This window comes from Camellia sinensis, chromosome 11, assembly GCF_055761805.1.
Source record: "Camellia sinensis isolate YWXY chromosome 11, ASM5576180v1, whole genome shotgun sequence".
Taxonomy (NCBI): Eukaryota; Viridiplantae; Streptophyta; class Magnoliopsida; order Ericales; family Theaceae; genus Camellia; species Camellia sinensis.
In genome coordinates, this window is record NC_138971.1 from 28,014,817 (window position 1) to 28,086,905 (window position 72,089).

At 36.3% G+C, this 72,089-nt stretch overlaps 2 protein-coding genes across 2 annotated transcripts; both read left to right on the forward strand.

Moving 5' to 3' along the window:
• Positions 1-33,359: 33,359 nt before the first annotated feature.
• On the forward strand, positions 33,360-33,951 carry LOC114268867 (uncharacterized). Its single transcript, XM_082894887.1, has 2 exons — positions 33,360-33,491; positions 33,619-33,951. Exons 1-2 carry the CDS (start codon positions 33,360-33,362, stop codon positions 33,949-33,951), a joined length of 465 nt encoding a protein of 154 aa, XP_082751013.1.
• Positions 33,952-34,828: 877 nt separating this feature from the next.
• LOC145802211 (uncharacterized) lies at positions 34,829-35,763 on the forward strand. The gene is made up of 2 exons (XM_082894888.1): positions 34,829-35,368; positions 35,509-35,763. Exons 1-2 carry the CDS (start codon positions 34,829-34,831, stop codon positions 35,761-35,763), a joined length of 795 nt encoding a protein of 264 aa, XP_082751014.1.
• The last annotated feature ends 36,326 nt before the right edge of the window (positions 35,764-72,089 follow it).

The window sequence follows — 72,089 nt, forward strand, 5'->3', positions numbered from 1 at the left end:
AAAATATTGAGTTTTGAAGTGTTTATTTTGAGTTTGAAACTTGGAGATTAAATCTGGAAATTCCAGAATTTGAATCCACGCTCGAGCGTAGGAGTTCACGCTCGAGCGAGCACTCTGAGTGCGTGCACTCCCTGTCACGACCCATACCCGCCCCTATGGGTTTAGCACCGTAACCGGCCAGTAATCCGTGATTACCGAAGGCCTGCTTAATAGTCAAGACAGTAATATAGAGTACAGGGGCTGGCGGAAGCCAAAACAGTAAATAAAAGGTATCCAATGAGCTGTGACATTCTGAATGCAAAAAGACTTTCCTGAACATATTCACATTCAAAACCAAAACAGTATATACATACGTCATATATACAAACAGTCAGGTCAGGGACCAAATCCCTACCATAACAGTACAGTGCAAGTCTTAACATTTATTACAGAACAGAGGCAAAAGGAGGAAATCTAAAACACCCCAAAACAGCCTTGACTTGGCAACACTTGGAACCTCGAGGTGAGGCACAATGGTTGGCTTGACAAAAAGGGAGTTAACTCGACGCTCCTAGTATCGATCCGGTGCCTGAACACCTACATATAAATATAAACAGTGAGCTAAAACCCAGTGAATAACAACTGTGTAAAGAGGTTAAGAATGAATGTCCTTTCAGTCATTAAACAATCATATCAGTCATTTAGTAACCATAGCAGTTATATGTTGTACATCCAATAGCAAAACAGTACAGTAGGTCTTAACAGACCGAACAGTCAGTTGATGGTAACAGTAACAGTAGTGGTTCCAAATTTGGGAACCGACAGAGATCTCTGTGACAGTAGCAATAACAGTACAGTAACAGTAAGTTGCTAAAGATGCCACAAATACAGTTTACAAATAGGACAAACATTCGTTCATTAAACGATAACGTTTCAGTAAACAGAACAGTTGATCATTCAGAAAATATTCATAATTGAACATATCTTTACAACATTGTCACTCACAGAGCACTGGGCTAGAAGCATCTAATGAGCGTCCTCGGATGCCAATCCTACAGTTTCAGAACGAACACACACTAAGTTATACACTTGGGTTTAATAACTTAACCCCTAACTTGTCTCGGTGTGGTTCTACATCAATATCCTCACTAAGATGCCTTAAACATGGCTTAGGAATGCCTAGGCTGGAAAGAGGATGCAAAGATGCACTTTAGAACACTTTTCAAAATTTTCAAAAAACAGGGGTCTCGATCGAGCGTGGCTTTCTACGCTCGAGCGGACATGCAAACAAAGGAGCTCCGCTCGAGCGTGACTTTCCTCGCTTGAGCGGACTGAAAACTCAAGCAAAAGTACTGGATGCACAAAAATCACGCTCGATGGGCGCTTGATCCACGCTCGAGCGTGAGACTCAGGTCCTCGCTCGAGCGTGAACTCTCTCGCTCGAGCGAACTGCAAAACAAATGAACTTCTGGGTACACGCATTTCACGCTTGAGCGTGACTTTCCACGCTCGAGCGGAAGTGCAAGACTCAGAGTGTACGCTCGAGCGTGAAGTCCTATGCTCGAGCGTGGGTCCAAAATCTAGAATTTCCAGATTGAACCTCCAAGCACAAACTCAACTTTTCACACATCAAATCCGATCTTTTTGGGCTAATTTTCTGGAAAACACTTTAAAACCCATAATATGACATGTTTCAAAGATCAATTTTGTAAAATCAAGCCCAAAGGTAAGTCAAGTAATCACAAGCTTCAACTCAAAATTCAAGAACATGAAGAACAATGCAAAACTCATACATGCATGAGTTCCCATGAACTCTTATGCTCTAAGACATGATAAAATGCAAGTTTGAGCTCAAGAATATGATTAATTCATGGATCAAAACCAAAATAAAAACATGCATGTGGGAATTTCATGAAAATGACTACAAAATGTCATAATATGAACATGCATGCATGGAACCACTCTTAATTCAACACTTTACTTTAATTCTTGACCTTAAGCTCTTATTCCTCCATGAAACATGCAAGAAATGACTTGAATTCATAAACAAGAAGGTAAATATCCTACCTTAGGTCTTCAATTTCAAGTATGTAAGCTTAATTATGCAATTCATCTTCAAATCTCCTAAGTCTCCAAGCCAATTCTCAATTGAAGCTAAGTTTTCTCCTCTCTCACTCTTTCTCTCGGTTTTGTCTCTAGAGATGAACAAGAATGATGCATCGAAAGGCTCCAAAACAATGTTGTAGGTAGTGGCCCACTAATGGCAAAAGGGTAATTAAAGCAACTATTGTGATTCAACATTATTTAATCTAATTTAATCATTCCAAAACAATTTCAAATTAAATCTACCATAAAATCACATAAATTCTAATTAACATAAAACACCACTCGATTTCTGGTTCGGTCGCCGATAGGACCTTTAATTCGCAATTCAAAGATAAAACATGGACAGATCGTTTGATGACTAACAGATAGAAATGCATTTACAGACAATACACTCATGCAATCAGTTTAGGATTTTCTCCTAATCAGTTACTTATCATATTCAGTCACAGTTTAGCAGTAATCAGAGGTGAAGGTTGTCACACTCCCGCTCGAGCCACCTGAGGCCCGCTCCAGCGGTAAATGCATGTACCCAGAAGGTCATATGTTTTGCAACACGCTCGAGCGACGGAAGTCACACTCGAGCGAGGGTCTGAGTCTCACGCTCGAGCGGAGATCGAGCGTCCGTCGAGTGTGAAAAACAAGCAACCAGTACTTTTTCAAAGTTTACAGTCCGCTCAAGCGAATGAAGTCACGCTTGAGCGAACCCTCACTTTTTGCATGTCCGCTCGAGCGAGGAAAGACACACTCGAGCGTGGACCCTGTTTCCAGCAAAATTTGAAAAATGTTTTCAAGTGCATTCTGACATCCTCATTCTATCCTAGGCACTCCTAGGCCATGTTTAAAACTCCATAATGAGGTTACAGGCTAAAAAACACACCAAGCATAAATGAAATAAGTTATGTACAATCCGAGTGTGTACATTCAATGTATGAATCTGCCATGTTATGTACGTTACGCGCCTCAGGATACGTAAATTGCCTACTCTGCCATCAATTTGGAGCTATCAATTATCTGTGAATAATAACTTAGTAAAGCTATGTTCAAGTAAATTATTTTCTGCTCACGGATCAAGAACTCTTCTATGAAATGTCATGTTTTATGCAATGAATGATTGTCCAAGTCTAACAAGCACTTATGACACTATGCTATGATTCAAGTAATGCCATGATTCAAGTATATGCAAGTTCCCGGTGCCGGAGGTTCCTTATGGGATTGACAAGCTATCTATACCCGGCTAGAGGTTCCTAAGTGGAACTGACAAGTTTATAAGTTCCCATTCCGGAGATTCCTTATGGGACTGACAAGTTATTCTTACCCGGATGGAGGTTCTTATTAGAACTGACAAGTATGATTTAAGACGTTCTGCACGTAATCAACCAACGCTAATGGATGTACTATGTAAGACTAAACATGAACTCTAAATTCTATATATGTTCAGAATGAGAATACGAATGTGAATTTCAGTTTCAGCCACAGTTATAGGACATCATTCATTTACCCCTTTACTTTGTTATTATTCACTAAGCCTCCGCTCACTAGTTATTTATTATGTATGTAGGTGAGCAGACTCGTGATCAGGCTTAAGATGATGCCTGGGGTATTTTGTTATGGTCAGCCACCCTTTGCGCCTCACGAGGAGGTTCCAGATCAAGTCATGTATTGTGGCTGTGTCAACATGGATGTATAAGATTGTTTCTTTTGTTTTATAAACAAGTTCGCCTTTTGCATGTACTTGACAGTGACGTGTGAATACTGTACCTATGACGTCACTTATATGTATATAAAGTTTAAGATTTTCAGTCCCATGTATGTCTTCACAGCTCAATGGACTTCATATGTTTTGTATATTTGCTTCCTCAGCCCCTAACTATATGTTATTATGTCAAGAGGCCTTTGGTAATCCAAGGATTACTGGCCGGTTACGACACTAAACCTATAGGGGCGGGTTTGGGTCGTGACAATCATCATCTCAACCACACTCATCTTATCAATATGTTGTTTCTTGGTTTTCCAACACTCCGTCTAATACAGCATCGCTAGTCTAATAGCCGTTCTATGGAACTTACCTTTTAGTCTAGTAGGTATTCGTTTATCGCACAGTACCCCAGACATACTTCTCCATTTACATCATCCCGCCTTAATCACATCCGCATTAATCTCCCCCATTGTTGTGATAATCAAACATAAATAACGAAAATGTTTACTTTTAGGCAGTTCTTGATTCTCAATATTCACTTTTTCTCCGTTTTCATTGTTACTGTTACTAAATTTACACCTCATGTGCTCTGTCTTAGTTTTGCTAATCCAGAATCCTTTAGATTCAACAGCTTTTCTCCAAATCTCCAACTTTGTATTAACTCATTCTTTAGTCTCATTCACTAGCACGATATCGTCTGCAAAAAGCATACACCATGGCACGTCATCTTGAATATTTCTTGTCAACTCATCCATAACTGAAGCAAAAAGATAAGGACTTAAGATAGATCCTTGGTGTAACTCTACAGTGATAAGAAATTCATTTGTCTCTCCAGCAGATGATCTAATAGTGGTCACCACCCCGTCATACATGTCCCTAATCACATCAATGTAACCTTTTGTCACCCCTTTCTTCGTTAACACCCACCATATTATATCCCGGGGCACTCTATCATATACTTTCTCAAGACCGATAAATACCATATGAATGTCTCTTTTCTTTTCTCTATACTTTCCTATTACTCTCCTCAAAAGATAGATCGCTTCCATTGTAGACCTGCCAGGCATAAACCCAAATTAATTCTCTGACACATCTGTTATATCTCGCAATCAGCATTCCATTACCCTCTTTCACATTTTTTTAAACATTTTGTTCAAATCAAACGCGTTTGTAGTTTATGTTTTTCTAAAAATAAACAAAAATCAGTTTATAAAATTTTTATAAACATAAACAAAAAACGTAAACATTGCCAAAAGCTACCTAAATGTTTTCTTTTATTTTTGTTTATTTAACTTGCACACGCATTGTGTGTGTCAACCACTAATATTAATAAAATAGAATTAGAAAAGAGATCTACTTGCTGATATTTTTAAAATGGTTGTTACATAAAATAAAAACAAAAAAATAAAAATTTGTTGAGTCTGATGTGGATACATTATAAAGGGTCTCATACTCAATTCAAATGAGAAATTTCTCCAGAAGTCTCGATTCAAAACAAACAAAAAAAAAATAAAAATAAAATTGGAAAGTCTTATAAATTTCTTGTACATTATTAAGTCTCATTGAATTTGAAAAGGTACATCGTGAAGTTGTTTGACTATATTTTCTAGATATTTTAAAAATATGGGTATGCTGTATTTGTGCATTATTGTCTTATTATACTTTTGTCAAATATGTTCTATTGTCTTATTAAATTTTTGTCAAATGTATCATTATTAAAATGTGACAATGTGATATTATTCTAACATGTGCAACATTGTTTTATTAAACCTTTGTCAAATGTGTCATTTTTCTTAAAATGTGACATTGAGATATTTATGCACTATTACCAAATATGTTTTTGTTACAATGAGATAATTGTGCATTTTTTCCAAATGTGTTATTTTTAAAATGTGATAATGTGACATTATTCTAATGTACACATTATTGTTTTATTGAATTTTTGCCAAATGTGCCATTTTTAAAATGTAACAATGGGAGATCATTCTAATGTATGCATTATTGCTTACGTGGTCGTCTACCTTCCTATTGGGATTTACACAACAACCAACGCTAACGGAAGCACATCTATGCACATACCGAAGAGAAAAATAATCACACAGAATTACGTAGTTTTGCCAAACCCCATGTTCAAGGGTAATTGAGCCCTTACTCACCCGGTGCCCTTACGGTATTTTTTTTTTTTTCTCTCTTACCCCTTACATCTTTATTTTTCCTCCTCTCAATTTCTCAATCTCTCTTTAAGAAACCCTGTAGTCTATATGACTATTTATAATAGTTTACCCATGAGAATCCTAATTCCATATAATTAGGGAATCAAATCGTACACATATTAGGTTTCTCAATAGATTCTAAACTTTATTATTCTAATCCAAATACATATACATATTTATTATCCTAATCTAAGTACACATATAAACTAACCTAATAACGGAGACTCATTTTTATCACACAGGTGACTAATCTTAACACCTTCTTGGTCCTTCGGTCATGGTGTGAAAATGATTAAAGCATAGACATATTTAGTTGCCGAAAACACGGGAGCATATTTGTTTAATGATTTAGATGCGGTTCGGGAAGACGTTTTTGGATTAAATTAGCCACTATTGTCCAAAAAAAAGCTAATTTAGTCGCTACCGTCCAAATGAGCTTCACTGAGAAATGTTGAACCCATGACAGGTTGAAATTACCAAATTACCCCCTCTCACTCTGATACACATGTCTCTCCGCCTCACCCCACATACAAATAAGGAAAAGCGTTACTTTAACAAAAAAAAAAAAAATTAATTAAAAAGAAATGAAAAAGAGGACAATATGTAAGTGAAATTTAGGTTGCGTTTGGTAGAGTTTTATAAATATAATTTGAGAGTATGAGTTGTATTTTGAGTTTGTGAGTTGTGGAATTATGATTTGAGTGTAGAAAATTTGTTTGGTTATGGTTTTTTAATAGAGTGTTGAATTGAGTTTTGAATTGTATATGAAATTGAGTTTTGAAAGTTTGATGTGACATGTAAAATAAGAAAATTTGTTTGGTGATGAGTTTTCAAAACTTAATTCAACCTATTATTGATAATCAAACACACAACTCATAACTCGATATCCGTATTTTTGATCACCAGTCGTAACCAAACAATTTTTAAAATACTCAAATAAAAAAATGACTTTCTTTCAATTAATTGTTTTAAGTAATTTTTTTGAATAATTTTTTTTTTCAAATAATTTTTTTTTTCAAATAACTTCTATGTCAATTAATTTTTCTGTCAATTCATTTTTTAGGCCTGTATAAACATTAAAAATATTAAAAATATTTTAAAATTATTTAGAAAATTAAAATATTAAAAATATTCCGAAAAATAAAATATTAAAAATATTTCGAAAATCAAAATATTTACAATTAAAATATTAAAACATTTTTATGAAAATTAAAATATTAAAAATATTCCTATAAAATAAAATAAAATATTTAAAATAAAAAAATAAAAATATTTAAAATAAAAATTAAGTTTTTTTTGAATTTTGAAAAGAGTTTTGAGTTGTGTGTTTGGTTATGAGTTTTGAAAAGTAATGATTATAGTTTGAAATGAGTTTTGAGAAATGAGTGTAAAATTATAATTTGAAAGCTACAATCAAATACCACATTTAAATCAGTGGTGGAACTATGTTTTGAAATCTAAACCAAACAGATACAGTTTTCATGTCATGTGAAATGCAAGCAAATGAGAAAGCATTTTCCAAAAAAAAAAAAAAAAATTAAAATATACATGACAATAAAATAAAACCTCACTTTTTATCATTTTACAGAAAATGAAAAAAAATAAAAATAAAAATAAAAAACACATGAAAAAACCATTTGCAAAAAAAAAAAAATTAAAATACACAGAATAATAAAATAAAACCTCATTTTTAATCATTTTATAGAAAATGAAAAAAAAATTAAAATTAAAATTAAAAACACATGAAAAAAACCATTTGCAAAAAAAAAAAAATTAAAATACACAGGACAATAAAACAAAACCTCACTTTTTATCATTTTACAAAAAATGAAAAAAAAAATTAAAATTAAAATTAAAATCAAAATAAAAAAACACATGAAAAAACCATTTACCAAAAAAAAAAAACAAAAACAAAAACAAAAACAAAAACAAATTAATGTAGTAAAATAAACAAATATTAAAATGACCAAAAAAATATATTTGGGTTAACAATTCTATAGAACAGCCGCCGCATTCATGATAAAATTTAAAAAATAAAAATAAATAAAAAAAAGGGTAAAATGAGTGGTGACGTGTCACGCTCAGCGGCACGGCCAGGACAAAGTTTAAAACGAGCGGCCGTTTAGTAATATTACATATGGACACCTCAGTAAAAAGTCAAAAAGATAAAAAAGCCAAAAAAATCTATCTCAAATCAGACTTTTTAGTCCCATGCAAAAATAGTAAAAAAAACCAAAAAATTAAAAAATCAACCCACTTCCCAAACGGAGGCTTACTTGGTATGTCCTTACAATCTTATTAATCATATAACCATTATTTCTTATTTCTTTCTCATATGCTTTATATGAAACAATCACTTATTTTGCTATGGGCACACAACCAAATGATGTTCTTGACTCATTGGATAATTTCTCCAACTCTGGGCACTAGACCATGTTCACCGTGACCTCACTTAAGCCCAAGAAAATAAGGGACCAGATATATACCTCCTCACCTACTTACATGGACCGGGAAATATGTATCTTTTGGGTTCATTCTCTCATTTTCATATTTGATTAGGAGAAAATTATTTATAAGTCCTATTAGGGAGACTTATACCATATATAGTTTTATTAAAAAAAATTATGTTCTCATAAGTCCTGTTGAAAGTTTGTCGACATATTTGCCCTCAATATTAGTTGTTAATATCATAAATAATGACAAAATTATATATAGGAAATTAAATATTATCATAGATCATATCTATATGAATGTGAATTTCAAAATACACATTTATCCTCAATATTAGTTGCTAATATCATAAATAATGGTAAGACCATATATAGGAAATTGAATGTTACCATAGATCATATCTATATGAATGCGAATTTGAATTTTAAAATACACAAACAAGTAACATTTTCACATTCAATTTAAAAAATCAAAAACCTAGTAAGTTTGCGAAACATAACGTGACACGTACGTAAATACTGAATACAACAACGTCACAACACAAATTCAAAGACAAATACAACCAAACGTAACATGCACAAAACATGTCAACATTGTAGATGTGGGTTAACATTACAACCTGAATGTAGCATCATTAGAGGCTAATGAAAGTGTGCTAATGTATGAATGTACCATTTTACATGAACCAGCAACATTTTTACATTCAATTAAAAAAATTAAAAACCCATTAAGTTTACGAAACGTAACGTGACACGTACGTAAACACTGAAGACAACAACGTCACAATACAAATTCAAAAACAAATACAACCGAACTTAATACGCACAAAGCATGATAACATTGTAGATGTGCGTTAACATTACAACCTAAATGTAATGTCATTGAAGGCTAATGAAAATGTGTCAATGTATGAATGTACTATTTGTCTTTGAATTTGTCTTGTGACGTTGTATTCAGTGTTTATGTATGTGTCTGTTACGTTTCATAAACTTAATTGATTTTTAATTTTTTAATTAAATGTAAAAATGTTGTTGGTTTATGTGTATGCAAGAGCACAGAGCCTTCTTCAATCCCATAACCCACCCATGAGACACCTCATCTCCTTTCGTACCCCTTGAAAAACGTACACAACAGAGCCACCCAATTTAGCAATATATATATATACATATATAGAGCTAAAAATATCACCTCAAATCCCATTCACTCCTCATCAAAAGCGTAAAAATTCTTTCTTTCTCTCTCCTTCTTTTGAATTTCTTCCTTACATCCCATCAACGATTCATATTTTCTAATTTCTTCTTGAGAAACAATCACTCCAGACTACTTTTGATCAGATACCCATTTCCACACTCTTCGTTTTGATATGTAACTTTGCTGTTTTGGTGAAAAATCAAAAATTTTGATGAATTTCATTTGGGTTTTTGAGGAATCTTGGGTTTCTATGGCATGCAATCTTTGATTCTTCGATCTGTAGCAAGCGTAATGCATAGATTCAACAGAAATCCATTTGTGATTGTGTGATAATTTTCAGTTTTTACTTGTTTGTTTTCATGGGATTAACTAATTGTCTGATGTTAACCCACATCTACAATGTTGGCATGTTTTGTGTGTGTTACATTCGATTGTATTTATCTTTGAATTTGTGTTGTGACATTGTTGTGTTCAGTATTTACGTATGTGTCACGTTACGTTTCACAAACTTACTAAGTTTTTGATTTTTTAAATTGAATGTGAAAATGTTGCTTGTTCATGTATTTTGAAATTTAAATTCACATTCATATACATATGATCTATTATAACATTTAATTTCCTATATATGGTTTTGCCATTATTTATAGTATTAACAACTAATATTGAGGGTAAATGTATATTTTGAAATTCACATTCTTATAGATATAATCTATTGTAACATTCAATTTCCTATATATGATTTTGCCATCATTTGAATGATAGAATAACCTATAATATGGAAACATATAAAGGATATAATAGTACACTAATACCATTTATTCATAATTCATAGGACCTTGTAGAACACCATCCAATCTAAATAGGACTTAAAACTCTATAAGAAACTACACAGGACTTCACATAGCATAAGTTCTCCTAACATGACTTATAAATAATTTTCCCTTTGATTAATGATCTAAATATGCTTTTGGAGGGTCAAAATAATGATTTATTTATTGACTAAAGTTGTCAAAAAGTTACTATAAGTTATCACATCATTATTTTTATTTTTCTGTACATCTTTTCGTAAAAAATCAAAAGATTACTAAAATAACTTAATCCCAAACGAGACCTAAGCAGTTAAACCCGAGCGAAACATGAAATAAAATAATTTTACTTTCCAAAAAAATATTTTATAAAATTTAGTTAAGTTATAATTATTTTTAAAAATATGTCACTACATATGCATTGTGAAAGAATAATTTTGTCTTTATCATGATATAAAAGAATAACATAAAAAAAATATGTAATAATTTTAGTTGAATTAGTTATATGTATGTCTATGTATATATACATATAAAATTATTTAAAAAATATACTGCGAAATATGCAATACAATCTTAGCAATGTCATACTATACTATAAATGTGTACTTGGAATTAATATATGTGATATTTTGTACTAAATTCTAACATAATAAATTAAATACTCACTTTAATATTATAAATAATAATTAACTGAGAGAAAAAATAGTAATTTAAAATTAAAAAGTGATTCTAATTATTTATGTCGTGTTATAAAAGTGTTAGTTGAATATATGATCATTTTAGTTATATTATTTATACGTATTTTAATAATTTTAGTAATATCATTCTATAAAAATGTAAGTTAAATCAGTAGAAAGGAAGTTAAAATAATTATAAACACATGGAGGCGCAGGTAGAATATTTTTTTTGATTGGTGAAAATCAAATGTTAATTGTTAGATTAATATTTATAAGAATTAATTTTTTCACTTTTTACAAAGCACCAAGTGATTGTCTTCTTAATTTAATTCTCCTTAAGGAGATAAACTCATAATAAGCCCTAAACAATTATAATGGCCAACTAAATTATACCTGACTGATTGGCGCAGGTGGATTTATGTTCAAAGGCAAATAAGCTCACGATTTTTATTTGTGCCAAAAGCACGGGCACTGCCATGTTGTAGTTACTTTCACTTTTTTTTTTTTTTTTCATTGATTTGTAATTCTATCCTATGAAATTACCAAAATAATTGATAAAGAGTTCAACTTTTTTTTGGTTGGATAAGTATACTTTTTTCTTATAGTCACTAAAAAATACATTATGTGTATTTTACCTTTCTTTTTTTTTAATGAATCAAAGTAATACGAAATACATATTTTATAGACCACAAATATATCTTTTCATCACCTTTGTTTTTTTGGTTTTTATTTTCTTGTGTTTAGCTTAGTTTTGACTAGTTAAAAAGATGGATCTCGGGTAGTTGTTACGTCCTTTGTACAACAATCATTATTGTGCACTCAATAGGCCCAGTCTATATCCTACCTCAATAATTTGAACCGTTCATCGCTTAGAATATGTTTAGTAAAACATCCTTATAAAGAATCAAGTTAATTAGATATCTGTAACCCTATGATTATATCAAATATGCATTAAGTTTTATACTCAAAATTACACCTATCATAAATTTTTGCAGATACAAAATTAATCTAATCGTAGGGCTATTAATGTCCATTCAACTTATTTTTGACAGAATGTTCTACTCGATATACTCTAAAAAGTGAACAATTTGAATATTTAAAGTGGGACTCAGAGTAAGCCCCATTACGCGTATAGCAGTAATTACTGTGTAAAGGACACAACAATCACTTTATATAATTTCAAAAGATTCCATAGAAACAAATATGACTAAGTGCCGTTTTGGCAACGCAGCAAAAAGTTGCGTTTTGAGCAACTTTTCAAAAACGCCAACCCTTGCAAAAACGCCACTGATCCCATTTGGGAAGACCCAAAAAAGCCACTTACAAATTTACCAGACTACCCTCTAGAATATTATAATTAATTAATTCAAAAAATTGTTGAGATGCAAAAAGCAAGGATATTTTGGTCATTTTAGAGTGATGTGACACTTTTAAAAAATATTAACCAAAAAGCAAAAAAGTCAGTTTTTTACCAACTTCCCAAATCACTTCTAAAAAAGCCAAAAAGCTTGGTAAAAAGGCAAAAGTCAACTTTTTACCAACTTTCCAAAACATTCCTAATTAATTATAGGGGTCCTCTTAAAGAATAATTATTTGTTTTTTTAGTAATTTTAAGATGGCATTGTGCGTATCTAATAATAAGTTGTGTATTTACATAGACAAAAAATAAAATAAAAATAAATAATAAATAAACAATATGGAAAAATAATAAGGAAAATGTTTGGTGGCCCGAATTTTTGTAGCTCGAATGTGCCAAAATGACGTTGTTTTACACTCAAAATGACGTCGTTTTGGGTGTTTTGAGCCATTCGAGCCATGATATTTCGGGTCACCTATCATTGTTGAAATAATAAAACTTGATTGACTGGGCACATAGCCATGTGATGTGCTTGAAATACTTAATAATTTCTACATACTAAAGATTGTCAATAAAAAACACCAAAGCTCAAAATATATATATTTCTAATACAATTTTTATATATCCGAGAATATTTTTACATTTTTATATATTTTAATATACTATATTTTTGGGAGGATTATAAACAAATGGTATCAATTCAAAATAATGACAATGTCACGGAAGTACAAACAATTCATGCATTAGATTGCACAATTAAATCTTATACTTTCATCACTTTACAATGATTTCAAATTTATATCATTTTATTGCAATTGTCCCCATATTTTTTAACATTAACAACAATTTAAAGATTGTTTTTAATATTTCTCATTTCATATAAAATACTAGTTAATTAGGACTGACATTTGCAACATGACAGATCATCAGCCCATGACCACTCATCATTTTAGTGTAGTGAGAGACCTACTCACTGAAACTGTTGATAATGTGGGTAACCCTAAATTTTATTCAAAGGCCAGAAAGAAGAAAAAGCATAGACTTTATTTACACAAATTAAAGTATATTAATGATTCTCTTTAGTGGTCCATGGCATGTGGAAAGCCCATCATTAAGGTTTTCACCACCATCCCAAGGCCAAGTCCCCCCACTTCTTAACTGTATGTAGCTTTTTTATTTTATTTTATTTTATTTGTTTAACTCATAAGCTTTATAGGCTCAACAAGACAATCTACCAATATTGGTTGATCTCATTTTCACTTTTCATGGAGAAACAGCACCTTAATTTGGTCAACCATATTGATCAGTCCATGACTTTGAACATACTCCAAAAATATCCACTGTTTGGGATAAAATTTTGACCACTTGTGTTGAAAACACATACAAAAATAAAATATAAATAAATATCCTATATGTTCCATTTTATTAGTCTTTCTCTCTCTTTTCTTTTCTTTATTTTTTTTCTTCCCATTTTAGGATTTTCTAAAATGTTAAGTCTTATTTAAAAAATCAAAATAAAAAATATTTAATTTTCCAAAACTATTCTTTTTAAATGGTTAGAAATATATTAAAAATTGAAAAAGAGAATGACATTATTAGAATAAGTGTTTAACTTTTGAATTCAAATACAATGATTGCATGTGCCTTAGGAAAATTAGAATTTTCAAAAGGGACTATCAAAATGAGACAAATGGAGTAATAAATTATATGGACCTCTTTTAAAATTTAGAGAAAATATAATAAATCTCAAAATTTTAATATAATTACACTGACTCTATTTTTATAAGGTTTTAGATGTTGTGAAAATATAATGATAAATAAAAAAAAATATTTTAGTTTAAAAAATGACAATGACAATGTTATTGTTCCATTCATGTGATTGACAAATTATTGATGAAATGGGATAGCATGTTCTGTGAATTAAAATTTAAAGGGATTTTAAGATAATTATGCCAAAATTAAAAGATTTACTATATACATATATATATATATATATATTCAAATTTAAGGAGAAATCAGTAAGGGTGTGTTTGTTTGGACGGACTTGATAAGGGGGGATTGTAATCCATCGAACTGTTAGTCTCGGAATACATTGTCCCCGGACTATTTGGTTGGATTGTATAGCGATCCCGGGTTTACCCTTGTTGAACAGTGATCCGGACATGTGTCCGTGAATGTTGGTAGTTGATTATTATCTTGTTTACATCCTTTTTACTTCGTATTTGAGTTATAGGATGTGTTGGGCAGGTTTGTTATGGGTTGGTTGAGTTTAGAAACCGAAACTAGTTTTCCAGATTTTGGCCTGTCCGCTCGAGCGGGTCTTCTTGCGCTCGAGCGGGGATTACACACTTCCAGTATTTCGTGTCTCTGCAAAACTTCTGCAGATGTGATTTTTGCGCTCGAGCGGGTTTGTTTACGCTCGAGCGGGTCGGTGGGCGCTCGAGCGGGTAGTACTTCCAGAGTATAAGTTTTGGGAGGAGGAAATCCACGCTCGAGCGGACTGGTTTTCGCGCTCGAGCGGAAGTGCTTTATTCTTGTGTCTTGGAGCTCGAGCGGGCTTTATTACGCTCGAGCGTGTCCAAATTTTTGTTCTTGGCGCTCGAGCGTCGTGTTCTCCGCTCGAGCGGGTCATGCGTATATGAGTTATCCGTTGGGTGATTTCAAATCACTTTTTGCTTTTCTTTCTCTCTCCTACTTTTTCTAAAAGCCATTTTGAGAGCTCCTCTCTCTAAAATCTTGTCTTCTCTCTAGATTTTGATCTAGCTAGGGTGAGTTCCTCACCTTCGGCCTTTGTAAAAGTCGTGTTGATCGTCGAGGGCGTCGTTTTCATCCGAGAATCTTGGTCTTTGGAGCATTTTGATTTTGGTCTTCATCTCCTTTGGAGCTCAAACTTTGAGGTAGGGATATCCTACTCCTCTCTATGGATTTTGTCTTTAAATTTTGGTATTTTGAGATGTTGGGGTTGGTTTGGTAATTTTGTGAAAGTTTGGGGCTTTTGTGTTATTTTACAAAAGTTGGGGTTTTATTTATAATAAACCTAGAAGCATGTTTAGTATAGAGAAATGGAATAAATGTTGAATCATTGATGAAAATGGGACCTAAGGGTTGGGTTGGTAATTATGGAAAATGACCTAATTACATTGTTTGATTAATTGAGATAATTAATTGTGAGAAATGAGGAAATGAAATGGAATTGTTAAGATTGGGAATGTATGGGAAAAAGGGGTGTAGTTGAATTATTTATCACTCACCGAATTGAAATGTTGATTGAATATCCATTTGTGCATTTATTTTCTGTTTAGAAATAATTGCTTTGGGCTATCGGTGGAGGATAGTCGTGATTGTTGTAGACAATGCATGATGATTAGGCAAACGGAAACTAATCAATGGAATGTGTCATGGGATTTGACGGTTGATAGAATACATTAACTGTATGTATTGAGTGATTGTATATAGAACCAATGTGTTTGTATACGTTATGTGTAGAGGAGGAGATGGGGGATGTACTCCACGGTTTAGGGGAAGATGGGGGATGTACCTCTAAACCGGATAGTGTTGGGAGGAGATAGGGGATGAACTCCGTAGATACAGCTCATATGTGTAGACGGCTCCTGCGTGGGGGGCCTCGTGCTACAGTTCGGACTCTCAATTTGTGTCACGGTTCTTAATCTGAACCAAAGAGTCCAAATCTGGCAAATCGTTTTGAGAAACAGATTTTTGAAAAAGTAGTGCCAAACATGGACTGCTTTGCCAGATACAGAGTCGTCACCTAAATATTTTTTAAAATGGGGAAATTTAGGAAACCCTGACTCGGTGCCGAAGGCCACATGTCCGTCATCACCGGAGTTGTCTCGGCTCTGGAGCTTGGGTACGATCGGGGAAGGTCAGCTATGAGCACCCCCTTTCGCCCGGTCCGAAGACCGGCCTCTACTAACCGTGATATCCGTATTTGAAAAACTTTATGTGTTCTTATTCCATTTATTAGCCTAGAATTACTATGTTATGCGCACAGCAAACAAGCATAGACTAGATTGCCTAATTTGGAAATAAACATTGCATATCCGTTTGGTTTAAAAATGCTTTGGAATTTGCTACTCGCAAGTAGGCTAAAATGCGGATTTCAACGAGTTTTTCCAACTCAAACAATCCGGCCTTCACCCACAGGCATTCAAAACAGTTTAACACATAAGCACCTAGCCACATGTTAAGCATGCTGTCATGTTAACATTCACACACATGCGAGATGCTAAAGCGGAAATACTTACATAGTACTCCGTGCCAAAACAAAGAACTTGTTAGCAAACATGCATGATCCAAGTCCATGTGAAGTGCCTAATGCATCGCATACAAAATGTTACTAGAATAGGCTCGGCTATCCTAAACATGTCATGTGAAAATGCACAATTATCACGTATTCAGTTTGGGAATTGAAGTATTGATGCAATTAGCGTGATGTACCGAGCCTAATGCATGCAATACAAATGCATGGATGCATACATGCATAGCATGAGATATGCTAAATTAAACGTGCCCTAATACTAACCATTAAAGCAGGTAAGTAAAAGGGAAGAAAGACGTGAGGTTGGAAGACATACACACACTCACGCACACTTATTACAGAATTGCCCTCGCTCGGAGGAACCAAATAAATATTACAAATTAATTAACTACGCAGGCTAATTAATATTACAAATTAACTAATTTAATTAACAAATTAAATAAATTAATTAAAGCAGGAAAACGCCTCGGGAAGCGTGCCACCATGCGCAAGCTGCCTCTGTTTTCCTTCCTTTCCTCCTCTGGAGGCTGTCAAAACCTCAGGACTGATCCCTTGGACAGAGAGGATCACCACCGGCTGATTGGAATTTCCACCGGCAGTGTAGTATGGCCATCGGCACAAAATAGGGTCTGTCGGCAGAGACAATGGTGCCGGTCGGCACATTACACTGCCGGTCGACAGAGTATTCCTGCAGAACCTGCAACTCACAGCAACAGAGGGCAAAACAAGGCATGGCAGCACAATTCAAGGCATGTATGCACCAACCATGTCTCTTATCATTGTAATGACTCAAAGGGACATGTGCCTCGGTTCTCGGACCACCAATCACGCATTTCCATGCATGATGGCCCAAGGAACCAAGTATGCAACTTTGATTTCAAATGCATGCAAACCAATCAAACAAATTTGGCCTAATTCCTATCACCATTTCAAGGAACAAGGCATGCATGCAAGATGCAATGCAACCTAAGCATGCAAGCTAAGGATGCAACATGGCATGGCAAAGCATTTATGCAATCATGCAAGCATACACATGGCAATGCAAACGGATGGCAAGATGGACTTATACATGAATTAGGCAGCTCTAATAAGGCCTAAAACAGTGGCCATAATGACCAAAACAAGAAGCCAAAACACATGTACACATACACATGATGGAAGGCCTACACTTGGGCACAAATCAAGCAACATTCAAGCACACTTGAAAGGGATAAACAAGAGCAATTAGCATGCATTATAAGCTCTAAAATCATGCTAATACATGGTGCCAAACCAAGCAACAAATCAAGCCAAGCATGCACCAAATGGCCTAAGTGTTCAAAGCAAATCAATGAGGCATTGAACTACACTTAACAAGACCAAACAAGGCATGCAAAGAGGGACCAAAATCAGAGGTTTAGCATGTTAAAACAAGGCTAAAGGACTCTTTAGATGGCATCTAAATGGCCCAAATACAAAGGCATGCACCATGGCCAAAACATGGAGCATTGCAACACATGCTTCCAAGGCATTAAAGAGGCATGCAAGGCAATCAAACAAGCATGGAAATGGGACTGAAATAGCATGTAGAATGATCCCAAATCACCAAAACAATGCAAAGATGGCATGCTACACATGCACATACTCAAGGCCAACAAGCCCAAATACAAAGGAGCTATATAATGCATGCAAAAATCAACCCAAATACTTATGGACAGACCTAGAACATGGCAAAATAAGCACATAAACTTCACAAATGCAAGCCTAAAACATGCTCCAACAAAGGCTAACAACCTAGAACATGTTAAGGCACAAATAAGGCATTACATGGCAACTATGCTAAACATGCATGGAGTTCCAAAACCAACTTGAAATCATGTTATATCATGGATATATAAGCATGAAAAACAAACCAAACATGCTCAACACACACTCAAGCATAGGCTTCCTTAGGAGGCCAAAATATGCCCTTTTCAAGGACAACAAGGAGAGGGGGTGGCCCTCTCCTTCTTGGGACTTCAAAGCATCATCTTTACCACTGAAATCCCTCAAGATTTCAGTGGTGAAGAGACCTCAACACCAAAATCCCGGAGCTAGCACAAAATGGCTCAAAATGAGGCCTTTTGAGGCCTAAGGGTGGTCAACAACCCTCAAACAACAAAACACTCTTAATAAACAACAAAGAGGGCTTAAAAACAGAACTTTTTTATGTTATACAATAATCACAAAAACAGCTCTAAGACTAGTAGAAAATCAATGCAAAAATGGGGGAAAAAGGGACTAGTTTCTCACCCTTGTAGTCCTCTTCAACAATGGTGCTCCAATGGCCTCCTTGAGCTTGAATCCAACACCAAAGCTTCAAAACACACTCTTTAGAACCTCAGCTCCAAGAGGAAGGTGAAACACTAGGTGTTTGTGTGCAATAATGAGACACAAAACACCTAGTGTACAAAATGAGAGGAAAAGAGAGATAGGTGAATGTATCTAACCCTAACCCTAGAAAAACCAGAGCTCTCTCTGTATTTTCTCCTCAAAAATGTCTAAGAGCTCTCTCTTTTTGCCTTAGAGAGAGCCTCTCTCTATATCCCTCTTGTAAAGCTTACAAGACAAGCCTTGCAAGAGGGAGATCCCTCCATACACGTGTATGGAGGGGAGCAAAAGCAATACAGCTGTCTAAAAATATCTGCAAAAGCAGATGAACAGCAATCGGCCGGCAAAAAATGCCATCTTGGCCAAAAAGAGTGCCGGTCGGCAACAAATAGTGCTGACCGGCAACAAAGAGTGCCGGCCGGCAAACTATATTGCCGGTGGCAGCAAAAACCAGCCGGTGGCATCTAGCCACTGCCGGTGGTGGGTAGGGATGGTCTACAAGCCCTACCCTGCCTCTCAAAGGCAAGATGCAAGTGTTTGGTGCAAAACCAGACACTAAACGGTCAAGTTCGGAGATCCTGAGGCAAGGCGCGCGAGCCGAGGCCTCCGGGAACTCCAAACGAACACAAACATGGATAATCACCGAGTGTTCAAACGGTGACGTCCAAGTCTTGAGGACGGTCAAAATGGGGTGTCTACAATATGCTTGTCTAGAGAAGTGAAGATAGAGCTTATATGCTTATCTTTGTGAAGTGTGGATATAGCTTATATGCTTATCTGTGAATGTGGGATATTGTTGTTATACATATTTGTTGAGAATGTAGATATAGCTTATATGCTTATCTGTGAATGTGGAATATAGTTTTTATACATATCTGTTGAGAGGATGATAGAGCTAATATGCTTATCTGTTGAAAGGGGAAAATGAAAAGTAACTTGGACTCATAAGTCGTATGACATAAATATATGATTTATGTGAATGTATCAGTGTTGGCCATCTATCAATTGCTAATCTTTTAGTCATTGCTCATGGTTGGTTTAGTGTATTTCTACTGGGCTGTGGCTCACCCTATATGGGAATATCATTTTCAGGTACAGGTAGCATGCCACCTCCAAGGACATAGCTTGGGAGGCTAGAGGCGGACATACTTTTGTCGTTTTATTTTGAATGTATTACATGTAAATTCAAGCCAAGGGCTAAATATGTAAATGAGTTAGTACTCTTTTGTTGTAACCAAGTGTTAACTTGGAAAGCTGTAAGCCCGTAGGGCATTTTGCTTTTGTTGTTAACATGTAATACTTTTGTAATGAAACTCTGATGAATGTAAGGTTGTGGAACTTTTATATATCAATGCATATTTATTTGATGGGTTTAATGTAGTTATTTTGAGGGCGTTACAACTTGGTATCAGAGCGTACCGGGTTCGAATACTTTGGGTACGTGGGAAGTGATTAGGATCACAATGGGTTTGTCTCGCTTGATAAAGACTTAGATGTAGTGTCATATGCTATGTGCTTAATTGATAACATGCTTATGTGACTATGTGGGTATGGGATTTAATTTCTAGGATGTTGATTGGATCCTTGGGTTTCTGGGAGTCTTGTTGGAAAAGCACTTGATCAATGCTGTTTCTAACCGGAACTCTAGTAACGCCTCGGGACTATCATTATCCGGAAATAAAATTCGTAAGTGCTTATGTGTTTATGTGCTTACGTGGAGTGAATTACAGTTGTCCATGCATTAGGACGTGAGTGTTTAGTTTCGGCACATTTATGAATGTGCTAACGTTCTATATTACCTTTATTAGGATGTCAGGACGTGGAAGAGGTGCTAGGCGTGGTAGGCCTGCGAGGCAGGAGGTACCGTTACCGGAGGAGGTTCCGGCAGTACAAGAGGGAGTTGGTCAGGCCAATGTGGCCGAGCCAGTGGGTCAGTAGGCCATGGGTGCCTTGGCCAGAGAGATAGCAGGAGCCTTAGGTATTCTTAGAGCTGGGAATCAGGCAGCTGAGGCAGGGCCTTCTTTCTTGAAGAGGGAGTTTTTCCAGTCAAATCCGGATGAGTTTATCGGGGATCCGAAGGAGCCACTGAAGGCTGATGAGTGGCTAGAGCAAATGAGTAAGACGTTCGAGATGCTTGGCATCGAGGACGGAGCACTGAAAGTGACCTTGGCATCCTTCCAGCTGAAGGGAGATGCGGGTCAATGGTGGAAGTATGAGAAGGCTCGTGTTGGTGGTACTTGGGAGGCGTTTGTGAATGCTTTTCAGGAGAGGTTTTTGTCTGCAGCAGCTAGGGAGAAGCTGAGGGATCAGTTTAGCCGGCTTAAACAGCAGGGCTTGTCAGTGGCCGAGTTTGAGGCTACTTTTACCAGTCTGTCCAGGTTTGCACCTGAACTGGTGGCGTCCGAGGAACACCGTTGCTATGAGTTTGAGCGGAAGTTGAGGCGGGGCCTCAAGTTGAGAGTTGGTGGGTCTTACATCCGAGAGTATAGACACCTAGTAGATGTCGCTGCTCATATGGAAATTATGATGCAGGAAGAGGAGGAAGAGCAGAGGGGCTCCAAGAGGAGCCAAGATGGCCAGGGTGATGGCAGGAGGCAGAGGGGTTATAACCCTCAGCAGTCTCAGGGAGCAGTCTCTAGATCGACCTTTCCAGTGCCAAGTGCAAGCTCGGGGAGAGGCAATCAGGGGGAGTTTGCTTGTTACAAGTGTGGCCAGCTGGGTCACAAAGTTTCAGTTTGCCTGCAGAAGGGTGGGGGTCAGAGAGCTGCTTCTTCTTCAGCTAGACCGCAGAGTCAGAGTTTGGGCAGAGGGCAGCCCTTGTCTTGTTATCAGTGTGGACAGCCTGGGCACCTGAAGAGGTTTTGCCCGCAGTTGAGTGCCACTTCGGGAGCGTCGGGTTCTAGACAGACGCAGGGATTTCAGCCAGCTCAGTCTGTGCAGGCCTCGAGGGCCAATCCGGGGGCTTCGTCGTCCCAGTCAGTGCAACAGTCGTATGCTCCTAGAGGTGAGCAGGTAGACCAGGGGCCTACAGGGCGCGTGTATGCTGTTACCGCGCAGGATTTAGTACCAACTCCATCGGTAGTGAGAGGTACTTTTCTGTTTTGCAACTCGGTTGCTAATGTGTTGATAGACACGGGTGCATCTCATTCTTTTGTATCTGCTGCATTTGCATCTGTTTTGGAACTAGAGTTAGCACAGTTAGCATCTCCTATTTGTGTAGTGTCACCTCTTGGTGGTGAGTTGATCCTGAAACAGGGTGTTAGAGGTTGTGATATAGAGGTCGCCGACTATAGGCTTCCTTTTCCGTTTGTTGTCATGCCCATGAAGGGTTTTGATGTTATTTTGGGTATGGACTGGCTATCGTCATACCGAGCTGTTATCGATTGCTACCGCCAGAGGGTCACGTTATGTACCTGGAGTGGGGAGTGGTTCCATTTCTTGGGAGACCGGGTTGGTAGTGTTTTGCCATCGGGGTATGATTCGCGAGGGCGAAGTGAGCTTAGTGGTCTACTTGCTAGCTTTGAGAGTGGTGAGTGTGATGAGACCCAGATTGTGTGGCCGAGGGTGGTTTGTGAGTATTCGGATGTCTTTCCCGAAGACCTTGTTAGTTTGCCACCTCACCGAGAGATAGAGTTCTCTATTGACCTAGTGCCCGGCACGGCGCCGATTTCTATGGCACCTTACCGTTTTGCTCCAGCAGAGTTGGTTGAGTTGAAAGTTCAGCTCCAGGAATTGCTATATAAGGGTTTTGTTCGCCCTAGTGTTTCACCGTGGAGAGCACCGGCCCTCTTTGCTAAAAAGAAAGATGGTGCCTTGAGATTGTGTATAGACTACCGGAAGTTGAATCGGGCTACGGTTAAGAATAAGTACCCTATGCCCCGTATAGATGATTTGTTTGACCAGTTGAAGGGTTCCCGTTGTTTCTCTAAGATAGACTTGAGATCGGGTTACCACCAGTTGAGGGTCAGGGAAGAGGATATTCCGAAGACGGCATTCCGTACGCGGTATGGCCATTATGAGTTTCTGGTGATGCCATTTGGGCTTACCAATGCACCGGCAGTCTTTATGGACTTGATGAACCGGATTTTCCGGGAGTTCTTAGATCGATTTGTGGTTGTCTTCGTGGACGACATTCTTATCTATTCGCCTTCTGAGGAGGAGCACGAGGAACACTTGAGAGTGGTGCTTGAGTTGCTTAGAGCCCATAGGCTGTATGCCAAGTTTGGGAAGTGTGAGTTCTGGCTGAGGGAAGTCAAATTCTTAGGCCACGTGGTATCGGGGGAAGGAGTGTCTGTTGATACATCCAAGGTAGAGGCAGTGCAGGATTGGGCACAGCCTAAGAGTGTGTTCGAGATCCGCAGTTTTCTGGGATTAGCTGGGTATTACCGTTGGTTTGTGAAAGATTTCTCCAGGTTAGCGTCACCGTTGACTAGACTGACTCGGAAGGGAGTCAAGTTTGTGTGGAGTGAGACTTGTGAAAAGTCGTTCCAAGAGCTGAAAGTTAGATTGACCACCGCTCCGGTGTTGATTATTCCGGAGAGAGGGTTGGGTTATGCGGTTTATTGTGATGCCTCACGAGAGGGTTTGGGTTGTGTGTTGATGCAAGAAGGGAAAGTGGTAGCTTATGGCTCACGTCAGTTGAAAATACACGAGAAGAATTACCCTACACACGACCTAGAGTTAGCGGCTGTGATCTTTGCCTTGAAAATCTAGAGGCACTACCTTTATGGTGAGAAATTCGAGGTGTTCTCGGACCACAAGAGTTTGAAGTATCTATTTACACAGAGAGACTTGAATCTGAGGCAGAGGAGATGGATGGAGTTCATCGAGGATTATGATTTTGAGTTGCACTATCATCCGGGAAAGGCCAATGTTGTGGCCGATGCCCTTAGTAGGAAATCCATTAGTGACGTAGCTAGTATAGCCATCCGAGAATGGGAGATGGTGGGAGCACTTGGGGAGTTTGATTTACTTCTGAGTGAATCCGTTAAGGCTGCGGCCTTGTTTTCTGTTGTTGCGCAGCCTACACTTGTGACACGAGTGTTAGAGGCACAGAGAGGTGACCTTGAGGTAGAATCCCTCCGAGAGAAGATCTCCAGTGGGAAGGTTAAGAAGGGTTTGACGGTGTATCCCGACCAGAGTGTGAGATACCGAGACCGTTTGTTTGTACCGGAGTCTTGCCGAGAGGAAGTACTCCGAGAGTTTCATCATTCGCGCCTTGCGGTGCATCCGGGGGGTACTAAGATGTATCAGGATTTGGGTCGCCAGTTTTGGTGGCGGGGTATGAAGAGGGATGTGGCTATTTTCGTATCGAAGTGCCTTACTTGCCAGCAAGTGAAGGCCGAGCATCAGAGGCCAGCGAGTTTGTTGCAACCCTTGCCTATTGCCGAGTGGAAGTGAGAGCATGTCACTATGGACTTAGTTGTAGGTCTTCCGAGGACTCAGCGGAGTAGTGATGCTATTTGGGTGGTTGTAGACCGGTTGACTAAGTCGGCGCACTTCATTCCTATGCGCGTGAGAGATTCGGCAGATCATCTAGCCGACTTGTATATTCGGGACATAGTGAGATTGCACGGGGTCCCAGTGACGATCGTCTCAGATAGAGATCCTCGTTTTACCGCCAGGTTGTGGCAGAGTTTGCAGAGTGCCTTGGGCACTAAGTTGACCTTTAGTACAGCTTATCATCCTCAGACTGACGGGCAGTCCGAGCGTACTATTCAGATCCTCGAAGATATGCTTCGGGGTTGTGTCCTGGACTTCAGTGGGACGTGGGAGAGGCACTTACCCTTGGTAGAGTTTGCCTACAACAACAGTTTTCAGTCTAGCATCGGTATGGCACCGTTTGAGGCCTTGTATGGCCGACCGTGTAGGTCTCCAGTATGTTGGGCCGAGGTGGGTGATGCACCTTTGTTGGGTCCGGAGTTGGTTAGGGAGACGACGGAGAAAGTTGAGCTTATCTGTAGGAGGCTTGTTACAGGCCAAAGTCGTCAGAAATCGTATGCTGACCCGTAGGAGGAGGCCTTTGGCGTTTGAGGTAGGTGATCATGTCTTTCTGAAGATATCACCTAGGCGAGGCTTGATGAGGTTTGGGAAGAGTGGGAAGTTATCCCCTCGGTTTATTGGTCCTTTTGAGATCCTTGAGAGGATTGGCGAGGTTGCTTATCGGTTAGCCTTACCGCCGCAGTTGTCCGGAGTGCATGTGTGAGTATGCTTCGGAAGTATGAGCCAGATCCATCACATGTATTGGATTGGACCAATTTAGAGGTAGATGAGGATGCCTCGTATGAGGAGAGACCGGTTCGGGTCTTGGATAGGCGGGATCAGGTCCTGTGTGGCAAGACCATTCCTTTGGTGAAAGTCTTGTGGAAACATCACGGAGTGGAGGAAGCCACTTGGGAACGTGAGTTGGAAGTCCGCGCAAAATATCCGGACTTGTTCGTTGATATGTAATCTTGTATTTAGATTTTCAACTATTGTTGAACTTAAGAGCTTTTATATATGTCTTAAGTTGTGGAACATTGAAAATGTTTGGTTTATTGGAACTTGCCTCATATGGAAGTTGAATGTAACATTATATATGTTGAATATATTGTTGAAATTGGAAAGGAAATGTGTAATGTTGATGCATGTTGAAAGTACATATGTTGTTTACATATTGTGAAATGCCTCTTGTTAAAGGGAGGGGGTGATCGGTAATGGGTCGAATTGTTGAATCTTAAAATGTAACATTGTTTAAAACTTGTTTTTGAAAACTTGTGCTTAATTTCGGGGACGAAATTCTTTAAGGGGGGGAGGTTATAGCGATCCCGGGTTTACCCTTGTTGAACAGTGATCCGGATATGTGTCCGTGAATGTTGGTAGTTGATTATTATCTTGTTTACATCCTTTTTACTTCGTATTTGAGTTATAGGATGTGTTGGGCAGGTTTGTTATGGGTTGGTTGAGTTTAGCACCAAAACTAGTTGCCCAGATTTTGGCCTGTCCGCTCGAGCGGGTCTTCTTGCGCTCGAGCGGGGATTACACACTTCCAGTATTTCGTGTCTCTGCAAAACTTCTGCAGATGTGATTTTTGCGCTCGAGCGGGTTTGTTTACGCTCGAGCGGGTCGGTGGGCGCTCGAGCGGGTAGTACTTCCAAAGTATAAGTTCTGGGAGGAGGAAATCCACGCTCGAGCGGACTGGTTTTCGCGCTCGAGCGGAAGTGCTTTATTCTTGTGTCTTAGAGCTCGAGCGGGCCTTATTACGCTCGAGCGTGTCCAGATTTTTGTTCTTGGCGCTCGAGCGTCGTGTTCTCCGCTCGAGCGGGTCATGCGTATATGAGTTATCCGCTGGGTGATTTCAAATCACTTTTTGCTTTTCTTTCTCTCTCCTACTTTTTCTAAAAGCCATTTTGAGAGCTCCTCTCTCTAAAATCTTGTCTTCTCTCTAGATTTTGATCTAGCTAGGGTGAGTTCCTCACCTTCGGCCTTTGTAAAAGTCGTGTTGATCGTCGAGGGCGTCGTTTTCATCCGAGAATCTTGGTCTTTGAAGCATTTTGATTTTGGTCATCATCTCATTTGGAGCTCAAACTTTGAGGTAGGGATATCCTACTCCTCTCTATAGATTTTGTCTTTAAATTTTGGTATTTTGAGATGTTGGGGTTGGTTTGGTAATTTTGTGAAAGTTTGGGGCTTTTGTGTTATTTTACAAAAGTTGGGGTTTTATTTATAATAAACCTAGAAGCATGTTTGGTATAGAGAAATGGAATAAATGTTGAATCATTGATGAAAATGGGACCTAAGGGTTGGGTTGGTAATTATGGAAAATGACCTAATTACATTGTTTGATTAATTGAGATAATTAATTGTGAGAAATGAGGAAATGAAATGGAATTGTTGAGATTGGGAATGTATGGGAAAAAGGGGTGTAGTTGAATTATTTATCACTCACCGAATTGAAATGTTGATTGAATATCCATTTGTGCATTTATTTTCTGTTTAGAAATAATTGCTTTGGGCTATCGGTGGAGGATAGTCGTGATTGTTGTAGACAATGCATGATGATTAGGCAAACGGAAACTAATCAATGGAATGTGTCATGGGATTTGACGGTTGATAGAATACATTAACTGTATGTATTGAGTGATTGTATATAAAACCAATGTGTTTGTATACGTTATGTGTAGAGGAGGAGATGGGGGATGTACTCCGCGATTTAGGGGAAGATGGGGGATGTACCTCTAAACCGGATAGTGTTGGGAGGAGATAGGGGATGAACTCCGTAGATACAGCTCATATGCTTGTCTAGAGAAGTGAAGATAGAGCTTATATGTTTATCTTTGTGAAGTGTGGATATAGCTTATATGCTTATCTGTGAATGTGGGATATTGTTGTTATACATATTTGTTGAGAATGTAGATATAGTTTATATGCTTATCTGTGAATGTGAGATATAGTTTTTATACATATCTGTTGAGAGGATGATAGAGCTAATATGCTTATCTGTTGAAAAGGGGAAAATGAAAAGTAACTTGGACTCATAAGTCGTATGACATAAATATATGATTTATGTGAATGTATCAGTGTTGGCCATCTATCAATTGCTAATCTTTTAGTCATTGCTCATGGTTGGTTTAGTGTATTTCTATTGGGCTGTGACTCACCCTATATGAAAATATCATTTTCAGGTACAGGTAGCATGCCACCTCCAAGGACATAGCTTGGGAGGCTAGAGGCGGACATACTTTTGTCGTTTTATTTTGAATGTATTACATGTAAATTCAAGCCAAGGGCTAAATATGTAAATGAGTTAGTACTCTTTTGTTGTAACCAAGTGTTAACTTGGAAAGCTGTAAGCCCGTAGGGCATTTTACTTTTGTTGTTAACATGTAATACTTTTGTAATGAAACTCTGATGAATGTAAGGTTGTGGGACTTTTATATATCAATGCATATTTATTTGATGGGTTTAATGTAGTTATTTTGAGGGCGTTACAGATTGGATTTGTATCCTATATTTGTTTAGTCATGGGATTAGGTGTCTGGATTGGACTATTTTTAGTGAATCTAATGTTTGGTTAGACGGACTAGATAAGGATAAATGTTAAAAATATTATTTTACCCTTGTAATTTATAATTTTTATTTAATATATATTTTTAAATTTGTAATCTATAATTTATAATTTAACAACACTAAAAAAATTTAATTTATAAGGCCATAATTTTTAATTTATTATTTTCAATTAAATTAAATTTATAATTCATATTTTTTATTTAATATATAATTTTAAATTAATGACAATAAAAAATAATTTTATTTAATATATAAATTAAGTTTTCAACAACACTAAAAAAATTTAATTTATAAGGCCATAATTTATAATTTATTATTTTTAAATAAATATAATTTATAGTTTATATTTTTATTTAATATATAATTTTAAATTAACAACACTAAAAAAATAATTTAATTTAATATGTAAATTTAATTTTTTAACAACACTAAAAAATTTAATTTATAAGGCCATAATTTATAATTTATTATTTTTAAATAAATATAATTTATAGTTTATATTTTTATTTAATATATAATTTTAAATTAACAACACTAAAAAAATAATTTAATTTAATATGTAAATTTAATTTTTTAACAACACTAAAAAATTTAATTTATAAGGCCATAATTTATAATTTATTATTTTTAATTAAATTAAATTTATAATTTAAATTTTTTATTTAATTTATAATTTTAAATTAACAACACTAAAAAAATAATTTATAAATGTTCAAAAGACTATTTTACCATTTTCTAATTGTTTGCTAAGTAATAGCATGTGGGTAAAATGAACATTTCAGAGCCTAATCGCATGAGATACCAATCCCATGGAAATAATCTCACCCCCCCATGGGATAGGATAGTGCCACAAATATGGAACTAATAGTCCGGAGCAAAAAAAAAAAAACAATGGACTATTAGTCTGGTGGGACTAATAGTCCAATCTCACACCCTAATCCTTCAAAACAAACACACCCTAAATGGACAACTTATGATCTGGACTCTTCAATGGTAGACTGGGCCTTCATCTCCTCTTATTCGTGCAAAACAGAATTCCTTAAGTGCACCGAGAGGTATCTTTCTTCAGGATCCTGATAGATCTAAAGGGGGCGGATGGTGTGGGTCGCACTCACAAAAATTGAAAATACTTTGTATATTTTATTAGTCATAAAATGAAAAGTTACATGTGTATTAATTCAAATCTTGGATCCCTTATTACCTCCCTTATATATATGTGTGATCCCTTTATTTTAGGTGGTGTTTGGGAAGGAAAAGTCGGGCTAAATTAGCCACGTCGCGACAAAGTAGGCTGTTTCAGCCACGTCCCGACAAAATGGATTTCACGAGTATTTTGAAAACCTTAGTGGTGTAAATTTACCAAAATGCCCCGAAGACAACCCTCTTCAATCTGAGGGACAATGCCTCATCCAAACCCAACACACACCTGTTGGAAAGCTGAAGAAAAGAACAACCGAGCTATCCAAGGACATCTGACCGACCTTCGCAGAGGTAATCGCCACTGGAGTACACATCCGCGGCGGCGAACAAGAACCAAGCCTCTCAAACTCAAACCGATCTGCAGGTAATGCTTTATGGCCTAGATTTCTCTTTTTCTTCTTTTGATCTGCATAGTATAGGTTCATAACGGCATCGGTTCATGACCAATTTGTTGCTTTACGGTCGTGATTGGGTTGATTACGCTTACATTACACACATTTGGCGCACCGATCTGTCTCTGTGAGAAATCTGGGTTTTGGATCTGTTCTTATGTTAAAAATCTGTTCGGTCATCACAAATTTGGGGCAGATTTTTATATATACATATATATATATATATAGAAAATATATCTGTTCTTATTAAAATATCTGTTCTTATTTATGAAAATCAGATCTGTTGATCACAAACTGAAGGCACCGTTGTTTAAACTGAAGGAAAAGCAGATCTTATATATCTGTTGTGATTTACAAATCTGTTCTTATCAGATCTTGTTTACAAAATGCTCAATTATTAGATCTTGTAAATCTGTTCTGTTCGGTTATCACAAATTTGGGACAGATTTGTTATATTTTTTGTTTATAGTCAATGCTAAAGCCTGAATTTTTGGTAATAGAAATGCTCAATTCCCATTTGTCAAAAATATATTAATTACATAAAAAATATAATTCAAACTCAATTTGGGAAGGAAGGTAGATATATTATCTATATATATTAACAACAAATTACAAAATATATAAAACTTATAGTACAAATATATTACAAAAATTGGGTTTATTAAGCAATATATTAAAAATATATTAGCAAGATATTAAAAAAATTGTAAAATATATATTACAAATTTAGATTTAAAAAGTAAAGAGTGTAAAAATTTTATTAGACATATATGACAAAATTTAATTATGAAATACTATATTAAAAATATATTGAAAAATATTTTCAAAATATCATAAAAAATATATTCAAAATATATTACAAAATAGATTTATTAATTTGAGTATATTTTTTACTCAATACGAAATGCTCAATTCTCATTTCTAAAAAATATATTAATTAGATAAAAAATATATTTGGAACTAAATTTGGGAAGGAAAGTAGATATATTATCTACATATATTAACAACAAATTACAAAATATATAAAAATTATATTACAAATATATTAGAAAATTTATTAACAAATATATTAAAAATATATTAGAAAGATATTAATAATATATTAAAACATATATTACAAATTTAGATTTAAAAAGTAAAGAGTGTAAAAATTTTATTACACATATATGACAAAATTTAATTATTAAAAAATATAGTACAAATATATTCAAAAATATATTCAAAATATCATAAAAAATATATTCAAAATATATTACAAAATAGATTTATTAATTTGAGTATATTTTTTACTCAATGCGAAATGCTCAATTCTCATTTCTAAAAAATATATTAATTAGATAAAAAATATATTTAGAACTAAATTTGGGAAGGAAGGTAGATATATTATCTACATATATTAACAACAAAGTACAAAATATATAAAAATTATATTACAAATATATTAGAAAATTGGGTTTATTAACAAATATATTAAAAATATATTGAAATATATATTACAAATTTAGATTTAAAAAGTAAAGAGTGTAAACATTTTATTAAACATATATGACAAAATTTAATTATCAAAAAATATAGTACAAATATATTAAAAAATATTTTCAAAATATCATATAAAATATATTCAAAATATATTACAAAATAGATTTATTAATTTCAATATATTTTTTACTCAATACGAATTGCTCAATTCTCATTTGTGAACAATATATCAATTAGATAAAAAATATATTTCAAACTAAATTTGGGAAGGAATGTAGATATATTATCTATATATATTAACAATAAATTTTATCCAAAATATATAAAAATTATATTACAAATATATTAGAAAATATGGTTTATTAACAAATATATTACAAAGATATTAAAAATATATTAAAATATATATTACAAATTTTGATTTAAAAAGTAAAGAGTGTAAAAACTTTATTAAACATATATGACAAAATTTAATTATTAAAAAATATATTCAAAATATATTCAAAAATATTTTAAAATTATCTTAATCAAAATTTCATAAAAACTATTTTCAACAATATAACAAAAATTTAGTTTTCAAACACTTATTTGAGTAAAAAATATATTCAAAATATATTACAAAATAGATTTATTAATTTTAATATATTTTGTACTGAATACTCAATGCTCAATTCTCATTTGTGAATAACATATTTGACTAAAAAATACATTATAAACTAAATTTGAGAAGGAAGGTAAATATATTAAAAAGTTATTAAAAATATATTAAATGTATTCGATTACAACTATATTAAAAAATTGGGTTTATTAAAAAATATATTAAAAAGATGTTAAAAATATATTAAAATGCATATTAAAAATTTAGATTTAACAAATTATATGTCAGTAAAATTTTTATGAAACATATATTAAAAAAATAAATTATTACAAAATATATTAACAATATATTCACAAATCTAATAAAAAATATATTTCAAAATATATTACCAATATACCTAAATTCAAGATGCACAATACTTTTACAAACAATCTAGTTCGTTCATGGAATAAAATATAAAATTGCGTTAGTCTTTATATGTGTTCATGTTGATTCATGTAAATTTAATTGCAATTTAAAGCGTAGCATGGCGTTGTTCACCTCTACTGCAACTTCCAGTATATGGCCACGACGAATGTGTACCTGTGGACATGGCCCCTGTATTGTTAAGATTTCCAGGTCCACCAAAAATCCAGGGCGTCCCTACTTTGTCTGTCCCCGCCTTGTGGTGAGTGACTCAATCTTTTCCGGTCATAACTGTATGAACATTAACAACCCATGAAACTAATAGTTCCATAATTTCCACTCATCAGCCCTGTGTCAGTTGGATTGGTTGGTGTGAAGAACGAAGGCGATAGAACCAAGACTATGCGTCACCTGGAGATGAAATTGCCATGCAATTGCGGGCTGATGTCATAGACATTCAACAATCCTTGCGTGTCCTTAAGACCATTGTGTATGTGCTCTGCATTGTCGTTGTCATTTTGTTGTGTCGTATGTAAACACCGTTACCATGTTGTCAGTATGTATAAACACGTTAGTATGTTGTCAGTATGTTGTTAGTATGTAGTTAGTATGTTCGTAGTATGTTGGTAGTATGTTGTTGCATATGGGAGCCGTATTACTAACTATCATATTTTTGTCCACTACTAACTTCCATGGAACCTGTGTACGTACGTTATTAATGTGTAATGGTTATATGCAAATTTAACTTTAGCATCCTATATCTCTGTTTGTTGTTATTAATGTGTCATGGCTTATTAGTGTGTATATAACAACCGAATTTGTGATGGTAATCTTTTGTAACCGTACATTAGTAATGGCTTCCGCACGTACTTCGCCGCGTAACCAATCGAAAAGCAAAGGTGTTGTCACTGACAAGTCAAGCAGTTTTGAAGAGACACATAATCAGTTCAGCCACAAGGCCTCATGGGACAATAACTCAATCCGAGTTTTCCTGCAGTTGATTGCAAATGAGATTAGTAAAGGAAATCGCCCATTCCTAGTCCTCAGCCAAGCAGGGTACAAAGTCGTTGGCAAGGAAATTTGAGAAAAAAACAGGAAGAAAATATGGACTGAAACAGTTGAAGAATAAGTACATGAGCTTGAAAAAAGAGTGGCAAGTGTGGACAAAGTTGATGGATTCAAGCAAAGGAGTGTCCGGGATAGGCTTTGACTGTGACACCGGTTTGTTTCAGGCACCTGAGGAGTGGTGGGACAAGATGGAACCAGTAAGTACATGTACAAACAAGTTTTATATTTGTCATTTACCAGTACATTTTTGACTTGTTCAGTTAACTTTTAATTAATTATATGAAATATAATGTCTGCCTCTTTCATATATCTCTATTTCTGCAGATCAACAAGGTGTGTGTGAAGTTTAGGAAAAAAACCTTGGAACACCGTGACTTGATGGAGACGGTCTTCATGGGGGCATCAGCTACTGGGAAGCACCATTGGACTCTGGGAGAGAAACTTCCTGAAGCTGCTGATGACTCATCTGATTCAGTGTGTAGTTTAGGAGCCCAGCCATTTGCTGATCCGATACCCGCAAGAGTACAGGACGTGGATTCAGATTCTTCACTGGAGCATGTTCCGATTGAAAAGGCAAAAAGGAGAAAGACGCCATCAACAAGTGTTTCAAAGTCGAAAAAGGAAACAATGGTGCGTCAGTTATTGCGGAAAGCATGAACGATCTGACAGATGTGGTGTGTACGAAGAATCAGCAAGTCACGGTGAGGCACCTCACAGGCAACGAATCGTTGTACACTATTTCGGAGTGCATGCATAAACTGAGCAGTATTCCATCCCTGATTGGTACGCCGTTATTCCACTTCGCCTCCACACTTATGGATAACGCCGATTTTCGGGAGGTGATGATGTGCCAGCCTGATGACGACCACATCATTGGATGGCTTACACAGAAGCAGCTCTAGTGTACTGCGTCGGCACCTTTTGCAAACCTGTTTGGGTGTCGCCGGATGTGATGTAGCGGTGTTACGAGTGTTGAAGATGCATGTCCTTGTCTTCCTTTTTAAAACTTTGACTTATGGTATTGTTGGCACTGTACTAAAATACGATGGTGGTGTGTGCATGTTTTTATTCTGTCGTTTTTGTTTTTTTCTTGCAAGCTATGGTGACCAAAAGTTTTAGGTAACTGCATGGGTTGACAGAACGGAAGCATGGTTGTCCTTCGTTTTTGGGAAATAAATGGGATGCTTATGCTTTAATATATTGTGTGGCTATTTTTAAGACAGGGAATTACGTTTTTTTTGCACGCTTTTGAATGCCTATATGTCGCAAGTTCAATTGTTAGTTTAGTTTGCTGGCTAGTTTTGTGGTTGTTACCACCATGGCCCCCCTGTAAAGCAGAAGTTGAACAGTTTCTCTTTTTTGTGCAATTCATATGATTATGTGTTCCAAATGACATTGGTGACGACATTACTTACATTAAAAACAATGTCGGCATTTTTTAATTGCAAACTTCAATATAATTTGAGTCAACGAATCACGTGCCAACTGATTGAAATACTGTCACTCTTGTAGGTTTCGCATCAACGAAGACGCGATGAATCCCTGGGATGGAACCAATAATGATGAAATAACGGAAATGCTTAATCAAATGGCGGTCCAGGTGCAACAAGAACAGAACTGCACATTTCTACAAGCATGCCAGTATGCGACAGAATGGTACGAAAAACACATGGATAAAACGCCGTGTCGCACTTCTATACTAACCGGGAATACATGGATATGCAAACTATATGTGGGCCATATGGGTCGATTTGAGGAAAATGTTTGCATGCCGAAGGAAGTTTTTGCCGCATTGTGTGAGACATTAGTAAATGATTTTGGGTTACAAGTCCCGCAACGTCCACATGGCTTAGTTGTTGAAGAAAGCGTTGCAATGTTTATCCATGTGTTGAAAGGGAAGCAAAATCGGGAAATCCAAAAACGGTTCCAACATTCTGGGGAGACTGTGTCGAGGCACGTGCATAACGTATTAACTTCCATGAAAGAGTTCACCGTTGTTCATTGCCGGCCCATATACAGTCAGCATCGTATACATCCATACGTGCGGTCTAGACAGAAATACCTACCGTTCAAGGTACTTTTGAAAAACATTATTGACATATAAATCAAGACAATTAATTATATTTTGTTTTTATTATTAACTGCACGTGACGTATGGAAAAAACCAAACACTTGTTACCCATTTACGCAACAAAACAATTGGGTTGTTTGCAGGACTGCATTGGCGCAATAGACGGAACACATGTCAGTGCATGGGTTACGGGGCCAGATGCGGCAACATATTTCGATAGGAAATACTGTCACACGCAAAATATCATGGCCGCTGTCGATTTTGACATGTGTTTCATATTCATTTCCTGCGGATGGGAAGAAAGTATGCATGATAGTCGCATATTCAACGAGATACTAACCAATGACAATGTCCCCTTCCCACATCTTGACGAAGGTAACACATCGTCTTGTTATTAGATGTAGGGGCTATAAATTTTTCCTGAAACAACGTTACTTGAAAATGCTGCACAATGTTCGGTTTTGGTGTTATACATTGTTGTCATGTCTGCGGGCAAATATTATCTTGTCGATCTTGGCTATCCAAACCGGATTGGTTACTTAGCACCATTCAAAGGCCACCGTTACCACCAACAAGAATTCCAACGTATTGCACGGAACACGACGGCAAACACGCCAAGGAAATTATTTAACAAAGTGCACTCGTCCTTACGCAGTGTAGTGGAACGCACTTTCGGTGCCTGGAAAAATCGATGGGGGTTTATTCGAGACATGCCTCGGTATGACTTTGCAAATGTCCAAGTTCAGTTAGTAGGTGCGTCAATGGCATTACATAATTATATACGGCGAAACACAAGTAACCCAACAACTGTTCAGCCAATCTGTGACGAGGAAGAGGCTATGACAATAGTAAATGCCATACCAGAAGTTGAACATGACGATGATGGTTTAATGGTTGGGGATGAGGATCCCCATATGGCATTGGTGCGCCTTCACATACGCGACAAATTATGTTACATGCGTAATAACGGAATGTTAGGAAATATATAATAGTCGAAATAATTTTCGTATGGTTGTCACATAATGACACACGTGGAACAGACTATATTCAAATATATTATCATGTACAATATGTATGAGTTTTCACGGGAATGTAACCCCTTCCAGTTGGTGACGTGCCTAACTTTGAAAAACAACAATCCATACAAATTTAGCTTTTCGCAAAATAAAAAAAGGTGAAACAAATAAAAAAAAATGAAAAAGATAACTAATACAGAAATTGTCATGTGTGACGTCAATTAAAAACATAAAAACAGAAGTTGAAAACAACAAGAAAACCAAAACAGACTTGCGGTTTTTTGACATGTGCCACGACAATATATGATTTTCCACTTTATTTTGAATAAATGACATAAAAAATGTTTTTTCAAACAAAAAAACCAACCGAAATTAGCATTTGCCACATAATTTACAGATAAAATAAGCATGACAAAAACTGATTTGTCAAAACAAAGTACTGTATACAAATTAAAAAAAATTACGGAAACATAAATTAAAAAAAGAAGAACGACAAACATAGGCCTCATCCAAAAAAAAAAGGAAAAAAAAAAAAGAAAAAAACAGAAATTACCATTTGCCACGTCGTTTACAAATAAATAAAACGAGAGAAAATCCATTTTCTAAATATAAAAACAAATTAATGTGAGTGAATAAGACAATGACAAAATCGTAAATTTTGAAAAAATAACAACAAAATTACGCCACATTCAATAAATATTTTAGAACAAAAACATGAAAACATAAATTACCATTCGCGACGTAATTTACAAATAAATGAAACACATAAATATATTAAAAAAAAGTTATTGTATACCAATAAAAATGAAGAACAAGAACTAATTAATGTAAAAAAAAAACAAAAAAAAGACAAAAACATAAATTTCAAAAAAAAAATCGAAAAATTTAAGCACAATATGCCAAATCCAAACCTAAAATAAAAAAAAGTAACAGAAAAAAAAAGCAAAATACGAAAAATTCAAACGCAAAATAAAAAAAATTAAAAGAAAAAAAAAATTAAAGCAAAATCCGCAAAATCCAAAGTAAAAAAAACAAAAAGAAATAAAAAATAAAAAATTGGATTTGCAAAATTCGGCAGATCGAAACTCAACATACAAAAATTGTCAAAAAAAAAAAAAAAGCAAAAAATGCCAAATCCAAACCCCCAAAAAAAAAAAAATTTAACAAAATACGCCAAATCGAAACCCAACATAAAAAAATTAAAATAAAAAAAACCAAAATATGGCAAATGCAAACCCAAAATAAATAAAAAATAAAAAATAAAAAAATTAAACAAAATTCGGCAGATCGAAACCCAACATACAAAAAAAAAAAAAAAAAACAAAAAACAAAAAATGCCAAATCCAAAGAAAAAAAAAAAGAAGAAGCAAAATATGCCAAATCGAAACCAACATAAAAAAATTAAAATAAAAAAATAACCAAAATATGCCAAATCCAAACCCAAAAAGAAAAGCAAAAAGCCAAAATTGTAAAAAAAAAAAAAAAGAAAAAAAAAAGGAAAATATGCCAAATCCAAACCCAAAATAAAAAATAAAAAAAATGGCAATTTGGTAATTTAATAGGAAGACACCTCACTAAAAAGTTAAAAAGTCAAAAAAGTCAAAAATTTTTTTCTCAAATTAGACTTTTTAGCCCCAAACTAAAATAATCAAAAAAATTAAAAAATTAAAAAGTCAACCCACTTTCTAAACGGAGGCTTAGAAGATTTTATGACAGGTTCGTCTAACCTAATCATTGCTACAGAAACTTGAGTTAGCTTGTTGAGAACGAGCCGAACAAGGTCTGCCCTTGGGTATATACATCAGTAATAAATAAATAATATAAAACATAAATAAAAAGATGAATAAATTGGTTGCAATGTCGATAAAAACTTCACTGCTAGAACCAAAGCCTATTGCCATTTCTTTGGAAATTGATTGTTTTAATTAATTTTTTTATAAAAAGATATAAAAAAAAATAAATAGAATGATGTGATAATTTAATTTGGATGATAGTGACTTATGTCTTAGACACAGTTTTCACTTTCACTTTATTTATTGATAATTACTTTTCACATTTTATATATTTTTGAAATATTCAACTACTTTTTTAGTTTAAAAAATAAGGGAAATCCTATGGTACTACAATTGGCGTAATTTTATCACAAAATTTTATAATATCAATAATAAAATATCTAACATCGCCACAAATTAGTATACGAAAATCTCCAATTTTTTTTGTCCATGTAACAAAAATTTATCGCTTGACTACTACTACTTTTTTTGTTACGTCAATTTGTGACAACGTTATGCATTTTGTAGTTGATATTTCAAAATTTTGTAATAAAATTATGCCAATTTGTAATAGAAGGCATATGATACACACCCTTAGAGCTATGTGTACCATAGGATTTCCCTTTCTAAATATATCATATGAATTTTCTATTTGAAATGGATAAAATTATTCTTAATGCTGAAATAAAAGGATACTTTTTTCTTAATAAAATTTGTCCAGTTCTTTTAAGAGATATACTTTCCTCAATAACTCATTAATTGCAAATTAAGTGTGTATTTGGAAATGCCAATGCATACATTTTAGGTCAAATTAAACCTACACCAGACTTCAATATACACAATTAGAAGTAATTATTTAGTTTTATCAAGATAATGTAAATATTTTTTATAATATAATTATTCTCTTATTAATTGACCCCTAGAAAAAAATTTCTATGTCAAAATGTTAGATGCGGTGTTTTCTAACTAATAAGAATGCTAGTAATGGAATGAGTGAATATGATTTAATCTATTTTGATTGATGGGACTACTATTGAAGTTGTCACAGTTATACTACAGAGTTGGGTGCTCTAATGGGGATGCCTTTGAAGTTCCAAATTTTACATAAGTTTGGCTAATTGTTGAATCATGACATTGCAATCAACATTGGGGAGGGCTTCTTTCCAATTGGGTATCCTACTGGAAGGGTATTGTTGGACTTTTATACGTCCATCATGAAACTCATATCGATAATTTGAATCATTCATTATGTAGAGCTCGTCGAATATTTCATTCCTGTAAAAAATCATATTGATTGGATTTCAATAATCACTTGATCAGATCACATTTGTATAAATAATTTATTTTAAAAAACATACTTCTCGTTGACATAAATGTGATCGGATAAAGTGATTATTAATATCTGATCAATGTGAGTTGTAGAGATGAATATTTGACGAGCCTTACATATTGAACGGTTTGATTATCAATACGGGCTCCGTGGTGCACCCACAGAAGCCCAACAACACTGTCAGTCCGATTTAAACTGCAGAGAAGTCTTGTCCATGTATATTATTAGCATAAAACCCATGTTATGCACATCCTCAAACAAATTATTAAAATTTTATCTTAAAAATTAAAGTAAAAATCCTAAAATTTGGAAGAAGAAAATAGTTGAAATTATGTGAATAAATTGTTTTCATTTAGATAGGGGTAGCACATGTGCTATGTTTTTTGCCTAGAATTTTAGGTGATGTGTCAATTTCTATTTATTAATTATTAATTTCAACTTTATATTTAAAATTTAAGTTTCCATTTCATAGACATGTATATTTGAATTTTATATAAATTATAATTTATAGAAAAAGAATTCATTTAGATTTTTTTGTTTAAATATTTTCAAATTATATATAATTAAAATTTCTTTTCAAATTTTCTTTTAAATTTTAAATTAAATGTAATTTAAATATGGTTAAAATTCTTGTTTTGAAATTCAATCAAAAGTTTTTTTTGATTTTTTTTTTTTAAATTTAAAGTTAGCCATGGAAAGATAGGCCAATAGTTTTACACCACGTGTATATTTTATTTTTAAGAAAAATATAAATTTTGATTAAGATTAATGAAGTAAATACGTTCAAATTTTAAAATTAAATTTTTTTTTAAAAAAATTTAAATTTCAAATTAAATCTGGCTTAAATATTGATAAAAAATGTGACTGAAATTTCTTTTTTGATTTTCAATATAAAGTTTTTTTTTTAATTTTAAATTATAGATACAAAGCGGGGTTTGAAAAATTGCTATTTTAGTAGGCTATTAGTCTTTGGCTATTTTAGTAGGTTAAATTTTTGCATTTAGAAGATAGTTGGATTTTTTTGTAGTTAGATGTGATGTTTGTGAGAGATAAAATGAAATGATTATGGATTTTTTTTATCCAATTTTGTTTTTTTTTTTTTTTGTAAATTTTAGTCTAGAAAGCCAAAAAATAACCTTGCCGAACACCATGAAAATATAAATATAGATAGTATTAATAACAGATTCCTCAATCAGTTCACAAATTAATAAATTTAATTTTCTTTTCATATTAATCAAGGATTCAATTAAAACAATAAATGAAAGAATCAATGATAATATGCCATGTATATTTTTATAATTTTTAAATTCAAAAAATTATGAAAATAGAGTTAGAACTTTGAGGCTCAAAATCCAAATAACATTTTTGTTTGTGTAATAGTATTAGCATATAATCCGTGCGATGCACGGGATTAAACAATTATCGATAAATTTATTTTTTAATCAATTAAGAAAAAATAAAAAAATAAAAATTAGATAAGATTAAGTAAGTTTTAACTATTTTTAACTAAGTGATTGTTTGAAATTAGTTTTTTAAGTGATGTTTCAACTTTTTTATGAGATAAAATAATAATAATAATAAAAATAAAAATTAGCCCTTGTTTGTCATGAGGCATTTTTAAGATTGGAGGCTACTCATAAAAAGATAAAATATATTAAAAAGTCAATAAGACAAAATGACACATTCAAACTATAATCATTTTATTTATTTTCTCACAAAAGTCAAAAAGGTCAAAAAAATCCAATCCAATCAAACTTTTTTGCTCCAGATTAAAATAATCCAAAAGCCAACCTATTTTCCAAATGAAGCCTTAATATGTTCGGGTATAAATTTTTTAATTATATTGGAAAACGTGAAAGATAGGGATGGCAATTTGAAACCGGCCCGACGGGGATCCCTGACCCTGACTCCAATTTTAGCGGTTTTTCCCCGAAAAATACCCCCGACGGGGAGGGAACGGTATTTGAAAATCAATTCCCGATCTGTTCGGGGCCGGGGACGGTGATCAATGTTCAAGCCCCGGCCCGGCCCGACCCCGGCCCCGATCCCTGATCCCGATCCCCGCCCCGGTTTCCCGACATGAAATTACTAATATACCCCCGTTTATATATATAATATATGTGTATTGTGTTAGGACTTGGCACACTCATTCACACAAACTGTTTCTCTCCTCTCTCTCTCTCTCTCATACACAGTGCCTCTCCTTCGCTTCTCTCTACTCTCTCTCACTCTCGCAGATACACAGTGCCTCCTCAGTGCCTCCATCACTGTCTGCGATGCCTCCGCGATGCTTCTCTCTACTCTCGCACCTCTCCACCGTCACAGATCGCAGCCACCGTCGCAATCGCAGTCACCACTCTCTCTTTCTCAGATCTGTGTTGATCTCACAGATACACAGATCTCAGATCTCATATCTGGGTTGATCTCCGTCATCGCCGCCGATCTTCGCCGAGCTCCTCCGTATCTGGGTTGGATCTAGGGTTTACATATATGTATATTATATATATATATATATATATATATGACTATATAGATCTGTTTATACAAATATATCTGATTATATATATATATATATATCTGAATGAGTATATAGATCTGTTTTTTTTTCTAAATTTATAAACAGATCTGATGATGTTCATTGTGCATTAGTTCATTGTTCATTATTGAAGATGAATAATGATAAATTTACAGATTTTCATTGTTCATTAGATGATGTTCATTGTTCATTAGTTCATTGGTTCTGTGTAGATGATAAATTTATTTATGATGTTCATTGTTCATTATTTACAGATTTTTATAGATAAAAAAAATCGGAGATTTTTCGGGGGCGGGGATGGGACCGGGCTATGAGTCCCCGTCGGGGATCGGGGCCGGGGTCGGGGAAAATTCGAGCATCGGGGATCGGGGACGGGGAGTGTGATCCCCGGCCCCGCCCCGCCCCGCCCCGTTGCCATTCCTAGTGAAAGACTATACCATACTTTTGTTTGTTGGTAAAATTTCTTGTTTTACCTTCAAAAGTGTAAACTCATATACATTTATTCACGAGGATTATTCGATTTTTTAAATTGGTGCAAAGATTTTCTCTTTCTTATTTTTTATTTTTATTTTTTTTCATTTTTTTGACATGGCAAACACATTTTAATTTTTTCACTCAAGCTTTTTGGCATGGCCTGAGTTATGCTAATTATTATTATTATTTTTATATCTTTATTCTATATGCATTCTATTCGAATTATTTTATAACAAATACATATTTATATTTTAATCGGTAAAATTAAAAAAATTATACTTTCGATCAAGCATAATTACATTTTGTTTACAAAATTCATAATTATAATCCGTCCCGCCAGAATTTGTCTGTTGACATAACAATCTTATCTTGATTTTTTTTTGTTTTTGTTTTTTTTTTTTATCTCTCTCCCACTCATCTTTTATGTCTATTTTCATATATGTAGTTTTAATTTTTGTGATATATTTTAATAATAAAAAGAACATGTCGTGGTAGTTGTATTTGGGGTTTGATGGTCAACAATAGATTTGAGTTTTATAATTTACGGCGATGTAACTAAAAAAAATTTGAAATAATTTTTTTTTTAATTTTTACATTTATTTTAGTAAGCATATTAAGAAAATTAGTAAAATTTAGTTTGTCAATTGATAGAATATGATAAATTTAAATTGACCTTAAAGTGTTAGGATATTTTTAAAATTTTATAATATGATCAGATTGCCTATGACGTGTTACTGTGAGGTCAATTAATACAAATTGAACAACCACTCGGCCAATTTATTACTGTAAATATTTTTTAAATTGGTAAACATATATCTTTAGTAATTTTCTTTTCCATAATAAAATGTACAGATATTGATGCATTTTTATTTAAAAAAAAAATAAATTTGGGTAAAATTATATATATTTAAATTCAAAACTGTTATCACTACTAAAGAAAGGGCCTTTTGAGTCGGTTTTTTGAGTCGGCTAATTTTACCGTCGCAAAAGGTAGCCTTTTTGAGACGGCACAGAGTTACCGACTCAAATACCAAACCTTTAGCGTCGGCACCGTTGGCCGACACAAAAAATTAATATTTGATAGCATTATTTGAGTCGGTTGAATTTACCGACGCAAAAGATAGACCTTTTGAGTCGGCATAGACCTTTTGCGTCGGCAAATTTGTGCCGACGCAAAAAATTAGACCTCTTTGTGTCGATAACTGATGCCGTAGCAAAAAAAAAAAATTTATAGCCAAGATATATATATATTTACTTGATTATATTTAATAAATATATTTATTTATACATATACTTTTATATTAATATTGAGTGTATATACTATAAATAATATATATCTCGTTTAATATTTGAAAGAGGTATGGTGGTGAAGTGGATTTAGTGCGGTGACCTCGGGTCAAATTGTCCAAATGGTGTGTGTTTGAAACTTGGGAGCCTCAATGAGAAAATTATGAGTTAAATTTTTTAAAACATTTAACCACTTTTTGAGTCGGCAATCTGCCGACGCAAAAATTTTTTAAATTTTTTGCGACCCCACCATTTTCGTCCCTTGAGATGCCGTCGAAACGCCGTCGCAAAAAATTTTTGCGTCGGCAAATACGCTATTTGTGACGGCACGCTGCCGACTCAAAAATCCTGTTTTCTAGTAGTGTATATTAATATATGGATATATTCATGTACGAAAATATATTTAACACCAGATTGGGTTAGACCATAGGTCATGTTAGAGCCCTAGGCTCGGACGTGACCAATAAAATTGATCGGTAATTAGTCGATTAATTAGCAGAAATATTTGATAAATAATTAATTTAAATTAAAATACAGTTTTTTAGGTTGTAACAGCCATGGATTAACTTGGGCTTGTTGGATCAATCTTCTGTGTATATAAAATAAACTGAAAATAATTCAAAAAAAATAAAATAAACTTACAGAAATTATTTTGTTGAACCGAATCAATAATTAAAGACTAAGTCGAGTGTGTGACACTCTGTCTTTAAGACAGATTCGCCCCGCTACGGTGCTTACGGTTGAGTAGCGTCTATCTCCCAGGATACAATGATCTTCACAAACTTGTAGTAGCACTCTACACAAATTTGTACGGCGAATTAAAACCTTGTGTTCTTATACTCTCTTTATTTTAATTCTAAAACTAGAATGTAGAGAAATGCAAACAAAAATAGTTTGGACAGCAAATAGAAAGAAATTTCAGACTGAATATTTTTCGGATTTGAACACTGCTGGAATAGTAGGTATATATAGGCAAGAAATCTGACCCGAAAAGGTACTTTGAGGAAGTAAACAGGTGTGAATTGAATTTGAACATATGCAATCTGTTTCAAACACATTCTGCCGTTGCACATCTAATAGTTTTCTTTCCAAACAATTTGAAAAGTAGCCGTTGCACATGGAACAGTTTGAACTTTATTATTTAAACTATTAGTGATAAATCTAGAAATCCCCTAGATGTTGATTTGTGATTATGTATCAATTTTAAGCAGAATATAACAATCCCAATCAAACAATCAAGACAAAGAGACACAACGATTTAACGTGGAAAAAAACCACAATTGGACACCTCCAATTGTGATAAAAAAACCACGGGCAACAGCCACAAGAACAATCCACTAAGAAGATTTAAAGGAATTACACAGGTATACTCTCAATTACCTAGCGAATCCACAACGCCTAATTGAACCAACCTCTATGTGCCTCTTCCAACCCCATCTTCACCACGGAATTGTCTTTCTGATGAGCCACTCCGGATTCCACCAAAGCTTCAGGCTCGAACTCTTCAGAATCCACAACTGAAGAATAACTCTCTCTTTTGTGTATAGCAAACAAACCTTTGATGTACTCTCTTTAGATCATGAGTTGAATACTCAATAAAAACATCAAAGAAAACTCCCAAAGTATCCCCAGATATAAACCCTAGAAACCAAAAAGAAGATCTGGAGAAGTTATCCTAAAATCTGACCCAACACGCGAATTTATAGAATCTGTCCCGCGATCTCCGCTCGAGCTCAACACAGCCCGCTCGAGCGGACTGACCAAAAACTGCGTGCGAACAAACTGCGATGCGCTCGAGCGTAGGAGAATCCGCTCGAGCGTAAAATCACACCTTCCAGTATTTTTACAGGCGACTGCAGAGATGCTGAGAGCTTCCAATCCCCGCTCGAGCGTCACTTTCCCCGCTCGAGCGAGAAGGCCAAAAATGGAAAAACTGGAAAAAAATAACATGCTCGGACAGGCAACTTTGAATGCATTTTTGCATTTTGCTTCGGGGGCGCTGCCCCTCAACCCCGCCGTGGCGCTGCCCCGGACCCGCCAAGGGGCGCTGCCCCCTGGACCCCCGCGAGCTGACCGGGCAGCTCGATCCCCGTCATAATCAGCGAAGTGGCAATCTTGAAAGCATTGTCAACACAAACTTCTCTGAAAGGCTTGATTCGGGTTGGATTCGTATCTAAACACTCAAAGTCTCACTGAAATAAAAATGCGAATAAAATTACAACTCAAAGGAGTTTTGTCAAACGGGATTGCCAAGAAATAAAACCTAACAATTAGGAATATATATATATATATATATATTAAACTATTCGAATAGTTTAATAAATAAAAGAAGAGGTACAAATTTTAGGAAATCACTTAGGAACCCAAAATTTAATTTTAGAATTAAATTAAATTTCCACAATTACAAACTTTAGGAAACCACTTAGGAACCCAAAATTAGAATTTAGAATTAAATTAAATTCCCACAATAATTTTTATTGAAAAAATTCAAATGAATTTTATCTAAAAAATTAATGTTAGACCCGAAAACGACGTTAATTTTCCATTCACTCATAAATGGTTTTGACGTACCGTCTTCACCATGTGACTTGCCACGTGGCAAGGAACACTTCACCTCTTCGGACTCGTCCCAAAAGACGTTCGGGGCCCACTCAATTTTGGACTAAAAAATATGCCTATATTAAACCATTTTTCCAACAATCCCCCACATGAATGGAAATTAACGGAGAGAAAATGCAACAACATGATCTAAGTACAAAGAGTACAGAAATCGGAAATATTCTGCAAAGGATAGGTGGCTTTTGGCTTTGAATCTTCCCTTGTGAGACACTATCGGATTTACTAGCTAACCAGTGAATGTGATATCTTGAACTGTTTAGCCGTTTGTGTAAACCAAGACAATAGAATTCACACAGTATATTCCCAGACACAATTTAGTTCTCATTATTGTGTTCATTTTGGCCCTGAACAACCTGGTTTTCATGAGTGCTCTAGAGAATTGTAGCCCTTCACAAATCTCACAGAACTAGCCCAGTTCACACTCACATAGGTGATGCTTATGAAGAGTATCCTGCCATACTCCACTAGGTTTACCTAGATATAAGAATCATTAAAATTTTACTTAACCTCAAACGCTGCAGTCATCACTATTTCATCATAGAAATGGGTAGGAGTTTGACTCTCCAGTGATCCTTCTGAGTCAATCACAACTCGGTTGTCCCTTTGAACCTAGATCTTGGGATCTCCAGTCAACTAGGTTGGGTTGCCGTTGTGGTAACTCTCATTTAATAGGCTTAAGTCCCATTCCCCTCGATGAATTCTCGACTAACTCTCTTGCTAACCCTTTGGTTAGTGGATCCGCTATGTTGTCTTTAGACTTAACATATTCTATGGAAATAATTCCATTAGAGAGTAGTTGTCTTACGGTGTTATGTCGACGACGAATGTGTCGTGACTTACCGTTATACATATGACTCTGTGCTCTGCCAATTGCTGATTGACTATTACAATGTATGCATATAGCAGGCACCGGTTTTGGCCAAATTGGAATATCTTCAAGGAAATGGCGAAGTCATTCTGCCTCTTCCCCTGCTTTGTCTAAAGCTATGAATTCTGATTCCATAGTAGACCTAACAATGCAAGTCTATTTTGAAGATTTCCAAGATACAGCCGCCCCACCAAGAGTAAAGACATACTCACTGGTGGACTTCGAGTCTCTAGTGTTCGATATCCAATTTGCATCACAGTATCCTTCAAGTACTGCTGGATATCTAGTATAATTCAGCCCAATATTACGAGTAAATCGAAGATACCTTAGAACCCTTATAATTGCTTTCCAGTGTTCTACTCTCGGATTACTCGTATACCTACTTAATTTACTTACTGCATAAGCTATATTCGGGCGAGTGCAGCTCATCAAATACATTAAGCTTCCAATAATTTGGGCATACTCTAATTGAGAAATATCTTTCTGTACATTCTTAGAAAGATACAAATTAACATCTACAGGTGTTCTAGCAAGATGATCATCATCTTTGCTAAATTTGTCAAGTATTTTCTCAATGTGATGAGATTGTGACAAAGCATATCCTTCTGATGTTTTGGTAATTTTCATACCAAGAATTACATCAGCAATGCCCATGTCCTTCATGTCAAAATGTTTATTCAACATTTTTTAAATAGTTTTAATCATGTCATTATTACTACCTATGATGAGCATATCATCTACATAAAGACATACAATGACATAACCTTTGTCAGTGTTTTTAATATAAACACATTTATCACACTCATTAATTTTAAATCCATTTGACATCATTGCCTTGTCAAATTTCTCATACAATTGCTTTGGCGCTTGTTTTAAACCATATAATGATTTAACTAATTTACACACTTTCTTTTCTTTTCTTTTCCTGGAACAGAAAAACCTTCTGGTTGTTCCATGTAAATTTCTTCATTTAACTCACCATTTAAGAAAGCGGTCTTCACATCTATTTGATGAATTTCTAGATTGTATAGAGATGCAATGACAATCAGCATTATATAGGCAAGAAATCTAACCCGAAAAGGTACTTTGAGGAAGCAAACAGGTGTGAATTGAATTTGAACATATGCAATCTGTTTCAAACACATTCTGCCGTTGCACATGGAATAGTTTTCTTTCCAAACAATTTGAAAAGTAGCCGTTGCACATGGAACAGGTTGAACTTTATTATTTAAACTATTAGGAATATATATATATATTAAACTATTCGAATAGTTTAATAAATAAAGGAAGAGATACAAATTTTAGGAAATCACTTAGGAACCCAAAATTTAAATTTAGAATTAAATTAAATTTCCACCATTACAAACTTTAGGAAACCACTTAGGAACCCAAAATTTGAATTTAGAATTAAATTAAATTCCCACAATAATTTTTATTGAAAAAATTCAAATGAATTTTATCTAAAAAATTAATGTTAGACCCGAAAACGACGTTAATTTCCCATTCACTCATAAATGGTTTTGATGTACCGTCTTTACCGTGTGACTTGCCACGTGGCAAGGAACACTTCACCTCTTTGGACCCACCCCAAAAGACGTTCGAGGCCCACTCAATTTTAAACTAAAAAATATACCTATATTAAACTATTTTTCCAACCGGGCTTGCTAGAACTCGATTAGACAGTAAACACAACCCGAAAGTCAAGTTCAAATTGATTTATATGCCAATATTTCTTAGTTCAACTCTAGTAATTGAAGAATTGTCTTGTTCATGTTTAACCTAAGTGTTACTTGGTCTATTTATTTATATATTCGTTTTAAATTGATAAATATATATATTTTGAATACTTTTTTTAAATCAAAATAAGAAATGTGCATATAATTTGTGCATATTTGTTAACATTTCAAAACTTTAATTACCAACATTTTAAATCTTTAATTAATAAAATTTATGTATTTATTTTTAATTTTAAAACTTTAATTAATAAATTTATGAATTTATTTTTAAAATATGATTAATATCTGTTATGTCAATATTAAAGTATATTTGCGTTTAAAAATATTATGGAAGTTCAAATCGTGCTAATTCATGTGCTATGTTTTTAGCTTAGAACTTAGTCAAAGAAGTGATGTCAATTTATAAAACTATTTATTAATTATTAATTTAAACTTCATATTTACAATTTTCAAGTTTCAATTTCATATTTTTCGCAATAAGATTAAGATATGAATACTTGAATTTTATGATTGTTTTATAAAATATGATAAATACATATAAAAAGTTTCAAATTATATATATGCTTAAAATTTTGGAAAATTTACCCATAAGTCCTAGTTTTTGAAACGTTGAACCATTTAGTCCTAAAAGTTTTCTTATACTCCATTTAGTCCCATTTTTACATCAACATGATGTGAATGATGTAAATGATCTGATGTTTCATTCTATAATTTCAAAATTTATTGAAATCTGATGAACATTAGATGTTTTTCATCCTATATTTTCAAACATTATTGAAATTTGATGAACATTAGATGTTTGAAATCCAATGTTTGTAACATGACTCTGATGTTATTAACATTGTATCTGATGTTATTAACATTGTAATGGGACTTTTCAGTCTATAAGAAAACTTTTAGGACTAAACAGTGCATAAGTTATTAATTTGGGATTTATTGGTGCATCCCCCTAAAATTTTACTTAGACTTTCCTTTTTAAATTGGATGTAGCTTAGAAATTGTTAAAATTTTTGTTTTGACATTCTATCTATAGTTTTTATTTTTATTTTTTTATTTGTTATTTTAAATTTAGATATAGCAAGATGTATTGTATGTCACATGTATATTTTAATTTCTAAAGAAAAGAGAAGATTTGGATTAATATTATAGAGTAAATATGTTCAAATTTAGACTGAAATTATAATTGGAATTACTTTTGAGTAAAATTATATTTGGATTTTTTCAAAAAGATTTTTAAATTTCAAGTTAGGTATGATATGGTTAAAACTTTTTTTTTTTTTTTTTTGGACTTACTATATAAAAAAAATTTAAATTTAAAATTATAGATATAGATAGCATTGGTAATAGATGCCATAAATAGTTCACAAATCAATAAATTAAAAGGTTTTTCCATATTATTCAAAGAATTAATTAAAACTTTAAAATGGAACAACCAATGATAATGTGCTTTGCGTATTTATATAATTTTTAATTTCAAAAATCTATAAAAATAGAGTTAGAACTTTAGAGATGAAAGACTTGACAACGTGCATGCTATGCACCATTTTAGACAATGATTCAAAATTTAATTTTAAAATTATTTAGAAATAATTTTAAAACAAATAAATGGATAAGATGAAGTAATAGTAATTATTTAAGCCTTCTATTAATATTTTGTTCTATAATAAAATATATGTATCATAAACCCCAAGGGTTGGCCTAGTGATGTAGGCTTGGGATTTAGGCGTTTGCTCTTTAGGTCTCAAGTTCAAAACTGTTACGCTCCGAAATAATTACGATAATCCATCTACAATATCCAATATATGACAACAACAATAATAGGGGTATCTTCCATTAAATCCAATATGATATATAAAAGAGAAACATATGCATCATACATTCATAAAACCTAGCCATGAATCTATAGTATATGAAAGGAAGATAAACAGATAAGAAGGCCATGAGGGCTTATATATTTCAAAGATGAGGCTTGGTTACAACAAAAGTGGACTTTAAGTTCAATACATTTAAAGCCTTTGGCTATACAAAACAAACACAACAAAAGAAGCTCTTGTTCCAGATCTTTCCAAGCTAGTGCCTTGGCGGAGGTATATCATCAGCACCTAAAATGTTTTTCCCACATAGAGTGAGCTAAAGCCCAGTAGAGATAATCTAACACAATATATGAATTTTAACAAAGATATATGGGTAAAAATGCATATGCAATGCTCATGACAAAATAGTTTACATATCTTTCTCAAAATCATGCCATGCTTAATTTATATCATGATTCTCAATTGGTATTCTTTACAATAGAAAAACAAGGGGAATTCTCTTGATACAACATTTCACGGATATTTCGTCTGCGGGAAACCGTCAAACGACACATATGTAAAGGTAGTCCATACAAGCACTACTATTGCTATTTTACGGATATTTCATCCCGGGGAACTGACACCTATGTATACGCAAGTTTTTTGGAGACTTTCACCCAAGACACACAAGTCAACTTAATTTGGTGATACACCTCATTCCCAATCCACCACTTTTTATCAAAACCATATACATTTGCAATGTAATAAGTGATCAATAATGTTCAATGCACATGGATGAGAATTTAGTTTCAATTCACCTAATCCTCATGTAATTTCTACAACAATTTTCCATACAACCATTTAAAAATCCCTCTTTTAAATTTTAAACCAAAACCCTAGGTTTGTTCAAAATCCACCAAATCACAATATTGTTTATGAAAAGCAAATAGCTAAGTTAAGAATCATAAGAATGTGTAGAGAATCCTTATCTCAAAGCTAGAAGATGATTGAGAGAGTGAAGGAACTTTAACAGCGTCGAAACTCAACTTTAATCAGATAAAAATGAAGCTCTAAAAGGGAGTAGAACGGAGAGATGGATAGATCCAAGTGTTTTTGTAGAGAGAAAGCAGGTTTTAAAGAGAGAGGCTCTAGATTTAGAGTTTTGAAATATTAGAGAGAGAGAGAGAGAGAGAGAGAGAGAGAGAGAGATGAAAAAGTGATGTAAAAAGTGGCTGTTATGAACTGATATACGCACAGTCCACTCGAGCGCAAGAAGTGACGCTCGAGCGCCAGACACAATAAGTTGTCCGCTCAAGCGCAAGAAGTGACGCTCGAGCGCATATTACACACTGCTAGTAGCTTTGTAAACAATAGACCAACACTCTAGCACAAGAAAGGCCGCTCAAGCGCAGAAGGAACAACTTGAGCGTAGAATACACTCCCCCAGTAGTTTTGCAGACTTGCAAAAGTACTGAGAGTTTACAAAGCTCGCTCGAGCGCAAGAAGTGACGCTTGAGCGGAGGAGTAAAATTCTGGGCAACAAAAGTTTGAAAACCAAGCTACCAACCTGTTCCAAACGCAACCAATACAACCCAATAGCCAAACTCAAGGAAATACAAGAGATGTAAGACATGAACAACAATACAAAACCATGAAACCTGAGTCCAGAATACAAATTGGGTCGGGTTTACACCAGAAACGCTATAACCTCCCCCCTTCAGGAATTTCATCCCCAAAATTTTAAATCAAGTTTTAAAACTATGGTTAAACCAATTACAATAATGATAATTAATCAATTCCATTACCATGACCCATTCTCCGGTCATCCATTCGCATCAACTCAATACACGAGTTTCAACATTGAAAGTACAATTTACACATATGCAACATATACAATGTTTTTCATACTTCATTAACATAACGTAACCTCAATACATGCTCAAAAATTAACAAATAAGTCCGGATACTTGTCACGAACTTCCGACTCACGTTTCTAAGCTGGTTTCTCAATTCCGTGATGTCGCCACAATATTTTAACTAAGGGGATTATCTTGCTTCGCCAGACTTGGTCTCAAGTATCCAAGACTTTCACTAGTCTCTCCTTATACGAGGTATCGTCATCTACTTCTAAGTCGGTCTAATCCAACACATGTGATGGATCCGGCTCATACTTTCGATGCATCCAAATATGGAACACATCATGAACCCCAAAAAGTTATGGTAGTAAGGCCAAGCGATAGGCTACCTTTTCACTCCGCTTAAGGATCTCAAAGGGCCTAATAAATCTAGGGGACAACTTCTCACTTTTTCCAAATCTCATCAAACCCCGCCTAGGTGATATCTTCAAGAAGACATGATCTCCCACCTCAAAAGACAAAGGTCTCCTCTTACGGTCGGCATAACTTTTCTAGCGATTTTGGGCTGTAACCAACCTTTTACGAATAAGTGCAACTTTCTCCATTGTTTCTTGGACAAACTATGGGCCTAACATTGGTGTATCACCCACCTTGGCCCAACACATAGGGGATCTACAAGGATGGCCACACAAGGCCTCAAATGGCGCCATGCCAATACTCGATTGGAAGCTATTGTTATAGGCAAACTCCACTAAGGGCAAGTGCCTCTCCCACAACCCCTTAAAGTCAAGAACACAACCCCGAAGCATATCCTCAAAGATCTGAATAGTCCGCTTGGATTGCCCGTTAGTTTGAGGGTGATACGCGGTACTAAAAGTCAGTCTCGTGCCTAAGGCACTTTGTAGGCTCTACCACAACTGAGCTGTGAAATGTGGATCTCTATCCAAAACGATCATTAAAGTGTGCCGACTAGTTAACCAGTCAACTACCACCCAAATCGCATCACTACCCTGTTGAGTCCTCGGAAGGCCCACAACAAAATCTATTGTGACATGCTCCCACTTCCACTCGGCCATAGGCAAGGGTTGTAACAAACCCGCTGGCCTCTGATGTTCGGCCTTCACATGTTGACAATTAAGGCATCCTGATACAAACACAGCCACATCCTTCTTCATTTCCTTCCACCAAAACAGGCGACTAATGTCATGAAACATCTTTGTGCCACCCGGATAAACCGCAAGGTGTGAATGGTGAAACTCTAGGAGTACTTCCTCTCGACAAGACTCCGGCATGAAAAGATGGTCACGGTATCCAACACTCAAGTCGAGATACACATTCAAGCCTTTCTTTACCTTTTCACTAGAGATCTTTTCCTAGAGGGTTTCAACCTCAAGACCATTCTTTTGTGCTTCTATCACTCGATTCACAAGCGTAGGTTGTGCCACTACCGAAAACAAGGCTGCAGACTCCACGGACTTACCAAGATGCAAGTCAAACTCACCAATAGCACCTAACATCTCCTATTCTCGAATGTCAATACTAGCCACACTCCTAATGGATTTCCTACTTAGAGCATCGGCCACAACATTGGCCTTCCCAGGATGATAATGTAACTCAAAGTCATAATCTTCTATAAACTCCATCTACCTCCTCTATCTCAAATTCAAGTCTTTCTGTGTAAATAGATATTTTAGACTCTTGTGAACAGGAAACACTTTAAACTTCTTGCCATATAGATAATGCCTTCAAATCTTCAAGTCAAAGATCACCGTCGCAAACTCAAGGTTGTGAGCAGGGTAGTTCCTCTCATGTATTTTCAACTGCTGTGAATCATAAGCTACTACCTTCCCCTTTTGCATCAATACATAACTCGAACCTTTCCTTGAAGCATCACAATACACCGAATAGCCCAAACCCCTCTTCGGAATAATTAACACTGGAGCAGTGGTAAGCCTAACCTTAAGCTCTTGAAAACACCTCTTATAGGTCTCATTCCACACGAACTTATTGCCTTTCCTCGTTAGTCTAGTTAATGGTGAAGCTAATCTAGAGAAATCTTTCACAAACTGACGGTAATACCCAGCCAACCCTAAGAAACTATGGATCTCAAAAGAATTCTTAGGTTGTTCCTAATCTTGTACTGCCTCTATCTTGGATGAACCTACAGTCACCCCTTTCCCGGACACCATATGGCCTAAGAACTTTACTTCTCTCAACCAGAATTCGCATTTCCCAACTTGGCATAATGTTTATGGGCTCTAAGTAATTCAAGTACCACCCGCAAGTGTTCTTTGTGCTCCTCCTCAAAGGGTGAATAAATCAAGATGTCATCAACAAAGATGACCACAAAACAATCTAGGAACTCACGAAAAATCCGGTTCATCAAATCCATAAACATGGCTGGTGCATTGGTTAGTCCAAAAGGCATCACTAGGAATTTGTAGTGGCCATACCGCGTACAGAATGCCATTTTCTGGATATTTTCCTCATTTACTCTCAACTAGTGATAACTCGATCTCAGGTCTATCTTAGAAAAGCAACAAGACTCCTTCAATTGATCAAACATATTGTCTATACGAGGCATTAGGTACTTATTATTAACAGTTACCTAGTTCAACTTCCGGTAATCGATACAAAGTTGCAATGTACCGTCTTTCTTTTTGACAAAGAGAGCCGGTGCTCTCCAAGGTGAAGTACTAGGGCATATAAAACCCTTATCTAGCAGCTCTTGGAGTTGAATCTTCAACTCACTCAACTCGGCAGGTACAAATCTACATGGTGCCATAGAAATCAGTGCCATACCGGACATTAAATCAATTGAGAACTCAATCTCACGGTAAGGTGGTAAACTGGTGAGATCCTTAGGAAAAATGTCTGGGTATTCACAAACTACCCTTGGCAACTCGACTCGGACTTCATCACACTCATTACCCAAGGAGTTGGCAAGAAGGAAACTACGTTCACTCCGCCCACGTGGATCATACACCGGTGATAAGGCTCTATCAACCCGATCTCCTAAGAATAAAAGCAATCACTGCTCAAGGTACATACAGTAACCTTTTGACGGTAACAATCTATAACAACCCGATAGGAAGACAACCACTCCATACCCAATATAGCATCAAAACTCGATATGTCAATCAATACAAAAGCAAAAGGAAGTCGGCGACCGGTAACCTCTATATCACAACGCCGACACCCCTGCTCCAAAACAATCTTTCCACCAATATGTGACTCTACATTAAGAGGAGATGCTACCCAAGCCAACTCTAACCTTAAAGCCGATGCAAATGCAGATGAGATAAATGAATGGGATACGCTCGTATCAATCAAAACATTAGCAATGGAATTGCATAACAAGAAAGTACCTCTCATTACCGAAGGGGCTGGTACTAGGTTTGGCACGGTAATTGATGGATCGTTTCACACACCAAAATATAAATACTAAACTATACCAAATTCCTTAGAATAATGGTAAGTCCAGGTATCAATCCACAGGGACAAACGAGAAATTAGAATAATTTAATGGTTAAATTCCTAAATTAATTTTGATTAAAAGATGATTGGTTCATAATCTAATGAGAACTAAATTAAACAAAGCGATTAAACAATTATTTAAAAGTAAGGATGAATCCACCACTAGTTACAAAAATAAGGTTTCAATTTGAAAGTCAATTATGTTCTGGTTCGAACGAAATAATACTTTGGAACTACAAGTTCAAAGCATTGATCAAGAAAATTATCACATTCAATGTATAGGCACAAACCATCTTAAGTGGTACTAATCGTTCACTCTATACTACGGTAGCAAAACGGTTCGTCCCTTGTAGTATGGCTCGTCTCATACCTTGAATATGAAAACAGAGAAAACTATTGTATGGAAAGCATTCAACAATCATAGAAAGTAGAATACTTGAAGAGATAATGGAAAATATATAATTGAAACTTCTTAAACATCATACAATTTGTTCAAACCTTTACATAATCAAAAAGCAAAGAGAAAACGCTATTTACTTGGCTAGGGTTTCATCAAAACCCTAGAAAGATGAGGCTAGCCACTCATGGAGGAGTGGGAAGGAGTGGAAAAGGTGGAAGAGGAAGAAGCCCCCATGAAAGTTGCCTTTGAAGCTTGAGAATCTCTCTTTAAACCCTAGCCTCCCTTTTCCTTAGAATATTTTCGAACCTATTTTCAGCATTTTTTTCTTCTTTTTATTCCCAACTGAATAGATTGAATTTTTCTTGCACGGATCCCTAGGTGGACCGCTCATGCGCCTATGTAGGCCGTTCAAGCGGTGGTGGGCCGCACGTGTGGTGAAGCTTGGCCGTACGTGTAGTGAGGTGGCTGGCTCAGATTTTTCACTTCTCGCACAGAGAATTTGCTTTCGTACCCTTTTTGATTGAATTTGCGTATTTCCTGCTAAATCTGTACAAGTGTACAAAACACATCATCTCCACCAAATAAATGAAATTGAAAGACTACAAATGTAACTTAAGCGACCTCAATGTGGTACCTTTCAGCCTACATCATATCCCCCAACTTTACATTTTGCTAGTCCTCTAGCAAAACAATAGAAATAAGAAAAACAAAATACTCTAAGCCACTTTCGTAGGGATCAGGATTGCATTTAGCATATGCAACAAGCCTTTAAACCACAAAGTTACCCCAAGTAGACTAGTACAGTCTCGTGAGGGTTTCTAGAAATGATACCCACAAACATTAATATATTCACATCTGCCCAACAGCAATTAATCACACTCCATTACTTAAGAATTAACTTATGTGCTAGTATAGTGCAATATTAAGACATGATGAGTCATTGAAGACAAAATAGACAAGCATGAAGAAATCTATTGAGCAAAAACCACAATTCAGCTAATACAAAAGTTAAGTCCCCTATACTTGTGAATGCTAGTAAACACATCATCAACACCCTTGGTGTAAAGTGCATTCTCCATAACTAGTTAACTCTCCACTATAATAGCCTAGTGTAACTCACAACAACACCTAACATATACAGAAAAACTAAATTTTTGTAACCAAGATTCCCATTTTTTTTTTGGAAAGACTGTGCAATGTCCTAATCCATTAAGCTTTCTAATCAACCAATGCAACAAGAATTGGGCCAATGACTCCCAAACTAGATGGTTTTAGGGAACTAGGTGTGAAGACACTCCTATGGGCTTAATAACTTGAGCTGAAAAGGCTACGAACCCGAACAAGTCTTTATTTTTTCTTAACTGTGCAATGACTCGGTCCCTTAAGTTTTTTAATTAACCCATGTAGCAAGTATTGGGCCAATGACTCCCAAACCAGACTGTTTTAGGGCACTAGGTATAGAGACACCCCTATGGGCTTAATAACTTGAGTTAAAGATGCTACGAACCCAAACAAGTCAAGTTTTTATTTTTTTTTGTTTTGTTTTTATTTTATTTTTATTTTTGTGAGAATCAAGGCTACTCATTTATTCTTTTATGTAACACTAGCAATTATCAATGATGTACACTATGGATTAGAATAGAGAGGTCACTGCTATAAAAGTGTGTTCATGTGAATCAAGGCATACTCATGACAAGTGTACTAATACCACAAATACAACCAACTCTCCTAGTGCCAATATCACATGTGAGTATCTACCTAATAAATCCTTTTCATACAAGTCCACTATGTTCTCCAATTAACATATGCTTATATCACTACCTACTGGCACAAAGTGAACATCAAGTGAAGTGGTGCAATCAAGTGCAGCAAGTACAAACATGAATTGTTTTTATAAAAGCCCTTACCCCCAACTAGAATACAACATTGTCCTCAATGTAAGCAACTGGAAAGTAGATAGTAAAATGAGAGAGAGAGAGGATCTTACCAGACGGCGTAGGCGCACATCCAGCGAGGCAAGGACACACCAAACACATACACTTTTTTTTTTTTTTGTATGGACTACACATGTGTGTGCCCATTTGGGCCGCACGAGTTCTGAATTTTGGTAGCATTGCCGGGGACTTCTGGTGAAATTAAGTAATTTAAAGTTACATTCCTATTTTAATTTTTAGTTTAGGAATTTATATTTTAGTATTGCTAAGTGTGCAGAGTGTTTACCAGTGGAGCTATCACTGAAGTCCAAGCGGAGCGCAACCGAGCTTTAAAAATAAACTGCAGCACCAAAGTACTTAAAAAAAAAAGAAAAAGAAAAAGAAAACACTTGCAAGCGAAGCACCAAAGTGCTAAAACTAGAAAGCTCGAGTGAAAATTAGGGACAACGTTTACACGTCAAGCACCTGTACGATGAGTAAAGCATTTTCATTAAATCGCTGTATGTATTTTCTTCTTTGGTATTTTGCTTTCATAACTTAGTGCACAAGAGTTGAAACCTAATGTGTGTGTGAGTGGTGTATGCACGGGCACCGTTCTTGTCGCCCTGAATTGTGGAATTTGGACCTTGAACTAGAAAGGACTCTTAGGAAACTTAGAGCCTCTTCCCATGTTCCTAGGCTTGAATATCCATACCTGTACTTCGAACCAATTGAGATGGCGAACCCGAATGGCCTAAATGGGCCTAATCGGACCTTTAAGGATTATTTCACACCCACTGCATATACATCACCATCATGCATCCAGGTACTTGACACCACTGCTGCTCATTATGAGATTAAGTCCAGTACCATCCAAATGATCCCATCATTCCATGGACTAGCTCATGATGACTTTTATAAACATTTGCATGAATTTCTGGAAATTTGCTCTAAAGTGAGGATCCAGAATTTCACCAATGAGACCCTAATGTTGTGACTGTTCCTATTTTCACTGAAGGACAAAGCCAAACATTGGCTGAACTCCTTACTTGCTAATTTTGTCACAACATGGGACCAATTATAGCAGAAGTTTTTGGAGAAGTACTTTTCCATTGGTAAGACCAACCAACTTAGGCGAGCCATCTCCAATTTTGCTCAAATTAATGGCGAACAATTTCATGAAACATGGGGAAGACTTCGTGACCTTCTCCAACAGTGTCCCCACCACCAAGTGCCTGATTGGCAACTTGTTCAAACCTTTTACTATGGCTTAACTGAGCCTTATCGCCAAATGGTGGATTCTTCTTGTGGTGGGACATTCATATCCAAAAATGATGTTGAGGCATGGCAATTATTTGAGAACTTAAGTGATAATTCCCTTGACCATGCCTTCGTAGCTCGGCAAGTTCGGCAACCAGTAGTTGAGCCCCAAAAACTAGGGGCATTTATGAGATAGAGCAAAACCTAGAGTGAGCCCAACAGGTAGAGGCATTGTCCCACAAGACGGACCAATTATTAGCTTCGGGACAGACCCCTACACAGCAAGATTAGCCTTATTTTCACGAGGCATGCGCTATTTGTGCGAGCCCTGCTCATGACTTGAGTGAGTGCCCTTCGGCATCACAATTTTTGGAATTAGTCCAAGAGCATGTGAATGTGGCTCAAGGATTCTCAAACCCGGGCAATGAACCATATTCCAACACATATAATTTGAGATGGAGAAATCACCCTAATTTTTCATGAAGACCTCCTTCATAAGGCACTTCTTACAATCTTCCACTACCAAGGCAGAATTTTAATAATTTTGCCAGTCAATCTTCTTACCAACCACCAAAAACTTACCAGCAATCACAACCCCCACCTATTCCTCAAGGCAACTCGGCCTTTGAGACTCAAGTGTTGGAAGTTCTCTTAGAACTTAAGGGGTTAGCACCAGTAGTTCACTCCTATACTCACTCTATTGCCAAGTTAGAGGCCCAATTGTGTCAAATGGCTAACAATATGAATATAAGAGAGGAGAGAAAATTACCGAGTTAGACTGTGGCCAAGCCTAGGGTCAATATGGGGTAGAGGGGTTGAGTGGGAATGGAAAGCACCATGAACAGGTCCAAGCAGTGATTACCTTAAGAAGTGGGATGGAGTTAGAGCCTCGGCTAATTGCGTCTGATGCAACTACGGCTAAGAAGGGTGACCATGGTGGTAAACCCAAAGAGGCCAAGGGTGAGAGAGAAACACCTAAGGGGGATGACTTAGTCCCTTGCACTTATGTGCCTAAGGCACCCTTTCTGCAATGCCTTAATACACCATCTCTTTTTAATAAGAAGACGACATCCATGGAATCGATGATGGAGGTCTTTAAATAGGTGAAAATCAACCTCTCCCTATTGGAGGCGATTAAGCAAGTACTTTTCTATGCTAAATTTTTGAAGGACCCTTCTATGCAAAAGCGTAAATCAAGGACACACGTGTCCCAAAAGGTCATACTCACGGAGCAAGTAAGCTTCAATTTATTGAATGACACACACCCTAAGCTTAAAGACTCGGGTGCCCCAACCATTGCATGCATAGGGGATCATTTCATTGATAGGGCCTTGTTAGATTTAGGGTCTAGTGTCAATTTGTTGCCGTACTCCGTGTACGAAGAATTCGGGCTTGGCGAGTTGAAGACCACTACTGTTACTCTCTAGTTGGCTGCCTGGTCCCTCAAAGTGCCACGTGGCATGATTGAGGATGTGCTAGTAATGGTCGATCGGTTTTATTTTCCTATTGAATTTTTGGTTTTAGATATGGAATGGGTAGCCAGCTCTAGGAAACAAATCCCGGTGATCTTAGGCCGACCTTTCTTAGCTACGGCCAATGCATGTATAAATTGTTGTACTGGGGCTATGGATTTTTCATTTGGAAATATGCTAGTGAAACTTAATGTTTTCCAAGCATCCCAACAACCCCATGAAAAAGAGGAGTGTTTATTTGTGGATGGGATTGTGGAGGAGGTTTTACCCTCCATTCTTGTAGAGGACCCCTCTATAGGCTTGTCTAGCTCATTTTGGGTTCGAGGATTTTGATATTGACGGGTCAGTTAAGGATGTGATTGCCTTACTTAATTCTTCTTCTACAATGGATTTCCCTCCGTGGAAAGCCCGGTTTGAGTCCCTTCCTCCTTTGTCTAGAGAGCCTGCCATACCATCCCTAGTCATACGACCTACATTTGAGTTGAAACCACTCTCGGCCACACTCAAATATGCATTTTTAGGGCTAAAGTATACTTTTCTTGTCATCATTGTATTTGACTTAACTGTAGAGCAGGAAAGTCAATTAATGAGTGTTTTTGTGGCACATCGAAGTGCTATAAAGTGGTTGGTGGCTGATTTGAGAGGGATAAATCCCTCCGTGTGCGTGCATCATAGACATCTAGAGGAGGAAGCCAACCTTCTCGAGAAATGCAACGGAGACTTAATCCCAACATGAAAGAGGTTGTAAAAAAAGAGATTTTGAAATTGTTACCAAATCTCTGATAGCAAGTGGGTGAGTCCCACACAAGTGGTGCCCAAGAAATCGGGCATCATTGTTGTTGAGAATCAGCAAGGAGAGTTGGTCATCGTACGAACCTGTAACAACCCTCATACTGTTACCGATTAATGACTGATTGATTACCGATAAACATTGATTACCGTTAAACTGAGCTGATTAAAGTACTGAACTGACTGACTGAAAACTGGAACTGAATTGACTGAGTATGAGTGTTAATCTGTATTCTATCTGTTTGATCGTTTATTTGATCTGTTCACATTTTATGTTTAAACTGCTAATCGAAGGCCTTGTCGGCGGCCGGACCTGGAATTGATTAATGTTCTGTGTTCATTAGAATTTATAGGATTTTATGGTATAATTATCTGAAAACTGATTAGGTATGATTAAATTAGATTAAAATGAGTTAGAGTGCATGAGTTGATTTATTCACCATATTGCCATTGTTAGTGGACCTCTTATTATAACATATTAGAACCTTTGCATACTTGAATCAAAACACTTCTTCAGCCACATTTGAGCCTACAACTGACCTTAGAGAGAGAGAGAGAGACTTGAGGAGTTGATTTCATCTCAAATTTGCTTGTGAATTGCTTGGTAATTGAAGTGTAAATTGTCAAATTGGACTCCTAAACCGTGAATACAAGACTAAGGTAGGACATTCATCTTCTTGTTGTTGTCATAGAATTGATTCTTTCATGGTTTATGTTAAATTGTAGGGCTAAGTCATGTTTTAGTTCATACATGTTGATATAGAGCTCATTTCATGCTTGCATGTTTGAATTGCTGAGTTTTGAGTTGAATTCATGGTAAAATGGTACATGCATGTCCATAATTTTGTAATGGTCCATGTTTTCAACTTGTTTTTAGATCAATTGGCTCCTTAGAGCATCGAATTGAGCTTCAAAGTTGTTTAAATTTCATGCATGTTTGCTTGTTCATATTGTTCATGAAATTGGTTTAAAATTGGGTTTGAATTAAACACCCTTGGGCTTTGATTTCTCAAATTGAGTTTTGAATCATGTTATTCCATGTGTTTACAAGTGTTTTTGCAGAAATTAGCCCAAGAGGATCGGTTTCGATGCTTTTAAACTTGAGTTTGAGCTTGGAGGTGCAATCTGGGATTTCCAGATTTTGCACTCCCGCTCGAGCGGAGATAGAGACGCTCGAGCGGGGAATTCGAGCATCCAGCATCTCTGCACTGTTTTATCATTCGCTCGAGCGGAGGACTGGGCGCTCGAGCGGAGTCTTGTGTCTCAAGCTCGAGCGGGAGTCGAGCGTTCGTCGAGCGGAGATTTCACCCATCCAGTACTTTTACAGTACGCTCGAGCGGGAAAGTTGACGCTTGAGCGTGTACCTTTGTTGCATGTCCACTCGAGCGGGGAAACCTGAGCTCGAGCGGGACTCTGTTTTTCTGAAACTGCTGTTTGAGTGCATCTTTGCATCCTCATCTCATTCTAGGCATTCTTAGACCTAGTTTAAGACATCTTGTTGAGGATATAGATGTAGAACACACCAAGGCAAATTAGGGATTAAGTTATGATATTTCCCAACTGTGTAGCTTAGTGTGTGTTCAACCTGTGAACTGTGCAGGGTTGGCAACTGGGGAGGCACGCTCTAGCATACCGTAGCCCAGAACTCTGTGAGTAACGATTGTGTAAAGATATGTTCAAAAATGATTATTTTCTGAACAATTAAACTGTACTGTTTCTGAATTGAATACTGTTAATTGAATGAATGTATGTCCTATATTCTGAACTGTATTGTGGCATCCTTAGCACCTACTGTTTACTGTTACTGTTACAGAGATCTCTGTCGGTTCCCTCGCGGAACCACTACTGTTTACTGATTGATGGCCATCATTACTGTTCGGTCTTTAAGACCTACTGTTTACTGCTATGCTAATGGGTGTACCACATATGACTGAATAACTGTACTGACTGAAAGACTGAAGTATTGTTTAATGAACTGCTTTCATTACTGTAAGGACATTTCATTCTTAACCTCTTTACGCATTATGTTATTCACTGGGCTTTAGCTCACTGCTTATATATATATGTAGGTGTACAGGCACCAGACCGCGGCTAGGAGCGTCAGGGTTACTCCAGTTTTGTCAAGCCAGCCTATGTGCCTCACTGCGAGGTTCCGAGCCTATCGTGTTAAGGCTTAGGGGTGTTTTACAACCCCCCCTTCTGTACTGTCTTACCGTTCTGTATAGACTGAATGTTTACCGTACTGTTATGCAGGGATTAAGTCCCTAGTCTGAATGATTGTAAATATTGTGCATACTGTTCTGTACCGTTTATGTATGAATGTATGAAAAGTCTTTTTGCATACAGATTCTCACGGCTCATTGGGCATTGTTTCTTTACTGTATTGGCTTCCGCCAGGCCCTGTACTCTGTTTTATTGTACTACTGATCTGCAGGCCTTCGGTAATCTCGGATTACTGGCCGGTTACGGTGCTAAACCCATAGGGCCGGGTTTGGGTCGTGACAGAGTGGTATTAGAGCGATACTTACCACGAGTTATACCGCACACACGTGTCCAAATGAGCTATAGGGTGTCCTAGAAAGCAATAGGGCATCACATGAGCATGATAAGTGTGTGGTTATGTTATGACTGAATCATGTTAGAACTGTTAAGCAAATGACCGCTTATGTTTAAAACTGTTACAACTGCTTATAGTGAAATGGATAACGCAAACACTGCAAATGAACCTGAATCCTCATCCTCTGAGGCCAGAATGGCCAGACTGGAACAAATGATGGAGCTGATAACTGCAAGACTGGACCAACAACTGAACCAACAGCCCCCACCTCTTCCTCCGGTGGTACCGGAACAAAATGTGAACGTGAATGAACAAAATATGAATGCTAATGATGGGGATATAATTGCATTGACCCATAAGTTCAGCAAAATGAAACCGCCGTCCTTTCAGGGAGGCTTTGAACCGTTGAAAGCTGAAGCATGGGTGCTGGAGACTGAAAAATTGTTTGAAGTTTTCCCGTGCTCTGAAGCACACAAAGTACTGTTAGCCACCTTTACATTGCAAGAAGAAGCTAGAAGGTGGTGGATGCTCATCCGTGATGAAAATACCGTTCTGACTTGGGCTCAATTCAAAGGAGCCTTCTTTGAAAAGTACTTCCCTCAGTGTGTTAGGGACAGAAAAGTAACTGAGTTTGAACAGCTGAGACAAGGAGCAATGTCCGTGGCTGAATATGAGACGAAATTCACCGAGCTTGCTAGATATGCACCGCATATGGTGGATACTGAGTATAAGAAGGCCAGAAAGTTCGAAGGCGGCCTTAATATTGCAATCCTTGATCAGATTAATGTTTTGAAGCTACCAAACTATGTAAATGTTCTTGACCAAGCCTTGATGGCTGAATCAAACATTGAAGCACTAAAGACTGAAACGCCAGTGCCTGAATGGCGGGGTAAAAGGCAGGGATTTAAGTTTAAGAAAGGCAAGCATAGTCCATTGAACAAGAAACAGAATACGGGGTCAATAACTAGCCCCAGCCAGGGAAGTGGTTTCATACCACCCTGTTCAGAGTGTGGCAAGAAGCACAAAGGGGTCTGCTACAAAATATCTGGAGCCTGTTACAGGTGTGGCAGGGTGGGTCACATGGTCAAAGACTGCCCCTCTGCTCCGCAAGTTAGTAGCAAAGCTACGCCAAGCGCAGCAGCCTCAATCGTAGCACCAAAGCCTAACCCCAAAGCTACCGGGAAAGAGCCCATGAGGCAGGGCCGAGTGTTCGCCCTAGTACCGGGAGACGTGCAAAATACTGAAACCGTTGTGTCAGGTATCCTCTCTATCTGTACGTAAAATGCATATGCACTGATTGACTCGGGGTCTGCGCACTCTTATGTGTCGCATGCTTTTTCGCGTAAATTGAATAGACCCTTAGAACCTATGAACTATCTGTTAGCTGTATCATCACCCGTTGGGGGATCTATGACATGTGCTTATATGTACCCTGCATGTGAAATCATTGTTGGGGACATGCATCTGTTTATCGATTTACTACCATTGAACATTGATCATTTTGATGTAATATTGGGGATGGATTGGTTACAAAAATATCATGCCACTATTGATTGTGTGACCAAGCAAGTTGTTTTCCGTCCACCTGGTTTGCCTGAATTTGTGTTTAATGGGGTTGGAGTAGTACCTCCCCCGTATCTGATTTCATCTGTGAAAGCTGTAAGATTGATTAGAAAGGGCTGTAAGGGATATATGTGTTCTGTATTTACTGTGTCTACTGATGATAATGCTAATGTGAACCGTATTCCTATAGTCAGAGAATTCCCAGATGTTTTTCCAGATAATCTTCCAGGAGATTTGATTGACAGGGAGATTGAATTTACTGTGGATGTGATTCCCGGAACACAGCCAGTGTCTAAAGCTCCTTACCGAATGGCTCCAACTGAACTGAAAGAACTGAAAGTGCAATTGCAAGAGCTGTTAGACAAGAAGTTCATCAGACCTAGTACCTCACCGTGGGGTGCACCGGTTTTGTTTGTAAAGAAGAAAGACGGCTCGCTAAGACTGTGCATTGATTACCGTGAATTGAACAAGGTAACTGTGAAAAATAAATACCCATTGCCACGTATTGATGATTTATTTGATCAGTTACAGGGTGCACAAGTGTTCTCCAAGATTGATCTCAGATCGGGGTATCATCAATTGAAGGTTAAACCGGAAGACATTGATAAAACTGCTTTTAGAACGAGGTATGGCCATTACGAATTCCTAGTTATGCCTTTTGGAGTCACGAACGCACCAGCTGCTTTTATGGACCTCATGAACAGAATTTTTAAACCATACCTTGACAATTTTATTGTTGTATTTATTGATGACATATTGATTTACTCCAAGAATATAAAAGAACATGAACATCATCTGAGACTTGCCCTACAAACCTTAAGAGAACAGAAACTGTATACTAAACTGTCTAAATGTGAATTTTGGCTTGACCATGTTATGTTTTTGGGGCATGTTGTTAGCAAAGATGGAATTTCTGTTGATCCGCAGAAAATCGAAGCTGTAGTGAACTGGCCTAGACCAACAAATGTGACTGAAATCCGAAGCTTTTTGGGATTGGCTGGATATTACAGAAGATTCGTCAAAGATTTCTCCAAAATTGCTCTACCGTTAACTCAACTGACTCAGAAGGGGATATCATTTGACTGGACTGACCAAAGAGAATATGCTTTCCAAGAGTTGAAAACTCGATTAGTGACTGCACTTGTTCTTACCTTACCTTCAGGTACGGATGGTTATACTGTGTTTAGTGATGCTTCTCATAAGGGTTTGGGATGTGTTTTAATGCAGAATGGGAGAGTAATTGCTTATGCTTCTCGACAACTGAGACCGCATGAAAAGAACTACCCGACCCATGATCTGGAACTTGCTGCAGTAATATTTGCACTGAAAATCTGGCGTCACTATCTGTACGGGGTGACGTGTGAAGTATATACCGACCACAAGAGTTTGAAATATTTCTTCACACAGAAAGAACTGAACATGAGACAGCGGAGGTGGCTAGAACTGATTAAAGATTATGACCTACAGATATTGTATCATCCCGGAAAAGCCAATACCGTTGCCGATGCATTGAGCCGGAAATCGATTGGAAACTTAGCATGTTTGCTTACCGGACAGAAAGAGTTACTTTGTGACCTTGAAAAATCCGAAATTGAAGTTGTTTTACGAGAACAAGGTGGAACCTTAGCTGCTATTTCTGCCCAACCGGCACTGATTGAAGAGATCAAAGAGAAACAGCAACTGGACGACTTCTATAAGAAGGTCATCGAAGAAAGAGAATCTAAACCGAGACCGGGATTCAAATTTGGGAACAATGTACTGAAATTTCATGAAAGACTGTGCGTACCGAATGATACTGAACTAAAAAGAAGAGTTTTGCAAGAGGGCCACAATTCAAAGTTTTCTATCCATCCGGGGAATACGAAAATGTACCAAGACCTGAAATTGAATTTCTGGTGGCCGGGAATGAAGAAAGAAATTGCTGATTTTGTATCGAAATGTCTTCATTGCCAACAAGTTAAAGTCGAACATCAACGACCTGCAGGCTTATTGCAACCCCTACCCATACCAGAGTGGAAATGGGAGCATACCACGATGGATTTTATCGTTGGGTTACCTCGCTCCAGAAAAGGTATGGATTCAATTTGGGTTATTGTTGATAGATTAACCAAATCTGCTCACTTCTTACCTGTCAAGACAATCTATAATGCGGACAAATTGGCTGTTATCTATATTGACGAAATTGTGAGACTGCATGGAGTGCCTGTGGCTATTGTTTCTGACAGGGATTCGAAGTTTACATCGAGATTTTGGCAGAGTCTACAGACCGCATTGGGTACTGAACTGAGACTGAGTAGCGCTTATCATCCTCAGACAGATGGACAGTCAGAAAGGACCATCCAAACTCTGGAGGATTTACTGAGAATGTGTGTCCTTGATTTTCAGGGAGATTGGGAAAGTCATCTGCCATTAGTTGAATTCACTTACAACAACAGCTACCATTCGAGTATTGGTATGGCGCCTTTCGAGGCATTGTATGGCAGAAAATGTAGATCTCCGATTTGCTGGGCAGAAGTTGGAGATGGGCCTTTGCTTGGGCCCGAGATTGTTTATGAAACAACTGAGAAAGTGAAACTGATACAACAGAGATTGAAAACTGCACAGAGCCGACAGAAGAGTTATGCTGATGTCAGAAGACGAGACAGAGAGTATGAAGTGGGTGATCACGTTTTTGTGAAGGTGACACCAATGAAGGGCCAGACTCGTTTTGGAGTCAAAGGCAAGTTAGCGCCAAGATACATCGGACCGTATGAGATTATGGAGAAAATTAATCTGGTGGCGTATCAAGTCGCACTCCCTCCTGAAATGGAGCATATGCATAACGTCTTCCACATTTCTATGTTGAGAGACTACCTCCGGGATCCTTTTCATGTAATTGAGCCTACTCGGGTAGTGCTGAGTGATGACTACACTTACGAGGAACGGCCTATACAGATTATAAACAGACGGATCAAGAAACTGAGGAACAAAGAGATCCCGCTGGTGAAAGTTGATTGGCAGAACCATGGTGGTGTGTATGCCACTTGGGAAAGGGAAGATGACATGGCTAAAAGATATCCTGAACTGTTTCCACTGAACCCTGTTTTCTTCCAGAATGAGGGTAACTCAAGTTTAGAGGACTAAACTCTTTATAAGGAGGGGAGACTGTAACAACCCTCATACTGTTATCGATTAATGACTGATTGATTACCGATAAACATTGATTACCGTTAAACTGAGCTGATTAAAGTACTGAACTGACTGACTGAAAACTGGAACTGAATTGACTGAGTATGAGTGTTAATCTGTATTCTATCTGTTTGATCGTTTATTTGATCTGTTCACATTTTATGTTTAAACTGCTAATCGAAGGCCTTGTCGGTGGCCGGACCTGGAATTGATTAATGTTCTGTGTTCATTAGAATTTATAGGATTTTATGGTATAATTATCTGAAAACTGATTAGGTATGATTAAATTAGATTAAAATGAGTTAGAGTGCATGAGTTGATTTATTCACCATATTGCCATTGTTAGTGGACCTCTTATTATAACATATTAGAGCCTTTGCATACTTGAATCAAAACACTTCTTCAGCCACATTTGAGCCTACAACCGACCTTAGAGAGAGAGAGACTTGAGGAGTTGATTTCATCTCAAATTTGCTTGTGAATTGCTTGGTAATTGAAGTGTAAATTGTCAAATTGGACTCCTAAACCGTGAATACAAGACTAAGGTAGGACATTCATCTTCTTGTTGTTGTCATAGAATTGATTCTTTCATGGTTTATGTTAAATTGTAGGGCTAAGTCATGTTTTAGTTCATACATGTTGATATAGAGCTCATTTCATGCTTGCATGTTTGAATTGCTGAGTTTTGAGTTGAATTCATGGTAAAATGGTACATGCATGTCCACAATTTTGTAATGGTCCATGCTTTCAACTTGTTTTTAGATCAATTGGCTCCTTAGAGCATCGAATTGAGCTTCAAAGTTGTTTAAATGTCATGCATGTTTGCATGTTCATATTGTTCATGAAATTGGTTTAAAATTGGGTTTGAATTAAACACCCTTGCGCTTTGATTTCTCAAATTGAGTTTTGAATCATGTTATTCCATGTGTTTACAAGTGTTTTTGAAGAAATTAGCCCAAGAGGATCGGTTTCGATGCTTTTAAACTTGAGTTTGAGCTTGGAGGTGCAATCTGGGATTTCCAGATTTTGCACTCCCGCTCGAGCGGAGATAGAGACGCTCGAGCGGGGAATTCGAGCATCCAGCATCTCTGCACTGTTTTATCATCCGCTCGAGCGGAGGACTGGGCGCTCGAGCGGAGTCTTGTGTCTCAAGCTCGAGCGGGAGTCGAGCGTTCGTCGAGCGGAGATTTCACCCATCCAGTACTTTTACAGTACGCTCGAGCGGGAAAGTTGACGCTCGAGCGTGTACCTTTGTTGCATGTCCGCTCGAGCGGGGAAACCTGAGCTCGAGCGGGACTCTGCTTTTTCTGAAACTGCTGTTTGAGTGCATCTTTGCATCCTCATCTCATTCTAGGCATTCTTAGACCTAGTTTAAGACATCTTGTTGAGGATATAGATGTAGAACACACCAAGGCAAATTAGGGATTAAGTTATGATATTTCCCAACTGTGTAGCTTAGTGTGTGTTCAACCTGTGAACTGTGTAGGGTTGGCAACTGGGGAGGCATGCTCTAGCATACTGTAGCCCAGAACTCTGTGAGTAACGATTGTGTAAAGATATGTTCAAAAATGATTATTTTCTGAACAATTAAATTGTACTGTTTCTGAATTGAATACTGTTAATTGAATGAATGTATGTCCTATATTCTGAACTGTATTGTGGCATCCTTAGCACCTACTGTTTACTGTTACTGTTACAGAGATCTCTGTCGGTTCCCTCGCGGAACCACTACTGTTTACTGATTGATGGCCATCATTACTGTTCGGTCTTTAAGACCTACTGTTTACTGCTATGCTAATGGGTGTACCACATATGACTGAATAACTGTACTGACTGAAAGACTGAAGTATTGTTTAATGAACTGTTTTCATTACTGTAAGGACATTTCATTCTTAACCTCTTTACGCATTATGTTATTCACTGGGCTTTAGCTCACTGCTTATATATATATGTAGGTGTACAGGCACCAGACTGCGGCTAGGAGCGTCAGGGTTACTCCAGTTTTGTCAAGCCAGCCTATGTGCCTCACTGCGAGGTTCCGAGCCTATCGTGTTAAGGCTTAGGGGTGTTTTACAACCCCCCCTTCTGTACTGTCTTACCGTTCTGTATAGACTGAATGTTTACCGTACTGTTATGCAGGGATTAAGTCCCTAGTCTGAATGATTGTAAATATTGTGCATACTGTTCTGTACCGTTTATGTATGAATGTATGAAAAGTCTTTTTGCATACAGATTCTCACGGCTCATTGGGCATTGTTTCTTTACTGTATTGGCTTCCGCCAGGCCCTGTACTCTGTTTTACTGTACTACTGATCTGCAGGCCTTCGGTAATCTCGGATTACTGGCCGGTTACGGTGCTAAACCCATAGGGCCGGGTTTGGGTCATGACAGAACCACTACTGGGTGGCGATTGTGCATTGATTATAGGAGACTACATTCCATGACTAGAAAGGACTATTTTCCATTGGCATTTATTGATCAAATTCCTAAAAGGTTGGTGGGGCAGGGTTTTTATTATTTTTTTGATGGTTACTCAAGGTATAATCAAGTCCCGGTGTACCCCGTGTTTGGGCCGTCTTTTGAGGAATGTCTCCAAAATTTAACTAAAGTACTTTCTCGATGTGTGGAGACAAACCTTGTTTTGAGTTGGGAGAAGAGCCATTTTATGGTTCGTAAGGGTATTGTGTTGGGACACATTGTGTCCCCTCGAGATATAGAGGTTAACAAAGCTAAAGTTGACCTCATTGTAGGCCTTCATCCACCCACTTCTGTGCGTCAAATTAGGTCTTTCCTAGGGCATGTAGGCTTTTACCATCGATTTATCAAAGACTTTAGCAA

Excerpts from the sequence above, each read along its gene's own strand:
- LOC114268867 (XM_082894887.1), top strand. The coding sequence starts at position 33,360 with ATGAGCTTGAAAAAAGAGTGGCAAGTGTGGACAAAGTTGATGGATTCA. Across the intron at positions 33,492-33,618 it reads GGTGGGACAAGATGGAACCA|ATCAACAAGGTGTGTGTGAA; the intron begins GTAAGTACATGT and ends CTATTTCTGCAG.
- LOC145802211 (XM_082894888.1), top strand. The coding sequence starts at position 34,829 with ATGAATCCCTGGGATGGAACCAATAATGATGAAATAACGGAAATGCTT. Across the intron at positions 35,369-35,508 it reads AGAAATACCTACCGTTCAAG|GACTGCATTGGCGCAATAGA; the intron begins GTACTTTTGAAA and ends GGTTGTTTGCAG.